Source organism: Toxotes jaculatrix, chromosome 3 (genome assembly GCF_017976425.1).
Source record: "Toxotes jaculatrix isolate fToxJac2 chromosome 3, fToxJac2.pri, whole genome shotgun sequence".
Lineage (NCBI taxonomy): Eukaryota > Metazoa > Chordata > Actinopteri > Toxotidae > Toxotes > Toxotes jaculatrix.
The window spans coordinates 27,943,523-28,015,611 of NC_054396.1; the positions used below are offsets into that span (position 1 = coordinate 27,943,523).

The 72,089-nt window shown below is 40.1% G+C and overlaps 1 protein-coding gene across 1 annotated transcript; it reads right to left on the bottom strand.

The window, feature by feature from the left end:
* Nucleotides 1-16,715: 16,715 nt before the first annotated feature.
* Nucleotides 16,716-52,091, bottom strand: LOC121179885 (glutamate receptor-interacting protein 2-like). The gene is made up of 24 exons (XM_041035007.1): nucleotides 52,034-52,091; nucleotides 47,215-47,350; nucleotides 46,910-47,061; nucleotides 45,715-45,795; nucleotides 45,023-45,098; nucleotides 41,862-42,007; nucleotides 41,284-41,431; nucleotides 40,095-40,264; nucleotides 35,696-35,848; nucleotides 35,403-35,589; nucleotides 30,918-31,063; nucleotides 29,304-29,381; nucleotides 28,201-28,209; nucleotides 27,622-27,685; nucleotides 27,231-27,376; nucleotides 25,987-26,131; nucleotides 23,121-23,260; nucleotides 22,123-22,311; nucleotides 21,798-21,954; nucleotides 20,438-20,552; nucleotides 19,814-20,027; nucleotides 19,400-19,590; nucleotides 17,107-17,253; nucleotides 16,716-16,874 (listed from the first exon to the last, which is right to left on the bottom strand). Exons 1-24 carry the CDS (start codon nucleotides 52,059-52,061, stop codon nucleotides 16,716-16,718), a joined length of 3,177 nt encoding a protein of 1,058 aa, XP_040890941.1. The 5' UTR covers nucleotides 52,062-52,091.
* Between the last annotated feature and the right edge of the window lie 19,998 nt (nucleotides 52,092-72,089).

Genomic DNA, 72,089 nt, shown 5'->3' on the forward strand with positions numbered 1-72,089 from the left:
CTATAGTATGACGTTTTTTATGACACTTTGAGGCCAAAAAAAAATTTCACTTTTTTTGACCGATTTTGACGCCTTACTATACTATGACGTTTTTTATGACATTTTGAGGTCAAAAAAAAATTTCACTTTTTTTGACCGATTTTGACGCCTTACTATATTATGACGTTTTTTATGACATTTTGAGGTCAAAAATTTTTTTGACTTTTTTTGGCCGAACAAAAAGCCTTACTATACTATGATGTTTTTTATGACATTTTGAGGTCAAAAAAAAATTTCACTTTTTTTGACCGATTTTGACGCCTTACTATAGTATGACGTTTTTTATGACATTTTGAGGTAAAAAAAAAAGTATGACTTTTTTTGGCCGATTTTGACGCCTTACTATACTATGACGTTTTTTATGACATTTTGAGGTAAAAAAAAATTTTGACTTTTTTTGACCGAAAAAAAACGCCTTACTATAGTATGACGTTTTTTATGACATTTTGAGGCCAAAAAAAAATTTCACTTTTTTTGACCGATTTTGACGACTTACTATAGTATGACGTTTCTTATGACATTCTGAGGTCAAAAAAAATTTTGAATTTTTTTGGCCGAAAAAAACGCCTTACTATACTATGATGTTTTTTATGACATTTTGAGGTCAAAAAAAAATTTCACTTTTTTTGACCGATTTTGACGCCTTACTATAGTATGACGTTTTTTATGACATTCTGAGGTCAAAAAAAATTTTGACTTTTTTTGGCCGAAAAAAACGCCTTACTATATTATGGTGTTTTTTATGACATTCTGAGGTCAAAAAAAAGTATGACTTTTTTTGGCCGATTTTGACGCCTTACTATACTATGACGTTTCTTATGACATTCTGAGGTCAAAAAAAATTTTGAATTTTTTTGGCCGAAAAAAACGCCTTACTATACTATGTCGTTTTTTATGACATTTTGAGGTAAAAAAAAATGTTCACTTTTTTTAACCGATTTTGACGCCTTACTATACTATGACGTTTCTTATGACATTTTGAGGCCAAAAAATTTTTTGACTTTTTTTGGCCCATTTTGACGCCTTACTATAATATGACGTTTTTTATGACATTTTGAGGCCAAAAAAAAAGTCACTTTTTTTCACAGATTTTGACGCCTTACTATAGTATGACGTTTTTTATGACATTTTGAGGTCAAAAAATTTTTTGACTTTTTTTTGCCGATTTTGACGCCTTACTATACTATGACGTTTCTTATGACATTCTGAGGTCAAAAAAAATTTTGAATTTTTTTGGCCGAAAAAAACGCCTTACTATACTATGATGTTTTTTATGACATTTTGAGGCCAAAAAAAAATTTCACTTTTTTTGACCGATTTTGACGCCTTACTATACTATGACGTTTTTTATGACATTTTGAGGTCAAAAAATTTTTTGACTTTTTTTGGCCGATTTTGACGCCTTACTATACTATGACGTTTTTTATGACATTCTGAGGTCAAAAAAAATTTTGAATTTTTTTGGCCGAAAAAAACGCCTTACTTATACTATGACGTTTCTTATGACATTTTGAGGTAAAAAAAAAATGTCACTTTTTTTGACCGATTTTGACGCCTTACTATAGTATGACGTTTTTTATGACATTTTGAGGCCAAAAAATTTTTTGACTTTTTTTGGCCGATTTTGACGCCTTAGTATACTATGACGTTTTTTATGACATTCTGAGGTCAAAAAAAATTTTGAATTTTTTTGGCCGAAAAAAACGCCTTACTATACTATGACGTTTTTTATGACATTTTGAGGTCAAAAAATTTTTTGACTTTTTTTTGACCGATTTTGACGCCTTACTATAGTATGACGTTTTTTATGACATTTTGAGGCCAAAAAAAAATTTCACTTTTTTTGACCGATTTTGACGCCTTACTATAGTATGAACGTTTTTTATGACATTTTGAGGTCAAAAAAAAATTTCACTTTTTTTGACCGATTTTGACGCCTTACTCTAGTATGACGTTTTTTATGACATTTTGAGGTCAAAAAATTTTTTGACTTTTTTTGGCCGATTTTGACGCCTTCCTATACTATGACGTTTCTTATGACATTCTGAGGTCAAAAAAAATTTTGAATTTTTTTGGCCGAAAAAAACGCCTTACTATACTATGATGTTTTTTATGACATTTTGAGGTCAAAAAAAATTTCACTTTTTTTGGCCGATTTTGACGCCTTACTATAGTATGACGTTTTTTATGACACTTTGAGGCCAAAAAAAAATTTCACTTTTTTTGACCGATTTTGACGCCTTACTATACTATGACGTTTTTTATGACATTTTGAGGTCAAAAAAAAATTTCACTTTTTTTGACCGATTTTGACGCCTTACTATATTATGACGTTTTTTATGACATTTTGAGGTCAAAAATTTTTTTGACTTTTTTTGGCCGAACAAAAAGCCTTACTATACTATGATGTTTTTTATGACATTTTGAGGTCAAAAAAAAATTTCACTTTTTTTGACCGATTTTGACGCCTTACTATAGTATGACGTTTTTTATGACATTTTGAGGCCAAAAAATTTTTTTACTTTTTTTGGCCGATTTTGACGCCTTACTATAGTATGACGTTTTTTATGACATTTTGAGGCCAAAAAAAAATTTCACTTTTTTTGACCGATTTTGACGCCTTACTATACTATGATGTTTTTTATGACATTTTGAGGTCAAAAAATTTTTTGACTTTTTTTGGCCGATTTTGACGCCTTACTATAGTATGACGTTTTTTATGACATTTTGAGGCCAAAAAAAAATTTCACTTTTTTTGACCGATTTTGACGCCTTACTATATTATGACGTTTTTTATGACATTTTGAGGTCAAAAAATTTTTTGACTTTTTTTGGCCGATTTTGACGCCTTACTATACTATGACGTTTTTTATGACATTCTGAGGTCAAAAAAAATTTTGAATTTTTTTGGCCAAAAAAAACGCCTTACTATACTATGACGTTTTTTATAACATTCTGAGGTCAAACAAAATTTTGAATTTTTTTGGCCGAAAAAAACGCCTTACTATACTATGACGTTTTTTATGACATTTTGAGGTCAAAAAATTTTTTGACTTTTTTTGGCCGATTTTGACGCCTTACTATAGTATGACGTTTTTTATGACATTTTAAGGTCAAAAATTTTTTTGACTTTTTTTGGCCGAAAAAAAAGCATTACTATACTATGATGTTATTTATGACATTTTGAGGTCAAAAAATTTTTTGACTTTTTTTGGCCGATTTTGACGCCTTACTATACTATGACGTTTTTTATGACATTTTGAGGTCAAAAATTTTTTGACTTTTTTTGGCCGATTTTGACGCCTTACTATACTATGACGTTTTTTATGACATTTTGAGGCCAAAAAAAAATTTCACTTTTTTTCACAGATTTTGACGCCTTACTATAGTATGACGTTTTTTATGACATTTTGAGGTCAAAAAATTTTTTGACTTTTTTTTGGCTGATTTTGACGCCTTACTATACTATGAGGTTTTTTATGACATTTTGAGGCCAAAACATTTTTTGACTTTTTTTGGCCCATTTTGACGCCTTACTATTGTATGACGTTTTTTATGACATTTTGAGGTCAAAAATTTTTTTGACTTTTTTTGGCCCATTTTGACGCCTTACTATACTATGACGTTTCTTATGACATTCTGAGGTCAAAAAAAATTTTGGAATTTTTTTGGCCGAAAAAAACGCCTTACTATACTATGATGTTTTTTATGACATTTTGAGGTCAAAAAAAAATTTCACTTTTTTTTACCGATTTTGACGCCTTACTATAATATGACGTTTTTTATGACATTTTGAGGTCAAAAAATTTTTTGACTTTTTTTTGGCCCATTTTGACGCCTTACTATATTATGACGTTTTTTATGACATTTTGAGGTCAAAAAATTTTTTGACTTTTTTTGGCCGAAAAAAAAAGCCTTACTATACTATGATGTTTTTTATGACATTTTGAGGAAAAAAAAAAAAGTCACTTTTTTTGACCGATTTTGATGCCTTACTATAGTATGACGTTTTTTATGACATTTTGAGGTCAAAAAAAAGTATGACTTTTTTTGGCCGATTTTGACGCCTTACTATAGTATGACGTTTTTTATGACATTTTGAGGTCAAAAACTTTTTTGACTTTTTTTGGCCGATTTTGACGCCTTACTATAGTATGACGTTTTTTATGACATTTTGAGGTCAAAAAAAAGTATGACTTTTTTTGGCCGATTTTGACGCCTTACTATACTATGACGTTTCTTATGACATTCTGAGGTCAAAAAAATTTTTGAATTTTTTTGGCCGAAAAAAACGCCTTATTATACTATGATGTTTTTTATGACATTTTGAGGCCAAAAAAAAATTTCACTTTTTTTGACCGATTTTGACGCCTTACTATAGTATGACGTTTTTTATGACATTTTGAGGTCAAAAAATTTTTTGACTTTTTTTGGCCGATTTTGACGCCTTACTATACTATGACGTTTTTTATGACATTCTGAGGTCAAAAAAAATTTTGAATTTTTTTGGCCAAAAAAAAACGCCTTACTATAGTATGACGTTTTTTATGACATTCTGAGGTCAAAAAATTTTTTGACTTTTTTTGGCCGAACAAAAAGCCTTACTATACTATGATGTTTTTTTATGACATTTTGAGGTCAAAAAATTTTTTGACTTTTTTTGGCCGATTTTGACGCCTTACTATAGTATGACGTTTTTATGACATTTTGAGGTCAAAAAATTTTTAACTTTTTTTGGCCGAAAAAAACGCCTTACTATACTATGACGTTTTTTATGAGATTTTGAGGTAAAAAAAATTTTTGACTATTTTTGGCCGAAAAAAAGGCCTTACTATAGAATGACGTTTTTTATGACATTTTGAGGTCAAAAATTTTTTTGACTTTTTTTGGCCGATTTTGATGCCTTACTATAGTATGACGTTTTTTATGACATTTTGAGGTCAAAAAATTTTTTGACTTTTTTTGGCCGAAAAAAAGCCTTACTATACTATGATGTTTTTTATGACATTTTGAGGTCAAAAAATGTTTTGACTTTTTTTGGCCGATTTTGACGCCTTACTATACTATGACGTTTTTTATGACATTCTGAGGTCAAAAAAAATTTTGAATTTTTTTGGCCGAAAAAAACGCCTTACTATACTATGACGTTTTTTATAACATTCTGAGGTCCAAAAAATTTTTGAATTTTTTTGGCCGAAAAAAAACGCCTTACTATAGAATGACGTTTTTTATGACATTTTGAGGTCAAAAAATTTTTTGACTTTTTTTGGCCGATTTTGACGCCTTACTATAGTATGACGTTTTTTATGACATTTTAAGGTCAAAAAATTTTTTGACTTTTTTTGGCCGAAAAAAAAGCATTACTATACTATGATGTTATTTATGACATTTTGAGGTCAAAAAATTTTTTGACTTTTTTTGGCCGATTTTGACGCCTTACTATACTATGACGTTTTTTATGACATTTTGAGGTCAAAAAATTTTTTGACTTTTTTTGGCCGATTTTGACGCCTTACTATACTATGACGTTTTTTATGACATTCTGAGGTCAAAAAAATTTTTGAATTTTTTTGGCCAAAAAAAACGCCTTACTATACTATGACGTTTTTTATGACATTTTGAGGTCAAAAATTTTTTTGACTTTTTTTGGCCGATTTTGACGCCTTACTATAGTATGACGTTTTTTATGACATTTTAAGGTCAAAACATTTTTTGACTTTTTTTGGCCGAAAAAAAAGCATTACTATACTATGATGTTATTTATGACATTTTGAGGTCAAAAAATTTTTTGACTTTTTTTGGCCGATTTTGACGCCTTACTATACTATGACGTTTTTTATGACATTTTGAGGCCAAAAAAAAATTTCACTTTTTTTCACAGATTTTGACGCCTTACTATAGTATGACGTTTTTTATGACATCTTGAGGTCAAAAATTTTTTTGACTTTTTTTGGCCCATTTTGACGCCTTACTATAGTTTGACGTTTTTTCTGACATTTTGAGGTCAAAAATTTTTTTGACTTTTTTTGGCCGATTTTGACACCTTACTATAGTATGACGTTTTTTATGACATTTTGAGGCCAAAAAAAAATTTCACTTTTTTTTGACCGATTTTGACACCTTACTATACTATGACGTTTTTTATGACATTTTGAGGTCATACTACATCCAACTTTTTTTGGCATATTTTGAAGCCTTACTATACTATGGGCCCGATTTCACTCACTACTTCATACTTCTATTTTTCTGACAACAGAAACAGAAAAAAACATATAAATGAGAACAGGTTAAGTGCGAATTCAGCTGTATAACATTACCTATATGTGACCACAGAGAGTAGGAGAGAAGCAACCACTAGGGTTAATGCAAATACCAAGTGATCGCAGAATTAATATGGTAATTAACCGGATTTCGCATATTGACCATTCTTGGTCCATATAGTAGGTCTTGTTTCATGTGGACCTATTGTGGACCTGGTTGATGATTTGTTCCTACAAGACAGCTTCTGAGGATACAAGTCCAACTTCCACCTGGCTTCTCTTCTTCAGTAAGTCAACACCTTTTTTTATGATATCCAAGTGGTAATTTGTAGTAAATAATTAAGTGTTGTTTTTTTCACCGTATAAACAATATATTTCTTATAACTTAAGGGCTCTTGTTTGCTTCATTTGGGCAGTACAACCCACAGAAACTGAGTTAAATCTTTGGTTACCTAACAAAACTTACCAAACAGAAATCACTTACCTAAGCTCCTAACTACTGAAAACAAGGGAAAAACAGTACAAATACCCCATCACCCTACTACTGAAATAATGTAAGCAGCTCTGTGAAGCTGCTGTATACAGCTTCAGTTTATGGAATATTTTGACCCAAACATCCGTTTCACAACAAGGAAGTAAAGGCTCAGACATGGTAGTGATTAACAGAAGCTGGGTACTCAACACAGCTAATTTTCCCAGACTGTAATTTTCCCTCAATAGCTGCGGTTACATGAACCTTTTTTTCCCTTTTTTTTCCATATCAAATCAACTGACAACAATTCCCATGAACGTATTTACAAGAGTGCTGCATTACATACTAATTTAAAATGTCCTGTTTATGCTTCACATTAAGCAATCTGCTCTTTCAGGAAAAATTGTAATTCAGTCACAAATCATTGTTCATTTTTTTGTCTCAATTTATAACTGCGCCTAGAAAAGCAGTACACAAATACAATGATGATTTTTATGCTTATTGCTCCCATGTGACCCAACAGCAGCCCCTTGGTTCAGCAGTAACACAGAGGAAGTTGGTGGTTTGAACCTGCTGTTGAAAAACATGAATATTGCTGTTGCGTTGCTGCGGTCTGAGCTTTAAATAACTGGCACTCCAGAGAAAGAAACACACCGCTGACATTTCCATTCTCTGCCTGCCAGCTCCAAGAATAGACTTAGCTGCTGAGAATTTTTTGTTCCATTTTCATCTTCAAGACAGTTTTTTGGCATTCACACAAAGAAAAAAACAAAAACAAATCTGTGTGTTTTTAAGATTCGTGTTTCATGGTACTTTTGCTTTTTTGTTTGACAGACAAAAATAGAAAGAGAAAGGAAATGGAAGGCCAGAGTAAGAAGGATGATGTGAAAATCAAATGTGGCTAGTTTTGATCCCAGGATGTTGTGGTTTTACTTGGTGCAGGCCTCAGGGACACTGTGTATGCACGGTTTTCCATTTCTTTTGCAGGTTTTCCCCTTGTGTACTCTCATTTGACGTCCAGTTCCCGTTACACTGTAGACCAGTCACTGCTGTCCTCAGGGAAGCTGCAGACTGGAAGGTTTGTGCTTTCCCCCTAAGTTCCACCACATACTGTATAGGTGCCCCAGCCAACCAGTAGGATCCACTAGTGCAGTTTGTACCACATGAGCTAAAGACTGTTTCCAGTTCACAGCTGAAACTCCTGTCACCATGTTTAATTATTTTTATTGCTGTACATTACCATTAGTTATACAGAATGGCCTCTTTCAAAGAGCAATGCTTTCGTTATTGCTGATGCATGATATAAGCAGCTTTTAATGCTGCTTTACTTCATATACTGCTAGCAAGTTTAATCTATAACAGTATATTTTACAAACTGCTCTAATGTTTTGGAATCTTAATGTGAAAAGTAACCAGTAACAATACATGTCAAGTCAATGTACTGAAGTAGAAAGTACAATGCTACTTGTTAAATGTAGTAATGTCAGTAGTATTTTCTGTAAGAGAAGGAATAGCTTAATGCATATCACAACATTTTTATTTTTTAGATCAGCTCTCTAATTGGTCAGATCAACACAAGTTCCATATTGGGAGAGGGAAGTAAATCTGCACCTCTACCGGGCTGCAAGTCGACACTACACAGTAAGGGAAAAAAGTGTGAAAAGAAGTGTGAAACACTACAGAGTAAGCAAAATAAGTCAGAACCTTAGTTCAGCGAAAACTGAATTTTATTAATTTGCAAGTGAAAACTAAACAGTTTTGTAGATAACAACAGTTGTGACTGACATAATCCTAGGACCTTTTTGCTGTGGGTTAATTCCTCTTTTTGTAATGTCTTGGCTAGATTTTTGGGATCCCCATGAAGATACAGTGCCTTGGACCTTGGATTCTGGCAATGGAGAGCCACTGTTTGAATCTTCACCTGTACCCAAAGGAAGAATCTGAACCTTTCTTCAGCTTCCCTAATGGATGACACTGCTGTGGTAGGATCCAGCTTGTTTTTTTCCTGTTGCCTAGGGACATAATTCTGATCTCAATTTTCCTGTCGCCTAGCGTGTTGTCTTTGTATTGCTGCTGTCAGTCAATACATGCTTGTTTCTGGCTGCCAAGACAAAAAGAAAACGTGTAGTTGTTGTTGGAAGTCAGTATTTATGTGTTTTTGTACGTATTGTCTGGAAAGTGGAAAATCATGAGGAAGGCCTGTGATATAGTCCTAATACAGAATTTCTTGTTTTACAGTTGGCTTGTTTGTCAGTAGAATTACTAACTGGGTGCCTGCATACTTGTGTGTGAGTCTGTGAGCTAGTGTGTGTAAATGTGCATATCGTGTGCATGTGGTGTTAAACTACTTTCCCATGTGTTATTGCTGTGTGTGTATACACTGTGTGTGCTGGACCTGTTATGTAACAGTAGACTCTTGGGGATAATTAAGTCAGCAGAAGCAGAATGTTCAGTACAGTATACACACACAAAATGAACTGTGTTATTTAGAAAACTGCACTGAGGAAAATTGCACGTACACATAATTTACACAGACTGGAAGATGCACACAAAGAGGCCCTTATTCACACAAACAGAAAAACACAAGCACACAAATTTTAAATAGGATATGTACATTATAACACTGTATGTGTACAATTGTGTATTTTATGTCCCTCTACCCAAAACACTTACTTCCATGCACACACTAGGTACACCTTGGGTTGGACCCCCTTTTGCCTTCAGAACTGCCTTAATTCTTCGTGGCATAGATTCAACAAGGTACTGAAAACATTCATCAGAGATTTATGTCCATATTGACATGATAGCACTCGTCGGCTGCACATCCACAGTGTGAATCTCCCATTCCACCACATCCCTAGGCACTCTACTGGATTAAGATCTGGTGACTGTGGAGGCCATTTGAGCACAGTGAGCTCGCTGTCGTGATTAAGAAACCTGTTTAAGATGATTTGAGCTTTGTGGCATGTCGCTCACAAGATCGGTGCATGGTGCGTGGTCATAGTCAGCAACAGTACAGGTAGGCTGTGGTGTTTAAATGATGCTCAGTTGGTACTAAGGGGCCCAAAGTGTCCCAAGAAAATATTCCCTACACCATTACACCACCATTACCAGCCTGAACGGTTGATTCAAAGCAGGGTGGATCCATGGTTGTGCAAATCCCAGTAGATCAGCTGTTTCTGAAATACTCAGACCAGCCCGTCTGGCACCAACGACCATGCCACATTCAAAGTCACTTAAATCACCTTTCATCCTTATACTGATGCCTGGTTTGAACTATCTGCGTGCCTAAATGTATCGAGTTGCTTCTGTGTGATTGGCTGATTAGATATTTGAGTTAACGAGCAGCTGAACAGGTGTACCTAATAAAGTGGCTGGTGAGTGTATGATTCAATGCAAGCTCCTTGATCATGTTTGTTTGTAAGTGAAAACTCATAAATACTATATGCGCTGTAGGCTTAAGTGGCAGAAACATGTAAAGAGGGGCAAAATACTGAGGTATTTTGCCCCTCAGTTTGCAACAGAATGATAACTTCTGTTGCAGTGCCATTTCATGGTACTTATGGGAGGGAACCAAAATTTAGATGTAAAATGGGGTCCTTGAACTTGACAAGTTCCCAAAATTGTGACAGAAAACTAGTGCACATATTGTGGATATAAGATATGTCGTGATTAAGAAACCTGTTTAAGATGATTTGAGCTTTGTGGCATGTCGCTCACAAGATCGGTGCATGGTGCGTGGTCATAGTCAGCAACAGTACAGGTAGGCTGTGGTGTTTAAATGATGCTCAGTTGGTACTAAGGGGCCCAAAGTGTCCCAAGAAAATATTCCCTACACCATTACACCACCATTACCAGCCTGAACGGTTGATTCAAAGCAGGGTGGATCCATGGTTGTGCAAATCCCAGTAGATCAGCTGTTTCTGAAATACTCAGACCAGCCCGTCTGGCACCAACGACCATGCCACATTCAAAGTCACTTAAATCACCTTTCATCCTTATACTGATGCCTGGTTTGAACTATCTGCGTGCCTAAATGTATCGAGTTGCTTCTGTGTGATTGGCTGATTAGATATTTGAGTTAACGAGCAGCTGAACAGGTGTACCTAATAAAGTGGCTGGTGAGTGTATGATTCAATGCAAGCTCCTTGATCATGTTTGTTTGTAAGTGAAAACTCATAAATACTATATGCGCTGTAGGCTTAAGTGGCAGAAACATGTAAAGAGGGGCAAAATACTGAGGTATTTTGCCCCTCAGTTTGCAACAGAATGATAACTTCTGTTGCAGTGCCATTTCATGGTACTTATGGGAGGGAACCAAAATTTAGATGTAAAATGGGGTCCTTGAACTTGACAAGTTCCCAAAATTGTGACAGAAAACTAGTGCACATATTGTGGATATAAGAAAAAATATGATTTTAAACAGTCTGTCCTGCTCTCAAATAATCAGTCACACACAAGAATATGCAGTATTATCAGATTTACAATTACATCAAAGTTCAGACAGAAGCACCAAAATAATGACAGACCCCAACATAAAATTAGACATTTTATTTTTTTTAACTTTTGATCTTTTCTCATGTTCTTCTCAAAAAGAGAAGTATAGCAGTACACTCTTTGTTTCATAGAAAATGGAAAAAAAAAAAAAAAAACCCAAAACGACAGCAACGACAAAGTTATACATTTTATTTTCCCTTTTTATAAGTTTTGTTTTGTATTTTCTTCCCATGTTTCGGAAGAGTAATATTGTCATAGAAAAATACTATAGTACATAGAATAGAACTTTACACAGTCTGAAAAAAATACACAATATCAACGCATACATTATTAGTAGCCCAATCCGGAACCGTAATATGATTTGATGGCACGTCAACACATTTTTTAAAATGATTTAAAGTTTAAATAAAGTCAGAAAAACAAAGTGCAAATGCTTTTATGCCAAAGGTTCCCATATGATTATCAGAAATGTGAAGCAAAGACTGGAGGCACTTGCATGACTGACTGAAATTAGCTAATTTGGAAATATGCAACAAGACGTTATTTTTCTCTTGTGGAGTCACAGCCACAGTCAGCTGAATTTAGAGTAGAAGCTAAATTCATGTTTACATTAATGGCAACATACTGGTAAGGTCATTATGGTTAGCTGTTTAACTGTAGTTATCTGGCGTTAATTAAGCAAATGATTGGTTAGCTGGTCAAAAACCCTATACTATGATTAGTTGCCTATAGTTTTCTGGGTTTCAGGGTTGTAAGTTAAGCTAATGATTAGCTGACTAGACGCTATAGTTAGTTATCGGTTAAACTGGGCAATGGGCTAACAGTGAGCTAACCATAATTGACTCTTACCTGTAAGCTTTTCCAGCTGTTGGGTTAACTGAGATCCCCCAATATGGCCTCTGCAGAGATTAAAAAAGAAATCTTAAATCATACAGAGAGATGTGACTTGAAAAAAAAAAAAAACAGCAGTGATCTTTTATTCCATGTGTCCCCAAATTAGAACAATGATGGAAAATGCATATGAACAGTTCTTTTTATAGAAACACACAGTAATGGCCTGCTGTCATTAAAAGAGCAATGCAACTCAGTGTCTTTCCCCAGCCTGGTTTTCCACACTGCTCCGGAGATTTGAATTAGCATTCCCTCGGTCAGAAACTGACTTCTTTTTGAGCTTTAGATTAAAATTAACCATGAAACACAATATATTTTGTGAGACTGTGTGTTTGATGGGGACAGGCAGGAATGGCAGGCATGTGAAAGTGCCTTTGCGCAGCTGATGTAGTAAATGCCAGGTTATGTAATAATTTGACAAATGACATCTGTTAATGGGGTTGTGGTAATGACAGGCCAGTGTAATAAAACACAGTCTACTGTCATAAAATCTTCAGACTGACAATGCACCCCCGCCCCCAGTTTAATTAACCAGTAACTCCATAATTTGTAATTATATAATTTAAAATTATTGCAGTATCAGTCCTACATTGCCACAGTAATTGTTTTGTCATATTTAAATTTTCAGCCACCTAATTGTAAATATGCAGTGTTACATTTATTACATTGAAATCTGTGGATGATTTTTTAAAAAGTTTCTTAAAAACTTCATTTATCCACTTTTGACTTTTGTCACGGTTCTGGATTGGGCTTTAAATTGACCTTTGACCCAGAAATGCATAGGGAGTATGGATGACCACACATACGTATGTACTTACATACTGTACATACATACATACATAAAAACCAACAGAACAGTTTGGAAGGCTTCTCTTAGCAATTTCTCTTTTTTTTTGTTGCTTTACAAAACATTTCTTTTTTTCCCTTTTTCTTTTGGCCACTTGATATTGCGTAAAAAAACACTCAGACTAGTTTGTATCGTTGTACATGAAAATACTTACAGTGCATGGTATTCAACAGTGTGCTTCTTTTTTGTAGTAAGTGCTTGGAGAGAGGTCAAAGTCCCTTTTTTTTGTTATTCATGAAAAAGTTGTCTTTCTCCGGCTTGCTCACAAAAATGGAGTTTATACTGTTTTCAGTCTCACAAGGGTTTTGGAAAAGAAGGTGAACAGCCCTGAAAAATATCACCACTGTACAATGAAATGTACACCACCTAGCTCTCTCTCTCTGCAACACACACATACACACACACGCACACACTCATGCTCAAAAGCTCAGTCATGCTCATACATGCTCAAAACGAAAAAAAAAAAAAACCCAAAACCAGCCATCCATAGATATGTACATGTAAACACATGTAAATAGTACACACAGAAACCTCAACACACACAAACGCACACATAATTGTACAGAATCATATACACACATCCAACGCACACACACGGGTGTTCTCAAAGGGGGCAGCTGGATTCTAACTGTATTATGTAACAGTGTGAGGAAAGAGCGAGGGACGTTGGAAGAAAGTGAAAGAGAGAGAGAGAGAACAGAGGTTGTGATTGTTCCTGTTACTTTTCTAATCCTTCAGAGGACAAAGGCTATTCTGTCCTCTCTCTCTCACATGTATTACTCCTGTGTGTTGTATGAATTTTTTGCTCACACTTTTCCTGCACACGTTTTGATAAAAAATTAAGTAAAAGGTACAAGCCTGTGCACAAAAAAAAACAAAAAAAAAAACAAAACATAAAACATGACGTGAGAAGTTAAATAAGACTCCCAAAGTGCCTTTTAGTGTCCCCATAGCAGAGATTAAAATTCTGTTACGTGAGCCACTAGTGGCAGGTGGAATAATAGTCTTCAGAATATTATTGTTCAGAAACGATTAGAAGAGGTGGGTATAACATACACACCTTTTGGATGTTTTTCATCTAAAGCTACTATGAGGATTCAGCAGCTGCAGTTAGTTAAATCGAGTGGGTATCAGCATGTGTTATTGTACCCTTTGTGTCACACCAACAAGGACAGAAAGAAAATGTACTGACACACTTATGTACATGCACATCATAAACAGATGTGGGAATACAACAAAACCAAACACCCAGAAACATGAACAAAAGTTAGGATAAATATATAATCACACACACACACACACGCGCAACAACTGCACTACATACTGGCTGTCTTCTGTGAGAATGTGTGTGTGTACACGTGTGACTGGATCCTTGTCTGAACAGCTTGATACTTCATCAGTATCCTGACAAAGCCTTAATGTTTGCAGATGATACCATTACCTTTGTTCATGCTCTCTGTGATGTAAATGGGCCAATCTTCCCTTCAAAGCCAAACAGCACAAACACTAAGTGTTCATAGATGATCCATAGACATAATTTGAAGGTGCTGTGTGTAGCATTTTAACCAAAAATTTGCTGTCACAGCTTGTTTTAACTGAGACTGTGGTGATGCTGTTGATACTAGGAGAGTTTATTTTTAAGACTAGATTGCCTGTGAACCACATTGTTTCCTATAGCAAAGCAGTTGTTACTTGTTTTTGACTTGTTCACAATGTTGTGCTAAATCTTGACGAAGGCAGCATAGGTGGGACTAGCCAGCAATCTGTGTATCCAGTTAAAGAATAATGTACACTCAATACTAACATTTCTAAACATGCTATGTTATGCTAGTAAATTTGACTACTGGTCTTATTTAAGCAGCAATATGTGGTGTAACCTCATATTTTATAAGCATGAGTGTAAAGCAATGCTGCTAAATCACATCTTGCAGAAAATGTAGAAGATCTAAGTTCTCATATAGCGTTGCTGCTGCAAAGTAATGTAACTTCTGTTAAGAGGCGGTCTTCACTGTTACTTAGTTTTGAGTCAGCACTATTCCTAAGTGTTGACACTGCCTGCCCAGGCAAATTTTCCTGTATGCCCGTGGGTACTGCAGAGCGACCTTATATAACATGTTTGCTTGTTTACTGTAAAAACGAACCATGTGGGATAAACATGTTGCCATCTGCCTTTCTTTTTTTTTTCTATTATCAGTTTTCACCAGAGACTCATAAGCTTTAGCTTTTTTATTCCTGTCACAGTCTACCTGACCTTGTTTATTTATAACCATTGTACTACTTTCTCAAAATTAATGTGGTACTGAATTTCTCTTAAGTGCTACCCACAGCACCTTAAATGTCATGTATAGGTGTTATTTGAGATCATGCTGAACCTACTGTTGTTTGACTTTGTAAGCCAGCAATGAGCTGAGATGGGCCCAGCGCTTTCAGAAAACTGTAGTGACAGATTGGGTAACGTATGAAGGCAACTCTCTCAGCAGCTGGCAAAAGAGGAAACAAAAAAAAAACCAAAAAAAAAAACCTAAATCTCTCAATGTTGCAGGAAGATGTTCTTCTGTTGGCAACACAGTTTTCTCCGGGGCATCTCCTCGAGCACAGCTGCCCAGTTGTGTTGCAGCAAAAGTTGTCTTTGTTAGTAACTTTCCTTTAAGATGCCATTTTTCATTAGGAGAGGAAAGCAATTCCTTCCCTTCAATGACTGAACAAAAACGTTTGGCAGTTGTGATGACATCACTGTCTTGACCTTGTAATGATGGCACGATTATTATTATTATTATTTTTTAAATATCACCAAGCTGTCATTGTGATGTGCAGTGGGATCTAATAAAGTACGGTTTCGCGCGACAGCTGCAAAAAGAGCTAAACTTGACCTTTCCAGTAAATTACTCTTGGGAATTGCATTAGAGCAGCAGTATTTGAGCAGACTCTTAGCAGCAATATGGACCTCCACAATGGCTACATCTGTATAGACCACAGTTAGACACAATATTAAAAAAAAAACTGTTCCTTTAATAAACAGTTAGATCTTCTATTGTGTCTTTCTTAAAACAAATAAAATCTGAGCAAGGCAAACTCACTATTCGTCAATTCAGTTTCACTTGAAATTTCCTAAAATCACTAGCGATATTGTGTAATAAGGCAGATCTCTCTACAACCATCAGTGCTTTAAATTTCTCTAAACCTGTGGCCTGGCATTAAGCAGCTGAAATTACCTCACTCAAATTTCAGGTTTTTCTTCATTTGTTTTAAGTAAAAACAAGATTTAAAGACGTGTAATCAGTTAAAATGGCTGGTTAAGGTGCCAGGTTATTGGTTGTTTATGTCGGACCAACACTCTGAGGACTCCAAGCCTATCATCAGGAGAGCTTCTGGCGGGTTTTCTGCACTCTGGCAGTACTTCCGTTGAGAAATGTATTGTGTGACAGCAGTTCAACCCAGTGTGAATGGGAGGGGGTGACTGTGTGAGCATGCGCGTGTGTGCATGTGTGTGTGTGTTCCGGGAGAAGTCTTTGTGGTTAAGTAGAATTATTGCAAGCCGGTGGAGTGTGTGTGTGTATGGGACAGTTCCAGTAGATATACGTATACTTCATCACCTCTTGAGTCTCCTGTTTGAATGTGACAAGAGTGAATAGATTTCTATGTATAAATTCATCTGTGTGTGTGTGTGTGTGTGTGTGTGTGTGTGTGTGTGTGTGTGTGTGTGTGTCTGTTACAGGTCTAGTGGGTGTTCTAAAGTGTTGTTATTGTCCTCTGGGTCATCGTTGGCCAGTGGGTTGCGGCTGATGACCAGCTCCAGTCTGTCTCCAGCCTCCGTGATGAGAGGCACGGCCAGGCAGCAGTCAAAGTCCCTTGTCCTGACATGGTTCACCTGGACGAAGACAAAGAGAGAGAGACACAGAGTGGATGGCGTGGTAAGTGCTACTGCTGCTGGGTCCTTACTGTAGCCAGCCCACAAAGACAGAAACCAAGTGTTGCTTTTATCTGAAGTCTCAGAGCCAAACATGTTATCCTGATGCTCTGCCAAGTTTTTACTGCAGCCATCTTTGCTTCCTCTTATGTTCTACACTGTGGCTCAGAAGAATCTATCCATTTATCATTACCTGCAGGATCCTGTCATAGGGTCTGAGCCCGGCTCGGTCAGCTGGCCCGTCAGGTCTGATCATGTTGACATATACTCCCTTCTCCAAGAAACCGTCTGACACGCTGAAGCCAAAGTCGTCGCTCTCTGGGTCCTTTATCACTGTTACCTACAGACGGAAAACAAGAGGAAATGAGCTCGGTTTGGTGAAACTGAATCTTTTAGCTCAATTTAGTTCAATGCAAGTTTAAACATGAATGGAAAACAGTGGCTGTTTGAGAGGACCAGTGGATTTTACCCTACGCTTTCTAAAATGGTCAGCACACTAACTGACCGATGGTGCCGCGTCACATGGCCTTATGTTTTCTGTTAAAAGCTGCACTTAAAGTGGTCACAGCAGCTCATGCAGTGGACAGTTCATCGCCTAAATGGAAATTAGTCAATAGTCTGTGCTCCTAATATAGAAAAAAAATGCACAAAGACAAACAAGCCGCCCATTCTCATGTTTAACAGTTTCATCATACCCTATGTGGTATGAATTTAGAATGTCTCACAAATAGCTGCCTGCCCACACACTGACTTGTGGAAGATTAAACATAGAAGCAAAAATAAGTGTATATAATAATATAATATAATAATAATAAATAAGTGAAGACTGCAGTAAGAGGGTAAAACCACCCTTTCAGTCGGTCTAACCTCTCAGTCAGATGGTTCTTTCCCATATAATACGCTGAACGAGCTAAAGTTTGTGTGTGCTGATGCACCAGAAAAATAAATAAATACAAAAAAAAATAAATATAAATGACCAACACTGAATGTTGTCTTCGTGTGTCAGGGCCCTTGAAATGAACCTAAACTTAATTTTGGACATTTAGCCACTTTTTTGACATTCAACTTTTTTTTTTAAGTCACGGCAAGACTTGGAATGATTTTATCCTTTTTTAAGAACAGTTTTCTTGAAATTTGACTGTATGCCCAAAAGCAGGTTTTCTACAGGGTTCACCATGTTGTATTTTTAAAGACCTTTTTAATATCACATAGTATAAAATACAGATTTCACCATGATACCATCCAAAGAGAGAAAGTATGATGGAAAATAAGCAGGGAAAAAGGCCTAGAAATATGTATTATTTTTATTATTATTTTATCATTTTTAATTTGTATCACTACTTCCCTGTAGTATATAACAATAATTTGTAATAAATTAATGATATCTGGACCTGGAAACATTTTAGTGTACTAACGGTACACTAAGACCATTGTATATGAAATGTCTTGAAAAGACTTTTTGAAAGTAAATGCAAAATGGATGTTTTTACAGTTGGTAATGAGGGCCAGATGTTCTGCCAAGAGCTATGGGTTAACAATAAGCTAAAAAGGCAGTATATAATATATGAATATTGTATGATCTTTTAATGAGACACCATTTAACGGCTGTAACACTTTGGCTGATGGCCAATGAGCCCATAAGAAAAACAGCCAAGTAAAACACTTTTAATGTATTTTCTCCCTGTGGATAACAAATGTATTTCTCATTCTGGGGCTGGGCTGTACAAGTTTGAGCAGACCCACGTATGAAGTCATGATTATAAATCCACAGGAGGTTGAAGACATGTAGCCGCCAGCACAACAGTTGCCCGTGGGGGCCGGGGTGGTAAACTTTGCATTCTGTGCTATATTACGTAACACGCTGCACTGTAAAAATGTAATGTCTTTCTCAGAAAATGCCTCAAGGGGTAATTGTAGTGGTGTTTTAAACTCCAAGCAACTCAAGTTACTTTCATTTGATTTTATAGATTTACTTGTGGCCACTTTTCACAGAAGACATTTTGCCATGTTACAGCACGAAAAGCACAGGTAAATATCATTAATGTAAATAAAACTAAATATTTATTTATTTAGTTTCAGTTTTATTCAGTCACTTTCATTATTTTATTTTTATTGTGCATGTCTACTGTGAAAAAAGGTCTGTTAAGTTAGAAACTGACTGGACACCCAGCACAAAACGACTTAATGTTGAACAGAGCCTGGTGAACTGTTTCTCCCTGCTTCCAGCCTCTATGCTAAGCTCAGCTCATCTCCTCCTTCCCCCAGCTCCAGACATGAAAGTGGGATTGATCTTCTCACTAACCTCTCAACGAGAAAACTAAAAAGCATATTTCCCAAAGTGTTTTTACATTTGTTCCTTTAGCAAGTAAGCCGCCAATTCTGTTTAGCCTACACTGAAGCCCTCACTTTACCTAATCCTATCAACACTTAATCCAAGAACAGAAACCACATCATAACAGCGTCTTCAGACGGAGGTTTGAACTCACTTTGTGCAGTTCAAGAGGCGTCGGGGACAGAATCCCCTGCATCTCCTCTTTGATCCGACGAGACTCCCACGTTCTCTCTGACACTCTCAGTGAGGCCTTGGGCTTGGGCTCGTGGTGCAGGAGAGGGGATTGGGTATCTTGGTGGAGGTGGGTCTCCTGGTTGAAATGGGCCTCCTGGTGTAGGTGGGTGTCTGGGTGGAATTGAGGGGTTGGTTTTTGTATTCAAAGTATTCAGCAGTATTTTAACAAGCTTTTACATCTATCCGCGTACTTGTGCATTAGATTTTCTTTCAGAAATGTACTCTTTTAGTTTCGGTAGTATGGTGATTAATTTGACCCCCCACGCCTTTGTCCGTCCTATATTAGGAGCTTGGAGAAACAACCACCCTCGGTTCTGTCACATCTGCCACTGACCTTGGTGGAGCTGGGCCTCTTCGTGCAGATGGGCCTCCTCATGCAGATGGGGCCCCTGGTGGAGGTGTGCGGCCTGGTGGAGCAGGTTTCCCTGGTGCAAGAGAGAATTTCTCCGCAAGGGGCTCATCCTGCTGTGGCTCAGTATGGGCTCAGCTGGAGGCTTGTTGACACCATCTACGCCCAGACTGATGGCTGTGCCTGTCATGATGGATGCCTGCACAAACAAATACAAAATACACTTAAACTAGGTATAACTAGGTATAAGTTAACCATAGGTATTTTTAGCCGGGGGTTTTTTTTTTTTTGGGTTGTGGTGGTTAGGTTGAAGTAAAAAACGAAAATTTGTGAGTATTGTTGATGGTAAAAAGCTAGTATGGCCTATGTCAAGTTATTACTATGTCTGTTGAGTAGTGCTACTGTTGATGGCCCACAAATAGCAGCTGAGGATGGTGTGTTAATGGCTCTGATACTGTGATATCGCTGTTGTGTACATTAAACTGGATTCATAGTCTTGCACGGAGGAGTTGCTTCATAGCAGCAGAGCCTATGGTAACGCTGTTGCAGCCGTGTGCATTGGCTCCGTACTCTGCTGTTCAAGTAACGTGACAAGGGAAAACCTCTGACCTCTATCTCTCTGAGCAGTTCTGATTGGCCGCAGGTCTCCAGGTCCTCAAGCGCCTGACACCAGAAGCTGTCGTCTGGATCCAACAGAATACCGTCGGGTTGTTGGCCAATAAATCTGTCTCGCACACAGTGAAGCTGCTTTAGAAACAGGTTATCTCACCCCCTTCTCACCATTTCATGCTAAAAACACATTTTAATCCAAAACAAATGTACGTTCAGACAGAAACTTTTCGGGCTTAATCTTGGGAGCTCTGCCTCCTGGTTATGACTTGTATGTTATGTAAACTGCTTTTCTCTGTAATATAACACTTACCTGACCAATCGAGTTACTGAAATATGAATAAATGATTACTGTGGAACTGAGTCTCAACATCACACAGAGAAATTCCTTTTGCATGTTGTGTACATGTATCAGCAAAGGGGGTGGCGCCATCAACAAAACTGCTGTGAACACAGAGCGGTGCCGGTATAGGATAAGGCTATCCGTTCCAGTTAAATCCAACATGAGTAATCTTTTAACACCGAATGTCCTCGACTGACAAGATTAATTCACTTTCATTGTGCAGAGGATTTTTTTCCCTTTTCCTCTCCACCCCCAGCAGTGTTATATAACCCCAGTGAATGTTACTCTCCTCGCAAGGCTTAACCTCCTGACTCATCACTGTGCACACACACAGATCCTCGTTCACTCTCACTGACTTCACCACAAACTCTTTGTGCTGCCACTAGCACCACAAACCATAAAATCAAACACAAACTTCTGTTTTAAAGCTAAAATACTTGGTTGTAGAAAATAAATGCAAGAGTTAAGAAGATATACAGTTAGTGCTGAAACATTTAGCCAACTCCTCATGAGTGATAACCATTAAAATGCTAAACAGCTTGTTTATTAATTCATTAGACAGAAAATTAACTGACCACCTCTCTGAACATAAACCGACCACTGTCGTTATTCTTCAGACATTTCACAGATTAAACAATGAACTGATTAATAAAAGATGTAATTGAAAGATTAACTGATTATGTAATAACTGCTAGTTTCGTTATACAGTACTTCCAGTAATCCCACCCCCCCACCCCTCCCCATATTGCCCAAATGGGGGAGCATTTGAGCAGTATGCCAGGACAGTGCTAGGCCTACATTTAATATGGATTCAAACACACTTAAATTACACCATAATGAGTAGTTTTGACAAGATTTCAAGTAGATCTTACAACTCTAACATAAAAATGAATGGAAACCAATGGCTGCTGAATAAAAAGATCTAAACTTGTACAGCAGTGTGTTCAAAATTGTTCAGCAGAACTACACAGGATACATGATTAGTAGCTAAAAATATAAAACTCAGTTCTGTCCTACCCTGGCGGTTTGTCCCAGTCATCCTCACTGAACCCTCCATCACTGAAGGGGTAGTTCTTCCGGCGTGCAGGAGGAGATGTGGCGCTGCGCTGCTGCTTGGCACTACGCCACTCATGGGGGTGGAGGGCGATACCAGCTGCTTGATTGCTGTATGTGCCTGCAGAAGGACAGAGGTGCTCATTTACAGATGGCTGCTGTACATGGATATAACCATTTCATTAAAACAAATGCTTAAGCTCATCATTCAGTGCTTTGTAAATGTTACTCTGAACGTTTTGTGGTGTTCGTCCACGCCGAACTTTCACAGTCTACACGTACAGCTTACCCTGGCTGCCATAGCCTGCGTCCAGCCCTGAGCCGTCCCATGACTCCATGGCAGAGTCCACGCTGGGTATGGTTGTGGAGTAGAGCTCGGAAAGCTTATTGGTCTGTTGGCTGTCTGTCAAATCGTCCTCCTCTGGATCACTGAGCTCATTCTCTGTCGTGTCTTCTACCTCTGCTGCTTTTCTCTCCTCTATATCTTGGAGAGAAGAGGCTGGAATTAGCTTTGTCCAAAATAACTTATCGTCAAACAACAAAGAAATCCTCAGACAATAAGCCAGTTTTCAGACCAGGCTGCTTGTCTCTGGAGATTTTGAAGTGATCACAGGAGGCAACATTAGATAATTTATTTATAAAAGCAAGACAAGATATTTGAGAATTGCCAAAAATGTGACATTATGACTCCCAGTTTCTAAATGGATCACTCTTAAAATGTTAAAGAGATATTAGCAGGTCAGCCCGCTGCTCCGGTCCTCTAGCTGTATCAGCAGCGACCATAAATCGGCAATTAAGTCATAAGCCAGCGGCAAAATATGCTAATACATGCTAATTAGTGCAAACATCCAGGTAAAATAGTGAGAAATTTACTTACCGAAAAAACTGCAACACAGACTCCTTCGATGGTCGATTAGTACAGTCTACACTACAACAAGCCATACTGTCACAAAAACCTATCCGAACATTGGCAAACAAACACGGACACTGCAGCCCCTGTCAACCGCTGGAGGTAGCCGGAGGCCTCTGGATGTAACCGCCTAGCCCAGCCGATGCTTTAGCAAAGAGCTAACAGCCAGTGCCTGTCTATGGGGCTGTCACTCAACGTAACCACGCCCTAATTTATGTAAGAATTACATCAATACAGACCAAAAACAAAAAATGTATCAGCCTGCAACCTACAACTCCCCCCTTGACCACAACACACAATTTTTGTTTCATCAAAACACCACTGATCGAGCCAGAGATTTAAGATGGCAGGTTACTATGAAAATATTTCATACTTACTGTCCAGCTGTTTTTTTATCTTTAGGGTGACCGTCTCTCCAGCCATCTGCAGCAGGTGGATGGCTTCACTCAGCGGCTTCCCTTTAAGACTGACACTGTTGATGGCCAGGATCCGATCCCCTACGTGAATAGCCCCTGTCCTGGACACACATTTGTGCAAGTACAGATGGGTGAGTGAATACACATGGGTACAAAAAGTAATATACAATATAGTATTATGGACATACAGGAAAAGAGCACTATGAGAGTGAATTTAATGTAAGACAGTTGAATGTGTTTAGAAATGATTACTCCTACAGCTTTTTGTAGTTTTGTGACCTGACCCTTTAAAGTTCCAGAAAAGCCTGATTCTTTTCAATATTGAAACAAGACCACAATCTTTCCCCAAACCTGAAAAGTAGTTGTATACAAATGTAATTTGTAGGGCACAGGATTGGATACTTGGAAACTTAATGTTGAAACTTCAGCGCTGCAGTGATACTGTCATTGTTTACAGGTCAGAGGGTTGGGAAATTTAATTTAAAGTGGTTCATGTTTAAATAAAACTTGTGTAAATAACCATATGACTAGTCCATGGTCATAACAAGGTGACTCTGGAATGAATAACACCCTATAATCCCTCTATCGCTGGCCACTGTATGACACCTGGCGTAAAATTTAAAACAGTCCGTTATCTCATGGCCTACTTTGATAGAGATGCCATTCAGTTTGAGCTCTTATCTCACACATACGCTCGTATCACATTTACATGCTTTAAACTTATATGCACAAGTGAAGTGTGTGCTTTTGAAAGGGCAGGTTCTCCAAATTTTATATCTGCACTTTCTATTTACCTCTGCTGGTTTAATAAAATTACAGCTTCCAGGTACAGCTCAAAGAAAAACTGGGTTGGTGTGAATATTTTCCAGCAGCCACGCAGCTGTCACCATGATATCATCTGTATTCCTGCACTTTGTTCTGTGTCAAGCTGAGCCGAATTTATTTATAGAGTACTTTTAGCCAACAGGTCTGAGGCAAAGTGCTTTATCAACAGCAGTTTACAACAGGAAATAGAACAATTACATCACAGACATCAAGAAATGGGGTCACTGTGTGTGTGTGTGTCTGTATAGTAGTGTAGCAGTAAGCAGTAAGCTGCTCGTGTGGTGGACGGGATGTAAACTGAATTCAGGAGTGGACGATTTTGACTCAGGAAAACCATTATGTCGTCTTCTGCTCAGTCTCGTTGCTGTGGACACTAGCTGCTATCCCATCTCTCCGTCGCATTATGTTTCTCATTATCTCATCTGTCATCACTCCATGTCACATGGCACCTGCCGCACACTCAGCTGCCAGTGGGGAATCCTACTATTTGTTGCCCACGCCGTCTTCTAGTATTTCTCCTAATAAGGTTTTCACCCCTCTGACAGGGAGGACTAAATAAGGCAACATGAGTAAGTTCCTTCAACTGCCTCACTTTGGGGACTGCCCATTCTAAGTATATTGTTTGTAAACCAGCAGCTGGACAAAGAAGACAAAAGGTCGTGACCCTTGATGAAAAGTCAAGACCTTTTCCACCAAAGGGGATGGTTAGTATTCTGATCACTGATGGAGACACTGCTCACACTGTCAGAGATTTTTATTTTGTTTAATTATTTAGTACCTGAACTTTAGTGCTATCCTGGATTTGAATCTTATTGCACTTTGGATTATATTCAGGATGCAACGTTGTCATGAAACGTACTGTTGGAAGCTTAATTTATTCATGTTATTCAGCAGCATGAACTAGTAAACAAAAAAGTGACAGTCAGCAGACTCCTCGTGTGTATTAGTGTATTACAGACCACTGGGTTTATTTAACATTGTCATGCACACACTGGCATGAGTCGAACAGACACATCCCTGCTCCCTACGCAGGGACAAAGATGATCTGAGAATTTGTAGGAATCACACACGTCCACTGGTGAATTCGCTAACTAGCTATTTAAAAACACAATGTGAAAGAATTAACTAGTGAAAATTAAAATATGTCTTTGTTGCTGACAATAGACATCAATTAAAAAAAAAACTTTATGTCATGTCTTAAATGTTTTAGAAGAAAGTACAGATATACACAGTAGAACTGTTTGTGCAGTGGGACAGAGTGTTCCTATGTGCTGCCAGTGGAAGAGGTATAGATTAGCCACATGAGCTTACCTGCCCTACAGAGAACATAGTGTACGCCCACATGATATCTCTCATAAAGCCACAGTGGAACTGCAGGTGAGCGGTTTCATGTTGTGTAGGATGATGTGAAGCCTCAAGCTGGTTCATTACCAGCACGATCTAATGACAAACTGGGTTTTTGGAGTGAAATAATTTGATGAAGTTTGATGCTTTGGATGCTGATGAGGCACAGTTATAAAAGAAAATTAGAGTATTTGCACAGAAACCAAGCCTCACCTTTCTAACCAATCAGAGAAGGCCAAAATCAGGGGTGGGAGCTACCAGCTGTCAGTCGATATGTGACCATGCTTCTGGCCAACTAATACTACTCTAGTATTAGCTACTAGAAGATGTTGCTGTGGCTGACTCACAGGCTAGCAAGCTCCTTGAGTCCTTTTTAGTCTGTGTCTAGCACTAGTTAGATTTTTAGATATTGCATATTGTGGTTTTAATGCTTTATAGTCACGCTTAGTTTTTTTTATATTATCATGTACTACATGTGGATGCTGTACTGGTACTGAAGCAAAATATTAAAATATGTGAAAACTGAGCAATCCAAAAATCTTCAGCTCGAGTGCCTTTCCTCATGCTTCACAGCTCAAACTGGCAACCTAGATTTCCAAAAAAAGACTGTGTGTGTGTGTGCGTGCGTGCGTGTGTGTGCATGTGAGAGAGCGTGTACCTCTCGGCCAGGCCTCTCTTGGTTAGGCCTGATATAGTGATGGGGTCAAAAGGCTCCTCGGTGCCTGAGATGGTGATACCCAGAGGGCCTCCATACCGCTTCAGCTCCACTGTGTAGATGATGCTGCCTGACGTCTCCTGCTCATCTGGTACACACACACACACACACACACACACACACACACACACACACACACACACACACACACACACACACACACACACACACACAAACACACACACACACACACACGTTATTCTACTGTTTCAGGAGTAGATGATACTGTCTGACGTATTTGCTCATCTGATACACACATACACACACTAACAGCACTTCAGGTTCACTAGGCGATACTGCATCATGTTACCTGTTAATCTCAAATGCACACACACACACACACACACACACACACACACACACACACACACACACACACACACACACACACACACACACACACACACACACACACTTCACCCACTTCACTCCAGAAGTATGTTAAAACTCTTCTCAAGAGAACACTGGTGAGAAAGACACAGTTTCCATGGTAACCAAGGAGAAGACTGCCTTGTCATGATGTAGCATGCGTGTGTGTGTGTGTATGTCTGTGTGTGTGTGTGTCTAGGGTGTGTAAATGTGATTACACCCTCTGAGTCATAATCTAGCATGATTACACAATCCCTCTCCTGCATCACATCAGAACACACAGGGGAACAAGGTGCCATCTCTCAGCAACAACTTGGACGGGTTCATCCAAACTGTTGAATCACAGAAATTCAAGATGGCAGCTATAAGGCTGGCAACGTGTGACTAAGTGACCATGCAGAATGGGTCTTGGCTGGATTAAGACTCGGGCATTCAAGGCTGCTGCTTGTTGTTCGTGGCACACTTTAGATTAATATAGCTGCAGGATTTGTTTGTTTGTTTGTTTGTTTTTTAATGTTTTGTTGTATTCTAACTGTTTCACACTGGATTTAATTCTTCTTTTCCCACAGTTTCATCTCCACTGGGATCAATAAAGATGCATCCTACAGAATCTTAGACGAAAGGCCGTTTTACAGCTGCAGCTGAAATCCCTGAGTTGTGGACAACATCGCCACCCTGTGGTCAACCACTGTCAGTGCACCTCTCTTTAAACTGATGCCTGCTGGTGATGAACATAATCAAATAAAAAAGTCTTTTTTGTGATGTAATGATCCATCTCTCACATTATTATTATTACCATCACATTATAACATGTTTACCTGAGTTGTCTTCATCTTTGCGGATCTTTAGTTTGACCAGTTCCTCACATTGCTGGAGGATCTGCTCCGCGTCGTCTTTGGAACAGTTCTCCAGTCTGATGTTGTCAATGGCCAACAACTTATCACCAGGCTCCAATGTTCCTGTTCTGAAGGTGAGAGAGAAGATGGGGGTGGGGTGGGGGGCACAAGGGTAAAAATCAGGTCTGTGTGTTACAGCACTTGTAATTAGCACGTATGCTGAGAAAACTACTAAATAGAGCATTATGAATTATGACATATATATTATTAACTCTAGAGATGAATTAAATACATTAGATCAAAGCAATAAACTGAGTTATGAAAAAGCACATTAAACCTACAGAAGAATATAACAGAATAAACTGTTAAACACCTGTGGGCCATGCTGCCCTTCTTGATGTCAGAAATGATGAGGGGCTCCCCTGGCTTCTTACTGGCTGTGGAAGGAGACAACAATAAGCGAAATAAGCAGCAGCAACAACAACAAAGTATGACACTGCCGTCAAATACAAATGTTACCACTGCTACTAAATAAAATTATAATTAAAACATTTATTGAATTACCAACAAGTGTTATTTGTTTACAGATGATGGAACGAAGGTTGGTACATCTAATTTTTTATGTTATAGCGCTAATCACAAATCAAATGCTCTTTAACAGACACTGGGATTGAACTGGTGAATTTACATCAAATCAGCCCGAGTTTTCTGCTCTAACAGATCCTTCTCACTGTCAGCTGTGAACACTGTCATTCAGAAGATGGCGCCATTGCACCCTCCTCTGATTCTGCCACCGAACGGCCCCTTATGGGTGGCATTAGAACATAATACTGAAAACTCTGATCAGTCCTTTTCCCACCAGTGTGGATTTCATTTTGGCCTAGACAGCATCCATCCAGACATGACAACTGTCAGAAACGATGCATTCATTTAAGCAGAGTTTTCTCTACACGGGGAGAATCTGTTACACACCACTGCAGAATCAGAGAGGAGAAAATTCAATAATGAAATCCACAGTCTCAGGGCGGGTTGAAACTAAAAAGTCTCAGGGGTAAGAGGATTTGGTGACACTTGATACAGTTACTTGATAGTCTGCTTTTCCTGAAATTACTGAGGTTTTAGAGAAACCAGACAGTGTTAGATCTTTCACATTGTGTCAGCCAGTGTGGGGTTTCTGTTCAGCAAATTTTTGGTCATAAAGCTGCTTCTCAATCTTTGTAATACTTTCTGATGTAAATATGTCTTTTTAATCCAAATATTTAAAAATGGGCCAGGTTCAACAGGCTACCTGTCAGAGATTTAATGCTAATACAGTTAATACATTTCAGACTAACAATAATTAAACATTGAATGTGGGCCACTCCCCAAAGTGAGAGGGTGTTAATCACTGTGAGGACAGCAGAACTAAACCTTTACTGTGAAGTACTGTATGCGATGAATGAATTTATTTATTTTGAAACCTGGATTCAGGACTCAGGCAGACTTCCAATTCATCCCAAAGGTGTTTGATGGGGTTCTGGTGAGTGATCCGTGCAGCACATCAAACTGGGGATTTCTTTATGGACCTATCTTTGTGCACAGGGGCATTCTCATTTTGAAACAGGAAAGGGATTTCCACAAACTGCAGCCACGAAGCTGGAAGCACACCACTGTCTAAAATACTGTGGTGCAGCATTAAGATTTGCCTTAACTGGAACTAAGAGGCCGAGAACAAAGCCTGACAAACAGCCCCAGATCAAAAGATCAGAAACAAACGTGTACAGGGCTTTGCACAAATTGTTACCCATACAGTGTAAGGCCAGTGGCTTGGGATTAGTGTTGCCAGAATGAAAAACAGACTGTGTGGCCTGGTATCTATACCATTTTATAAACACTGCTGATGTTTATAGCCGAGCTTCCCCGCAGGGTCGGTTACACTGGAAAATACATGTATCTGTGTGTGTGTGTGTGTTTTTGCAGGGTGGTCTCTGACATTTAAACATTCTGCCAGCAGCCCTTCAAAACAAAAAATAGATCATATGAACAATGTTTGCTGTGTGTGTGCGTTACTACCACTGATTGTGAGCCCCAGCTCCACTCCTCTCTTCTTCGGCAGTTTGACATGGAAAGTGCCACTACTTGGCACCACTGACTCTGTAACAGAAACACAGTGTTTAGCACATGCAGAAAAGCCATTAATATAAAAAGCAACAAATAATTCCTTTCATCCCGCTTAACATTTGTAATTATGAGGCATTTAGCTCTTGCTCTTATCTCCTCTGAATTCTTCTCCGGGGCAAACAGCGACTTTAAATCCTCACTGTTTGCCTTCATGAGTCATAATACTAATTCCACCAGTGAACCAGCTCTACATAAAGGCATAAACATGACAAGTGTAATTTGCGAGCAGAGCAACCACCTAAGACTTTTTAACAACAACTTTGGAACAGCCCCCGACTTCAGTATCTTACCAAGATGCCAGTAACAGTCATTACCACTGCAAACATGATGATCAACAAGTTTGTTTATTTCTTTCAGAGCTGAGCCAGAAAGACTCAGCAAGTCTGAGTAACAAGTTCAAAAAGTTGTCTATGAACATTTTGCACCATCAGCCATCCGTCACTCAGATTTCATTGTGTATTTTGATTTAATTTCATGAACAGCGTTGTTGTAGCCTGACAGCTACAACAAGTGGAAATTCCATTCAGAGCTGGTGCACAAACAGTATTTTGAAAGACTTTAGGAGTAAAAGTCAAAAATGCTGCACTTGGTGACTGGCTGCATCCACCTTTGTGTTTGTTGGTAGCGTATGAAAACTAACTTCTTTCTGTTTATAGGACAAATGCTAATTTTTGTAATTACTTGCTGGCCCTGTTAACTAATTAAATGATGCAACATTATGAAAGGCAATAACAAGACAGAGGAAAAAGACATGATCTGTAACTGCAGAGCTGCACAGCACAAATCAAGGCTCTTTTGTAAATTACACACCTGTTGTTCGAGGGGCCTGCTTTGTATCAAGCTCTCTCATTCTTAATGTAACTTTAATAAGAACGAGATCCCGCCAAGGTTTCCTTCAGAGGGATCATCCAAAGGTTAAAAAGTAAAAGTAATGAAAAACAGCACGCTGCTCCCTCACATAGATCCCATCCATTAAATAAATCAAACGTTAGGAATCAGCAGATTACCTTCAAAACAAACTATCAGTTACCTTCCAGATGCTTGGATTGATTAAATCTTTAGCTGCATGTGAGCTCAGAAGCTATTTCAGAATGAAATTCAATGTGACTTTTCATCTACATAGCACTGAAGACAGTAATACGTTGCTTTGAAGAAAGCATAAGTATGGGTTTTACTTCTTCATGGGGCTAAAAGCGTGTCGATGGGGCGATGCCCTGCTGTGGAGAGCTGTAATTATTCTGTCCACCCCTCAGTGTACTGACACAAAAACTCTAAGCAGCTGAGTTTGACCAGCACATTCAGTCTGTTCTCCAACAAAACTGCGAAATGCTTCCTAATAAAGAACGCACAACAGCTGCCCTACTTCCTTTGATTACACTCTGAGGAGATGTTTTAAACCCTCATAGATGAGCAGAGAATTGACCTTGACAGGTGTCTAATACCTGTTGATGCTGTTGCAATATTTACTCTCTGATATTTACAAGTAACGCTTTTCTTAACCTCACAAACCTGCTACGTCGAATTCTATCTCCAGTGTGACCTTATTGGTGAGCGCCGCGTCTCGGAGAAGCTGATTGGCTTCTTCCAGTGTCCCGTCTTCCGTGGGGATTCCGTTGATTGACAAGAGGCGGTCTCCAACCTGAAGCAGGCCACACCTACAACAAGAGTTACCATGGTGAGGTAAGAGACGCTGGACACTGAAAATATAACTATATGTTACAGTCTTAGTGCTTTGAGGCCTGAACCCAACTCGCTTTACTGTCAGCTCCCATGATGCCAGTGCAGTAGCTTCATATTCTACATAATTTTAACTGTTTCTCCTTTATTCAGATCCACCTCCAATGGCTTTTAATATCATCTTTCCAAGATTTTAATTGTAGTCTGTGCTGATTAAAAACCATCTACACTGGTGATGGTTAACCTGCAGTGCTCTTGGGCTTGTGTGAAATGTTGAACGAGGTTTCCTTACTTGTGGACCTGTATTCTGATGTTCTGCTCATGCAGATTATGAGGTTTTGTTAGATGAAACTTAATTTTCTGGCTATGCTGTGATTGCTTTTTAAAATCTGGGTTCTTCCACGTTCTTAGACACATAATAAAAACACCTTAACTTTTTCAAGGGCAATGATATCCCTGAAGGTATCCCTCTACTAAACAGACCTTGGGAAAGGTACAGGTTTAGTCGAAACTAGGACTGTCAGGGTTTGTGAAGTCATTATGGAGGGGTTCAATAAGGAACCCCTGGAGGTTTCGCCAGTATTTTCATTCTGAATGACTCATAAAGGCTCTTTAAAGCATAATGAGACCAAAACATCAAGACACTAACATCAACTTCTGTCTCGAGTGTGTACGTGTATCCTCAGTATCATGTTACCACATCCTGTCACTTTCTATATCCTGAAATAAAACATGTTTGTGTAGCTATTTTCAGTGCTTGTTCAGATATGATTACCCCCAGGGTGGAAATGCTCCCAAAGGGGAAGGAAAAACGGAAACATGTAGGTGTACTAACTGTCATTAGTGCCCTACCTGGGATGCTTTTTGTTTTCCATTAATTCATGTTACATAGACACATGACACCAGAAGGAGTTCCTGCTGTTACATATCCTACTGTATTATTTTTAGCTGCTGTTTGGATATTAAAGATTTCTGTTTTCAAAACATCCGCCATTTAGAAAGCCCCAAACCTGGCTCCCGGCTACATAAATCAGTGCCAGAGTGAGAGCAAAGCACATTAACGCTGACTATTACAGAAACAGTAATGCCAAAAGCAACATTACGAATGCTACAAAACAATGAATGCACTAAAATGAATTAATACATAAATCTCATGTATCAAAATGTATTTGTTTTGGTTTATGCTGAACGCATCCGGTTCCATCGTGGTTCTGGGTCACCGCTGTGTTTCTGTCCTCTTGTTATTCTATCAGTGGCTGCGTTTATGAATTAAATTTATTCATTTGGAAGATGGTTTTGGAGATGATGATACATAAATGAGACATATTTGCCCATGAGCAAGCCAAATTTTTGCATTTTAAGTTTGGCTGAGGTGCTGAACGTTGCAACAGTGCAAGGCGGCACTCAAAGTTCAAACGTTTTCAACTTTGACCTCGCTTTCGATGACCTGAAAGCGACACCACCGACAAATCCTATCATGATCCAGGCAGGGAGATTATAGCGTGGTGGCAATTCAGTGATGTAAACCTATGCTACGCCTACAGTATCCAATAGGACGAGTTGTCTGACTTGTTTGAGTTTGACTTCTGTTATTTATCAGAGAAATGAGAGAGGGACAAATTGTTTTAAAATCCCATATTTCTCTACCTGGCTATGGGTCGACTACAGAGTGAGTGTTTCAGCTCTACAATATAGCAGCTAATATCTGACTCTAGCAGCAGTCTGCCTTACTAGGGAAGGAACACATTTTCTGTATGTTTCACGGTTCAAAAGTCATGACTGTGGTTTAGAATTGGTGCAGTGAACTAAACAAAGAGCCGTGTTACTATAAGATTACAGCAAGTGCCTCCTTCCACACTAAGGAGACTTCTGACAGGGGAAAATGAAGATGAAGTGGCTTGTCTGACTTTGACTTGGCCTCACCTTCTTGCAGTCACTGCCCTTTTAATTTGCAGGGCAATTAGGAATTCCTTTGTCTGAATGTGACACACACACACAAGTGATGTATCATCCATTAAGCCGGGAGTAGGTGACCTGTGTTAATACACAGTCAGACATCTTCATTAGGATCTACTCAGCATGTTGGTTCAGAAGTTAACAGTTAATATCTTTCTGCACCGCTTTCCTCAGGTTTCCATTCTTTCTTTTTGTGCAATCTATAGACTCTCGTTCCATTATTCCTCCATGCCATCTGTATTCATTTCTTTGCTCTTTATTCCTCCCTTTTGCCTTCCATCCATCTTTATCTTGCCTTTCAGTTCAGTCTGAGAGATAAAACCCTCTCAAAACCAAATAATTATAACATATACCTTCATAATGTTTATAGATGTAGGGTGTTTATATTAGATATGTGTAGTTTTCATAATCCAGCCTCAATAAGCACTTTATGCAATGCCTCCAATTTAACTAGCAACATACTAAAATCATTATATATAATGCATTGGTCTAATTACTGCTTATATTTTACCACCTTGGTGTTGTCCACACTCCAGAGCTAATGCATACGCTGAATCAGAATGAGGATGTAGCTGGGGGTGTAGTAAAAGTCTGGTGGCCTGTCTCTGAATCCCGACTTGCACACTGCTCCTTCAGCATCCCTGAGTAGCCATAATTTACCATATGGCTACAGAAGCACTTAGTTGCCAATCTCCCTTAAAAAATCTGATACTTTAGCTGTGCCCTGCCGAGAGAAACACTGGGTAATTTGTGAAGCAATGCCCACAGCTGGTTCTTTATTGCTTATGTCTTCTTGTAAATTTGGCATCAAAAGTTAAATACGTCAAGCGTCACTTGGTTCAAGAAATATCCGTCTTCCAGCAGCTGTTTGACCATACCATATTAACTGTCCACTGCACCGTTTCTTGCCTGTCTTGTGGTTGCATCGCTCCTTGGCAGTCTGCTTTGACTTATCAGCGTGTGACCTCCTAGTTTAATTGTTCACATCTTCAGGTTAAAACTGTCTCGTGCAGCTGGTCTTATGGTTTTAAAGATGGTAAATTGTGGTTAAGTATAATTCAGGGTGGTGTGAAGGGGATTATTTGGATTCATGCTGTCAGGCAGAGAGGAAGGTACTTATCGATTCCTCCAACGTGGGTGAGGGGAAGCTAGCTAATTAGTGGTGTTAGCGTGGGCGCTAATGGAGAAGGGAGTGTGGCCTCGGGGTGCAGAAACACACCCAGCACTTAGAGAAGCTGTTAATACGACGAGAACATCAATCAGTAGCCACACACACACACACACGCGATGCAGACACAACTGAGAATTCATACAGAGACTTAAATGAACTTGTGAATACATGAGCTGAAGGGTAACAAGAGATGCAAACAGAGGATTGTGAACATACACACACTTGCACATCGATGTTGGGAAAACCCCACCCACACTCACGTATAGAAATGCCTAAAAACTTTCATACGCCCACACACAACACAGAGCCAGGCAGAGCTGTTAGTGCCCCGCCACCATCAGTCTCACACACACCCACGCACACAAACACTAACATTCACACACACACACACATAGGAAAGCTAAGTAAAGCTGCTAATGCAGCTTTAAAGTTAGCACATGTCCGCTCACACAAACACACACAGAGCTGTTAGTGTGTGTACTACAACAGCTTGTTTAATCACACAAATACAAACATCCTGTTACAACCCTTTAAACAGCACGCCCACATGTTACGACACAGTGACGCAGTTATTTATTGCTCACTTCAAAAGTAAAAAAGTATGTGTTCAAGCATGAGTAAGAAACTTTTAAAAGTACTTTTCATTCTTGATTATTTTATTGTCAGTACATTTATCTGTACTTTTTTTTTTTTTTTTTTTACTCTTGAGCGAGTCACAGATTTTTGTAGTGCCAGTGCTCTACAAATAGAATCAACCACACAAAAGGTTTCCTTCCTGAAACACAGCTCAAGTTTCTTACCATCATTCATTCGGACAAACCCATCAGAAAATAAGGACATTTCACTCAGCGGTGTGGCCCTTAAATCATCGTATAATGAGCAATGAAACATGAAATTGACTTCATCTTCAGTCTCACCTAAGTTACATCTTTTCTCTTCAGGGAGACCAGGGAACCTGCCTGTTTCTAACGTAACCTGATGGTAATGTACCGGAACGTCATTGTGCACACAGCGATCTCTGACCTTTGGCCAAATTCTGCTTCGCTTAAGGTTCTACACTGCTGTTGTCCTTAATGCTATCCCTCAAAGAAAAGGCACATTGGAAAACAATATAAACATGTCGGACAGTTTTTTTAAAACACAAACATGCATGTGTGTGCGTGTGACTGAGTGAATGTGTGTGTGTTCACCTCTCTGCAGAGCTGTCGGGCTCTATGAATCGGATGAGTGGGGGCGCAGACAGTGTTTCAGTGGCGAATATTCCTCCCTGCAGCTGGACACCGAAGCCGTTAAGTGGGTCGCCTGTTAAGACGACCTCACTGGTCTCTACGTGAACAACCTGACCACCCGGACCCACCGAACTGGACGCCAGGGACACTAAACGCACAAAGATTCACACGTGAGTTGGATCTTTTGAATATTCATATCCCTTCAGACAAATTACTTCATTGTACAGACAGTCACACAGGTATATGGAGCTTACAGGAGCTTTTGTGCTCTTTCTTTCTCTGCCTTCGTTTGAGCAATGAGTTACGTGGACTCATGGGAACAGTAGGCCTGGGCAAGGTGCTGGAGCTCTGACTACTGGGGCCCGACGTGGTCGTAGAGCAGGGAGAGAAACTGGCAGATACCAGAGCTGCAGGGAAGAGAGAGAAAAGAAAGGTGATGCCCGGAGTTCTCGCACTGAAATGCAAGGACAAGAAAACTGGGATTGAAGAATTAATTAAAACCGAGGAGACAGAAAAAGAAAACGGGTTAGAGATAAAAGAGTACAGTTATAGGTGGGAGAGAAAGCAAAAAGGGAAAAAAGAACAATCAAAACATAAAGCACAGAATAATCACAGAGGGAAAGTGAGGAACAAACACAAACATGTCCAGCAAAACTTAATTTTGTTTTTAATGTGTTTTTCACATCAGGTGATAACTGCACCTGAAACTGTGTGAAATGATTCCTACCTCCTCAGCTTACTGTAGCAACCTTATTCTAATGCTATGTAAACCATTAGCACAGCATTTGTTCAGTAGTCATTAGAAATGTACCTGTTTCTACCAGCAAGCATATTCAGTCTGAGGTGAATATTTGGATATAACAACAGTAAGTGTCTGTAGATGAGAAGTCACCTGCGTGCCCCTGTCTCACCAACTAGCATGAAAATGTAATAAACTGCCAGAAACTTTCCGTCACATTAATTATGTTTTTATACCGACTGTCTACGCTGTTTGTTCTCTTACACTTGCAGTAGTCGAGGCTGTTGATGGTGTTATTATTTGAGGCGGTCCACGACTTGTTGAGGGTGGAGCTTGTGTTGCAGAGAGTGGAGTTTGGAGGGTGACAGTAGTTTACACAGGGGTCCCAGGAGTGGGGGTGGTCCGACTTCTGAACCTTCACTGGAACACACATATGTGATTTTGTTACTCGTGAGAACGCAGGGCTGACCTCTCTTACCCCGACCTTAACCTCATCATACATCTAACTTTAGGTCAAACCCTAAAATGAACAGTTGAGCTTTGGACTGGCTTTTTTTCAACCAGCTGGGAGGTAAGTTCCCCTGGATGTGAGTGCGACAACATATTTCTGTCCCCCACAAGCCCTTTTCCATTAAAATGACTGTTGTTGTCAGTTAATTACACCTACAACACAGTGGCTACAAAGCACAACTCTGATTAAAAACACAGACATGCTGGGTGGACTGTGCCAATAGAATCGTTTCCTTAGATGTTGGGGAAAACCTCATCTGGGGAAATTCCCGCTGAGAGAATGAGAATACAGTCAAGGCTAAAGTCTGACAGCCTACACAGCTCCATGTGTAAGTCCTCACGACGCACACTCATCTGAGCTCTCACGGTGATCTTACGCTGCCCTGTGCTGCCACATCTATCCGGCAGACGTGCGAGTCGTCTTATCTCAACCGATCTGTTGGCGGGAGGTCTGAGGAGCAGACGTGTTGGGCTGCCTCAGAGTGAGATCTGAGAAATGTGAGAACGTTTTCCTATCTAATCCCCCCTGAGTGAAAATAAAGTCATTAAGTGCAGTGAAACACAGAGAAGAGATGGATCTGCTGACAGGAAATGGCTGCGGTAAAACAGATAGATTCACACAAGCAAGGCACACACGAAAAAAGACACTACACATACTCACCTATGCTCATTTACACACCTTACATACATGAATTGTATGTATGTGCACTTATGTCCAGACTAACCAGCACTGATCTGTGCTGCAACAGCACTCACTGAAACAAAATCAAAGTCAAACACACACACACACTCGCTGCAAAACACAGAACCTTTAATCAGCATCTATTAATAAAGCAGTGGTGAGCCGGCCGCAAGGTCTGCTGCGAGGCCATCAGTATCCTAATGAGCTGTGTTCACTTCCTAACACGCACACACACAAATACACACACATACGCACGCACAGAGGCGGGCGCACAGTCATGATTAGAGGAAGGCAAGAATGAATTTGGCTTCATGGAGGCAAATGAAGGAGATACGAGATGAGATGGCGACCTTTCTGGAGTGTGTGTGTGTGTGTGTGTCTGTTCATATGTGTAACTTCAAGGACTTTATTAAAATCATCTTTATAGGTTTTTACAACTACAAATAGAATAAAATAGGATGGAAAGGTGGGAGAGACGAAGAGGGAAGAGGAGAACAAAAAAAGAAAATGAAGGGAGACAAGATGAGAAGGAGGAATATTTGGGGGAGGAAATGTGTATTTAGTGCATAGAAGAAAGGATGGCAGGAGAGGAGATTGGTAGATCAAAGGAGAAGAAATTAGGAGAAAAGGGGAGAAGGACAGGAGGGAGGAGGAGGTGGCAGGGTGTAAGCAGCTTCTGACAGCTGTAAAAGAGGTGTAATGACTTTAATTAAATACCATCCTGCCTTTGCACTCCCTGTCACTCTATTTCTCATTCATTCGTCACTTCTCTTTTCAACTTTCTCTCCTCCTGTCCTTTTCACGCTGAGCCGAAACTCCCACCCCAGACAAATTCTATAGAAAGTAGCCTCAACTAGAGGTTTTAGCCTAATTAAAGTCTAGAATTTCTAGTTTTCATTCCGTCTTTCAGCCTTTTCTTTAATCCTGTCTTTCTCTTCCTCTCTCGAGTCTCTAATCAGGTCAAAGAAAGATTCAACAATAAAAAACACGAACAGATTTTTGAACAACCAGAAAAAAGGTAAAAAGTGTGTGTGACTGAGAGAAAAAGAAAGTAAATTAATTCATGTCAGTCTGACTGAAGTTAATACTAACTGGTTCTACATGCGTGTGAACCTCTGAACCCGCTGCATACAGGCATGTGTTTCTGGGTGTGTACACTGTGTCATTGTATGAGTGTGTGTGTGTGTGTGTATACACTTGTCATACTTAAACCCCTCAGCTGTGCAGCATTAACCTGGGATAATAAAGCAGCCGTTGGAATCAGCATTTCCCCTGTAAATCCACTGGCACTAATTCTGCCGCGGATGAAAAGCCGCCGCTTGGCTACGGGTGAAGAAACACTCCTTCAACTAATTAAGCACAAAGTTGCCGTCGCAGCCAAAATATTCCTCAATCGGCGTTCCGCGAGATAAGACAGCGGGTATAATGACATTGGGATAAGTGGGATTTTTTTCTCGTTGATCTGCTAAATGTGGGGGCGACTTAATTGGGGCAGAATCATAACAATATCTTGGTTGAGTTTTTTTTTTTTTCTTTTTTTACTTTGCCCTAATTCTGTGTTGTGTGTTGTGTTTATCCAAAATGACTGCTGAGGAAGGGATGACGACATGGAGATTTAACACTATTACCTCTACTGCCTTGGTCCTTTGTCCTCCTCCAGTGTGAGCATTTGTTGTGCTGATCACTGCAAACACTGCCAGCTAAAGGTAACAATATTCACTTACATATTCACTGTAACAGGTTATAGAATAACAAAGTTATTCAGTGTAACAGATGATTAACAGTAGGTTTCACTGCGTACGTGCCAAGCCAGCTAAATTTGAAAAACACCAGGTGTCCACACTGTGTCCACATGCGTGAACAATATGAAATCTTCCTCCCTCAGCAGTATAATCGTACAAAGTACAAAGTTGGACCTGATCAGAATCGGACCACTGGAAAACCCTCCCACATCTGACTTGCATAAATAGACCTGATCCAATACGTGGTTTGACTTGAACAGAACAGTGAGAGGACAGCAACACTGGCAGCAAATCAATTAACAAGCAGCCACTTTCAAAAACAGTAATAAAAATAATGTCCTAAGAATAAATGTAAAGTTATAGAAACTAATTCCAAAAATGTTTTGTTTATATGCTTCAAAATCTAATTTATAGAAATAATTAAATGTCTTATTTTCACCTCTTGCAGCTAAAACAAAACAGTATCATGTCCATTCACACCCACTCAGGTATAAGACACACTGACACACAGAGCGGAGATCCATGGCAGTAAAACCTCTACGTTACAGCTATCATGTAGTTTTCATGGGTCTGTGGCCTCCATTCATTACACTGTGTTATAATACAGACCAAACACACAATTCACTAAAACTGAAGGGATTTTTCACTCAGATAAATCAAAGCAAAATATCTCGATTTGATTTTAACAAAAACACAGATGCTGGATCTCCCAAGGACCCAGTTTATAATCAGGGCTCATGATGAAAGTGCACATGAAAGAAGCCTGAAGTCCTGGAGATAGCATTAACGTTCCAAATGTAAAAGTCTGTGGAGTCTGTGTGTCCACATTTAAATTCACGACTGTGAGAAGACGGTGTGAGAGTTTTCACACAAATCACATCAACTGGGTAATAATGTAACTTTAACTTGGCTTAAAGTGACCTGCTCTGTGTCATGCTTAATCCGTGTGACGGTGACAGTGAGCTTTGAACCAGACCCACCTGTGTCGTGCTGTTTCCCAGTTAGCCTGGTTTGATGGGAAGGGAGTATTTCCAGTTTGACCAGTTCTGTTGTGCTCGCTAATAGCTGTGTTGCCTCCAGGACTGTACAGTGTTCTGTTGATGTCCCGTCTATGGACAGCAGGTGATCCCCAGCATGCAACGCTCCACATCTGGTGAAACACAGAGACAGGAAGAACAGCTGTATCAGAAATACCAGAATTTTCTTCCGTTTGAAAATAGCATGTGAGCTACACGTTAGCCTGATTAGCTCACATCAGAATACCGAGGAGCTGGTGAGCCTGGTGCCTCTGCTCTTCATACTGTGGTCCAGATTTTAAAAAATGAATTTCCAGCCATGTAGGAATGAACGGTGTCAGAATGTGGGCTTCAACAGTCAACCTGTTCAGTTGGCTGAGGTTATTTTAGTGCTCCATTCAGCCCTGACACAAAGTTCAAGCGCTCCCTGTATATTTTAGAGCCAGACTGAGGCTCAGGGCAATATCCTGTCTCCTACTGTCTGTGTTAGTTATAGGGCTGGACACTGCCTGTGTGTGTGTGTGTCTTACAGACAGGAAATATGCTGTGCATCTGTGCAATCACTGCACATCTGTAACCCAACAACTTCGCTTTGGCTTAGGAAGCTGGAGGTTACACAATTAAGCCAGAGGTTCTTCAACCAAAACTCTGAATGTACGCATTCACGATATTCAACATTTAACATATTATCATTGCCTTTATTATTGTGCTTTCTGTAATTATGGCCTAACAAAAAAACTGAAAAGCCATGCAGATTGCTGTATTGTTAATGCACTGACCTATTTAGTTTCATTGTATTATATTTATTGTATACGTTATAGTCACATCTTCACTAAAATGAGCACTGTCCTCTCACTGCCTTATCTCTGTTCAGTGTTTAATTCCAATATGGTTTTAGGAGAATATTATAATTACATATTGTCAGTGGTGAAAACAGTACGCCTTCTCCTCAGCCTGTGTGGGGCCCCAATAACTTTCACCAATTAGAGGTTTAGATCAGCCTTCGTGTCGCCTGAGAGGCAGAACCCAGGGCGACAGACAGTCCATAATGCACTCACTGCTGTTTAACCTTATAGTTACAACCCCATACTCACAGAGATTCAACCAGGGTCAAAGTGCAAGTGTATTGTTGTGTGAGAGTGTGAGTGTGTACCTGTCCACCACGCTGCCAGGTTTAACCCGGTCGATGACAATGACCTGCTTGTTTCGATGACTGGCCGACGTCAGCGTGATACCCAGTGTTGCTCCTGGCGCCTTTGCAATTTCCACCAATAGTGGACCGGACGCGTTCGTTACTGTGTCTGATCAGAGAAAAAAATTATTTTAATTTAGATCATTTTGCTCTTTGCTGAGCTGATGCTCCAGTGCACACAAACTGACAACAATGAAACAGCAGAGCACCTTTCATTCCCTTTATCACCAACATTACGCAGCCTGGCAGATGAGCTTGAGCCAAAAGTGCCCTTGAAAGTATAAAACGAGTCGATGTGATGAGCAGAGACTCTTTGCAATGCATTCTGGGTGAGTTAAATTGAGCAGTTTTACCCAGAAAAAAGGAAGCGCTCAGCCTGAGGCGGCAGAAAATGCCAACACATCGACAAAACAATCCATTTTTTAATTTTAGTGGCATTTTAGAGAAGTCTAGAAACTTTGGCCCCAAGGTTTGATGTCTGAGTCTGGTCTGTGTGTGTGTGTGTGTGTGCGTGCATGTGTGTGTGTGTGGTCTCTCACCCATAATAGTGACGTCGTACTCTATTTGGAACAAGGCTTCCTGGCCGCACTGAGACAACACGATGAGGGCGTCGCTGTGGTTGGCATTGTGCAGCGGCACGCCGTCCACACTGAGGAGACGATCACCGGGACGCAGCGTTCCCTCTCTGGAAAACAAAACAAAACACACACACAAACACAAACTAAGATTATAGAAGAGAACACAGAAACATAGTGAACCCAAAAACACTGAGACAAACCACCAGAGAAGAAACAATCAGACACTGTTGGTCCACAGTCAAAGGATTGGAACTGTATTCATCTTTTACCTCCTGTTTCCTCTCTCCCATTCTTCCTTACACCTTCTGTTAACCCACAACTCATCAATTCATTCTCTTCTGTACAAACTTCTTTTTCACCACTCCTTCCTACCTTCAGTCCATTTAGATCAAGATCGGTTGGGTGTTGGCTGTTCCTGTTGCTTTCCTTGCTTGACAAAAACATATTTACAGACTGGATACTTGATATTTTAGAGGCACTCAATGATGTATTTCAGGCAATAATTTATTTCCCCCAAAAGTGGAAATGCAGCTCTTTGAATTTTTCATGCAGAGGACCGCATTAGAGAGCCGATAGATGCTTTATGCATGATGCCCGAGTGTGAGTAACACAGAGCTGTCATCATACCAGCCAGAAGTTGTAAAGTATGACGTTAATAGCCCTGAAGCTTTTTAACAACATGACGCAAGCTAAAGCTGAGACCAAAAGGCTTTATCACAGCAGGAATTAGGTCATGTGATAGAAATATCTTAAGATTTGACGTTTCAGAGGAAACATCTGGAGTCAAAGAAACGTCTGATTAAAAAGTTTGATTAAAACAAAAAAACCCAAAAAGGTTTCAGCCTCAGATTCAACTGGAAAACAGGTGACTGAAAGGTCAACATGATCAAAACATTTCGGTCAGTTTTATGAATCTTGGTGCAAAGTGGCTTTATAACGACACTGACATTAAGCTTGCTTTTAGGCCTCAGGACTCTCTCTCTCTCTCTCTCTCTCCCTCTCTCTGTCTCTCTTTCTGTTCAAATAGCGATGCAGCGAAAGCGGTTTCATTGTGGTCCTGAGAAAAACAGCATGGCTCCCTCGCTTTAAATTTAATTCCCACTGGGTAATGCTAAAAATGTAGGCACTTCTGGGACTCTATGGTGCTGTGGATTAAGTTTTCTCCAATTGGCATATGAATGGGATATAAAGCAGCATGAATATCTCATTCGTTTCCCCTGGACTGACCCAAATTTTCAGGATGATTTTCTTTAGAGTGGTGTTAGACGAGCTTCAGGGCAGAATAACTCAATAGTAAGATTGAATTTAATCTTGGTCTTGTCCCAGTCTGTCAATCTGTATGTGAACCTGTGGAGGTTTACTCAATCTGTGTATGAACGTTTGCTTTGTGTGTGCTCATTTACTGCATACTGATGCATCTATAGGTTAATATACAGGCTGACCAACTAATAAAGCCATAGGTGATGTTAAACAATGTTAAATCAGTAACTTTGGTAGATCTGCAATTGATTTAGACTAAAACATAAACTGAATTACAGTGAAACAGTCTGTTTTACAAGCCCTAAAGATAGTGTCAGAGATTTTTTTTTTCCACAGATAGCTGCCACTAGAATAAAAATAGCATCTCACAGCTCTAAAGTCTAGCATCCACTGATTGAAGCTGCTAAGTGATCAGAGAAGAGGTTTACACTTTATTTTTGTCATCTTTTCCTGTCTTAGCTGGAGTAAAATTGCAGTAACAACTGAGTCAAGCTGCAGTTGAAAATCCGACTAAGCAGCGAGTTTATTGTGATGTTAACACAGATGGGTGAGAATTAAAGGAAAAATCATCCACATCAAGTGTCTCGGCGAGGTTTCATTTCACCACGAGCCTCCAACAGTGAGGGCTGCTCAACCCTCCTGAGGGGATGAACACTATTCTTCCAAAACATTGTGCTCAGGGTTCTGCTTAGTTTAATGTAAAAACACATCTGTGTTGTCTGTAACCATAATATCAATAAAGTACTTTTTATTTAGTGCAAATTAAAGTTTCTAAATCCAAAGATTTTTAGTACTTTATAGCAGAACATGTTAACACTCTCTTTATCTGAATGTTTGTGTTAAATTTTAACTGCATTACATTTTACTTAGTTCCCCCTGCGTGGGCGAGCTTGTGTGTATAAACGCTCCCCATGGGATCGAAGCCTCACTGAAGCCTGACTGAAATCTTTCCTTCCTGCAGAAAACAAAACCTTGGCTGTTTTCATCCCCCTTCTCATCACAATACTCACAACTGAGAATTGCCACGACAGACACTGATACCTAACCAGATGTTAGTCCAAAGTCCAAAGTCCAGTGCAGAATTTGTAACTGGCTACACAGTAATGAAGGGGAAAATATAGTGTTCTGATGTCTTAAAATATTTTATCATTATATCTGTTGTTATCAATATAAATGTGGAAATGTATGTCTTAGGTAGAATATGGGGTCTGAGTGTCTGTGGTTGCTGCTGGAAACGTAAAACACGTTATTTTCTTTGCAGGAGGTTGTTTTTCCCAGGAGGATTTCAAATACTGTGAATTTGTGAGAATTCATATTGCTTGGATCTGCAGATGGTTCAATCACTGTTGCATTACATCATTTAAACAGTCGCAAAGCTGACATTTATATGAAAATGTCACAGATTATTACTTAAACATGAAGGCTGAGACAGACACATGATGACAACATTAAAAGGATATGAGGTGATTCATGCCGCTGCAGCTATGAGTAACACATAACTATCAACAAACCAGTGACGGTCACAGGGAGTGACACTGTTATCCTTGGGGTTTATTTGCATGAAGGCACAGACAAATCTCCCCGACTCCTGACTGGAGCCGGTTGAATTGTGCTGCTGGTAGATGGAGGCTGCTGTTCATCTGGCTTTTATTTTTCCTAGACATCCCTTTTTTGGGAATTCATTGGGCTTTTCACCCTAAGATAAGCCCTGTATCTCTCTGACTCTGTGTGTGTTTGTATATTTGCGCGGATACGTTTCAGTTTAACTGTATTTGTGTGTATACGGCTGTGTCTCTGTGTAAGCAGAGTCTGTGCTGTGTCACTGAGTTTACGTTTGCATGAGTGAGAAGTCAGAGAGCTACCTGTCTGCAGGGCCTCCTGGCCTGACATAGGTGACCACTAGGGGGCGCGACTTGTGCCAGTCCTCCTGCGTACCACCTGTAAAGAAGAGCAGGGCAAAGCAGATCACACTAAACTCTGGACTCACATCCTCCATTTTAATATTACAAAAACTTAAAAACATGCTTCTGCTTTTACCCCCTAAGAATTTTACTGTTCTGCAAAAACACAACGCTGACAAAATCGCTCTCAGTAACGGGCTACTTTATTTCAACAGGCATCAAGACCCCACAAGTTAATTTTCACACTAAACATTGTAATTGATGGCTGCCCGGAACGCAGGAAATCAATCTGAACCTACAAAGTGTGCTTTAGAAATGGTCAGCAGAAATTTATACAGTTTGTGCTTAATGGAATGAAGCCTTTAAATCACCATAAACTTCCTGCTAATCATTAGTCGTTCGAGTGTGGCGTGCTGGACAAATGGCATCAGAAAAACACAGACTGCAACTTCATATTTCTCCTTGATCTTTTTCCTACTTTTGCAGCCTCATTTTATTTATTTATTTATTTCAGTAACCAGCACAAAGAAATGATGTAATGTCGCTATTTTTACAAGACAGGAAAGAGTGACAACAGTCTCTTTAGTGTCAATTATAACTATTCACATAGTCCTCCAAACATACAGTAATTGGTTTATTTTACTGATGGTTACCTCTCATGACGAAACCAAAGCTATTCCCCTCTTTGTGCAAACAGATGTCGATTGTCTTTGATATAACCCCTGAGGTGCTGTCTGGTGCTTTAAGAAGCGAGAAAGAAAGAATGAGAGAGAGAGAGAGAGAGAGAGAAGGAGAGAGAGAATTTATTAGTGAAAGAGAGAGAAAAGTCATTTATACTCTTGCTGTTAAGTTTTTATTGTAGCATTTTCTAAAATACTTTCCTGCTGTTGCTGCTATAATCAAACAGAAATGAAGGTCTGTTCACATTCATCGAATTTTAGATCATGCCAATGGAGCATAAAGATTTCATATGCAGTGAGTTTTCCTTAATTGTTGTTACTCTAGCTAATAACCACAAATTCCATCATCTTAAATTGTTAAATTGCATATGATAAAATAATGTCACATATTTAGATCAGTCAGATTCAGACTGATGTGGACTCTCTGTATTACCAGGTGTGCAGACTGACAATGGCTGACAATAAAAACAGGGGATCCATTAGAGTGGGCATGTTGATTCAGCAGGTATTGGGGATACAATGAAATAGTGCCATTCGAGTGATAGATCTGTGGGTTTATAGCTTTTCACATGAGAAAACAATGTTCAGCACTTCATGACACTATGACAAAGATTATTTAGAAATTTCACTGCGAGAGTCGTTTTATTCTTGCGATCGCCAGGGAAAAAGCAGAGTTACAGAGTGACAGGATGGATTTTTTTTTCTGCTGCAGCCCTGTGCACCAGGATCCCAGCTGCACCAACAGCCGTCTGCCTGAAATGAATGAGACGGCTGCATGTTTTCAGCCCAGAACCCTGAGAACTGCATTCACACTACGATGATGATTCTGCATCTCCCGATCTACATCCAAGAGCCCAAGTTCAGAGCCAAACCACATAATAGTACAGGTGTGGAGGTTTGGGTGGGGGGCCTGCAATTAATGTGTCTTTTTAATAACTGTAATTACCACCTTTTTCCTATCCTCAACCACGTGTTAAGTTGGACTCACCATAACTTACCACAGTCACCATGCACAGACACTGTAAAAATCTAAAAATGTTTTGCAGAACTGGCTCTGAACAGGTTTGCCCTTTTCACACAGAAATAATGTTGGACTGGACGCAGCCCTGCCGGAGCCATCGCTTCATGACTCTATAAACCACACAACAGTATGTGATATTGAACTAACGTGTACCTGTAGGGGGCAGTTCATACTCCACCTCCAGCAGAACTCTCTCCCCTACGTTCTTCAGTAAGCTGATGATCTCTTCATGCCGCAGTTTGGTCAGATTGATGCCGTTCACCGACTTGATGTAGTCGCCAACGTTTAGCTGATCGCTCCTGCACAGAAAAGGGACGAAGGCATGTAAAAGTGTAGAGGACACTGGGTTTAATCACAGTCGTATTATAACAATCAGATGTACGTTGCTTTGAAAATGTGGCAGTTTTCCTTTAAGACCAGTTTCTTTTTTCATTCATGAGTGAGTCACCCACCTGGCCGCCAGTCCTCCAGGTCGCAGGTTCGATACCCGTGGTTTCCCATCCTTGTCAGTTCCTCCTGAGATGGTGAGGCCAAGTGTGCTGCCTTCTTTCTTCACCAGCTCCACCATGGTTACCCCCCGCAGAGCTTCTAACCAAAAACACACATACACATAAAGACAAATGCACACACACAAAACAGGCAAAGAGAAGGACGTACCCACACACACACACACACACACACACAGAAATGTACACAGACATATACACACAGTTGAACACACAAAATACAGCAGAGAGATAAGCGGTTAGTGGATGCCCTCTGTCCATCCTGATTCCCAGATTAAAGCGAAGCCGAGATACAAGAAAGATAAAGTACAAGACATTTGCCGCTGTGTGTCCTTGACTGATCCCATGTCGGCATCGGTATAAAAGAATCAGCTGAAATGACTAAAATGTGAATGTGAAGGTCAGATGAAGATAAGCATCAGTTAATGAGAATTAACAAAGCCTCATTGTTTCTAGAAGTCATTCCACTTGAAAAGTCCCTGGCAGTGGTGAAAAGGTTAAAATACATCAGCAGTAACAGCAGATATGCACAACAGCCACAGACCTATTCACAGGAAATTATCAGAGTTAAAACTAATTTTCTATGACAGACATAAAACTGTAAAAAAATCTGTTGAATAAAATATTTTATCTGTAAAATATCCCATAAACAACCTTTAAAACCACTATTCTTCTTCTTATGATTATTATAAAATGCAGATAATATGATATTTCAGGACAGGATTTGATGTACTAAATCTCCTAACTGAAAGCAAGACTACCGACAAACTCTGAGGTCGTGTTTAACTTGTGTAAAGCTACAACCCTCCACTGAACCCGCTGAAGGGAATTCTCTGCGGACTGTGATAACAAGGATCAAGGAACGGTGGACCACTCTGGCTATTTCAACAGGAGGACAAAACATTATTGTACAGTGCTACAGTATATTCCCTAAACACTTAATTAAACTACTGTATAAACAAAGGATTCCCTGTATTCAGAAAAAAACTGCATGTAACCTCTTTTTGTACAGCTATTAACTGCAGCAGGCCAGTTATTCTCAGGATAAGTCAAGGCTTGATGAGGTAAACAACTTAATGGGTTGACTTGGGAAAGACACAAGTTCGGTTCACCTTCATCCTTCTGCTGCTTTGAAGTGAGAGTTTGCCACAAAAGTTCATGAAGAAAGGTTTGTTTCTCCACGACTGTGTGCAGTTATCTGATATTTCTTCTACAAAACATATCAGGTTTTATACACACACACACACATACAAAAAAATGTTCCTCTGGAATGCAAATGGATGCAGACAGAGTTAGAAAGGACGTGAGATTTTATTTCTTTATCGAAAAATATCCTCACTTGAAGAGAATTTGCCAGAGATGAGAGAGGTTTGGACAGTAGCTAAGGCTTTGGTGATAGTTTTAACAGTCGAATCACAGAAAGTTCAGGCCAAAACTGAAGGAAAGAAAACCGTCTACTGTTTTCCGTATGGACTGAGCTTACGCTGGTACGTTCTGCCTCCAGGAAACTGCCATATACCGGCACACTAACACTGTCTAACACAGCTTCCACCTTCTCCTGCCTACCTGCCTTTTACCAAACTAACTGCCAGACATTTAAATAAGTATTAGTGTAGTAAATAGTGTGACAGCCTCACATGAGACTCACTGCGTGACAACGTTTAGCTTTAGGCAGTGCAGCAGTGCAGGTGAGTGACTGAATCAAGGTTTCCCCTCGGGGCTTACTGTAGCTGTATGCTGTCAGACAGTAGACTCAGTGTCTGTTAGCCTGTGGATATTACTCCTGATCCCTGCTGTCTGTGGACTATGGAGAGACTCACTGCTGCAGTTTGGTTAAGTTACACAAATTTTAGTGTTAGTTTTAATAATTGTTTTGCATTTTGATTTAAACAGCAAAGATATCTCTGATTGTTTTTCCTTTTTTCATTCCACAGTCTTTTCCCTTATTAACCCCAGCGCCTACATTACCCACAATGCAACTCAACCACTGACAGTTCAGTTGGAGACTGGAGTGTGTAGCAGCGGCTAATGCAGCCTTGAGCCGCAAGACTCAAACAGAGATGAGATTCTTCAAGTTACATCACCGAAGGTAAGACTTTGCTCAGCTCTCTAACTAGTGCTCCCAATGACCTGGAAACTGACTTTCATGTGTAAAACCGGCGCACTTTAAGTGAAAATGTCAAATGGAGTAGAGTGTTATGGGCTGCTGCACCTCAGTGTAAGAGGAAACGACAGAAGTATTATATTCCTACAAACTAAAGTGCATTTCACAAAGGTGGGAAGAAGCCAGCAAAATCAAGCTCGTCTACAGAAGGTTAGAGATCAGAGTTAGGTGATAGAGAGTGAATAATGTTAACGTGTGTCTCAAAAATATCCAAAGCAAATTAAAGAGATGCAGAGATCTGTCTCTGCATTGTCTTTATTTGTATCTTTATCATTTACACATATTCATATGCACACAGGCAACAGGAACCACTGAGTGAGTACTGCAGATAAATAGATATTTCACTCAGTACATCCTCCATGCACACTCCAGCACACCCCCACACACACACACACACACACACACACCCACACCCACACCCACACACACACAGGTGAGATGAAGCTTTGGTGTGATAGATGGCTAGATTAGGTAAATCCCTCAGGCGACACTCAGGATCAGTGAGGTGCTTCACACCACAGTTATCTCTGGTGGATATTACTCCACACACACACACACACATTCACACAAACACACACACTTTATCTGCAGCAAAGCACTCGTTCATTAATTAGCCCTAGTGCCGTTCATATTTGCATAAAAGCACCAAAGCTTTTACAAATGTTGTTCGATGTCATGAAAATCTTCTGAACTGAATCTATCAGTTTTTCCCTCAAACGATGCAGAAGTGGCCAAACTGGACTTCATACATGTTATCTACAGCTTTATGTTGATGCACAGGGAATCTAGTTCAGACATTACTATACTATACACTGCACAGAAAGAAATTAATTGAATTATTTCCACTGTGTAAGTGTTGTAGAAGTGGCACAGACCGACTTTGTATGAATCATCTGTCTGACACCACGACAGCACATCTGCGGACTTACCTGTTAGCTAGCCACTCAAATGAGGCGGCAGAGACCCCGCAGATGTGCGGAGCTACGTCCAGTGTACATTCTCATCCTACAGCCTACTGATCAGCACACTCAGGCTCAAGCTCATAAAAATGACAACACTGATAAAACAGGAAGATTCATGTGTAAGTAATATGCTGTGGGAGGGGGCAATCGAATTCCAATCAATGAATTATGTGTCTCTTCAAATTTGTTCGAACTTGATTTTTGGAAGAAGTGCCTCTGTCTCACACACACACACACACAGACACACACACACACATTCCAGACTTACATACGTGCTTATACAGCTGTACCCCTGGATAAAAGGGAACGCTGGAACCAGACATGGGGCTGTGTTATGTCACTGCACACGGATAAATACAGACTGATAAAGAGATGAGGTGAAAAAGTGCAGAGAGATGGAAAAGAAACAGAGACAGAGAGAGGATGGAGGGATTTGTTCGAAGTGATAAAGCAAATAAAAGAGAAAACCTGATGAAGGAGACCGACAGAAATGGATGATTTGATGTGTGAAAGAAGGTAAAGAAAAACACGCAAAAACATGCAAAGGTGAAAGTTCAGTGACTGCTGTGGGGTAACTGTCTCGTTGCTTTTTAAAATGGTTGCAGGCCAAAGCAAAGAAAACCAAAATCTAGTCCTCCTGCAGTAATCCATCTTCGGGTAATAAACTTTTCTGGTGGCTTGCACCTTCCCAAAATAGCAGCTGTGCTTGCACACAGAAAACTCACCGCAACATAACTTGACTTGACTGACAACTTTTTCACTGTAAACTGACACATGGCATATGTGATAGGTTGGTGTGCTCACTGTCCCGGGTGTGTGCAGAATCCAGACTTGTATTTCATTCATAAACAGAGCATCCACTCCGGGTGGAGACAGAGCAGATGGGCCTTTAGCTCACCTTTTGGGCAGGTTTATGCCTGAATGCCTGACATAGCTGGCAATAAAATAAAAACTGAGTAATACTTTGACCTTTAATGTTCTTACTCAGTGTCAAACTAAAACAACCAAGATTTCTGCATCTCCTTGCTTTCGTACTATAATATATCTCCTCCTTTCAACATTTAAACCAGCACCATATAAATTAGGAAGAGAAAGGTTTGATTGTCCTCAATAAGGGCAGATGGGTTTTGAGTCCTTACGAAAACACAAGATAAGGAATTAATTTAATGTGTGAGTTTTAATGATAGATGCATATCATGGCCGTACATATTAGAACAAAATAGTTTTGTGGATGAGTTTGCACTGAGGGACATTCTGAGACCAAACACATCTGTTCAGAACCTGTGACCTTGTTGTTATCAGACTCGGTCTCTGACACGCTGCCACTTACACATAAAAAAAAAAGTAGAATCTGATCAGAACCTGATAGAGAACTAGAGAGAAAATGACCCAGATGGGACGGAGATAAGCTGTCTCAGACTCATTAAGTAAATAGCTGTTGTTGCCAAATTCTGCTGTGGGCAACTGGGAGAAATTATGACAAGAGATCATTATAATGCTCCAGTGAGGTGATGCAGAATCTGGATAACACAGATTTCAGTGGTTTTCGAAGTATTATAGACAGACAGACAGACAGACACTGACAGATAGAAAGACAGACAGACAGACAGATAGATAGATAGACAGAAGTGGGATATACCTGGTATACTGTGTCTTCTTGAGGCCATGGTTTGTTCTGGTCCGGAGATATCCTTTGTTTTTCCATATGGTCCATCATCTAGAGAGAACAGAGGCACAGAACAAACATTTAGAGGTCATTTTCTTTTCTTTTTTTGGTTTAAAAAAAGAGTTGTTTATTGTTTATTGTGTTAATGTTAAAGCAGCAATATTCTGACAGTGACAAAAAATAAATAAACTGTATATGTGACCCTGCATATTAGAAATCGTATGCTTTTGGGTGTAAAGCAGAAGGATGAAGGAGTTATTGAAGCTGAAGATTAATTTCACAAGGTGAAAGTGATGACAGCTCATTAGATAGTAAAAGGTGTTTAGGTGGGAACTTTGAAACGAGAGGTCGGGCTTAAAGCGTCTCACAGCATTATATGACTGTTTGTACCAAATACACAACAACAACTCAGACAAGAATCTGCTCCACAATGACGTCTCTACATGCATAGTTTTTTTTTTTTTTAGAAATTTCTCTGCCTTGGACACTTGTTAGTGAGCGAAGAGGCAGCCGTCACCTTCTTAACCCAGAAATCCACATCATTAAAGACGTCAGGTTTTGTTCTCGTGCCAAAGAACAGCAACACATATGCAAAAATGTGCACCTGCCAACAGTCACTCATCACCGCATCCATTTCAGCTCCCTCTCAACTCATGAATCACATCTTCCTCCTCTACTGCCCTCTCTTTTAATAACGGGAAACTATTCTCAACACTCCCCTCCACACGAGTGCTGACGAACATGATAGATGTTATTAATTGTCTGTTTATTTGACTGGTCTGAATGTCTGGCATGAGACTGATGAAAGCTGTAGAGAGGAGCCTGAAAATACACATCTATTATTGGTTTATTCTTATTTCCTCCTTCTCTTCCTGTCGCAGTGAGCAGATGCAGCCACAGCAGGTCGCCCTGTGTTAAAGAGCCGCAGCACGCTCTTTAAATTCAGTGTCAGAGGTGTTTCCTTCCTGGCAGGTGAAACATTGGTAAGAATCATACAAAAATACTATGTGACTACTCAGAAAAACCCTCTCACATGATCTACTCAGCACTATCACAAGTGCAGGTGTATACATAGCCTTGTAAGTGAGATTTTCCAGGTATCGTACCTGTGTAGTCAGTGAGTGTTGATGAGTTTAGTCCCCTCCCTGGTTGAACAGCGACACAGAAGCCATCATTGTTATATATCACGGGGGGGAACAGATGTCCTGTTTTATAGTTTCAGGCAGAGACATGTGAAGATTTTAATATTTGATAAGACTGAAATTCATTTCTGTTCAGATCTCCACAGGTGTCTGAACCTGCACTGTTAAACTGATGAATAGACAAGAAATGCTGCAAGCTGGAGCCCTGCAAGGACTCATCACTTTCTAACTCCAACACTAAACCACCAGCCAAGCAATCAATCAACCAGCAAATCAATCAATTAATCAATCGATCAGTCAGTCAATCAAGGCCACATGAAAAATGAAAGAGCAAATAAAAGAGATGGAGGGTGGAATAGATGTAAATCACTCAAAACTAAGCAGAGGAAATCTAACCCAGCAGCAGGGCTTCCGTTTCAGCCGTGCAGCAGTGGATCTCTAGTTCCAGTCTGACAGCGCCACCTACTGAACGAAACGTAACGGCAGTAACTTGCCTGTAGGTGGTTATAGTTTCAGGCTAAACTCTGCTCTGAATGTGTCTTTCTGGTTATTTTGGAGAAGGACAGAGGGAGGAGCAAAAGAAAAAAAAAACCCAGGAAAGTAGCGATGGCTGGCAAAGATTTCGCCTGAATTTGCAATCTACCTTCGCCTGTAGGAGGCGGTATTGATGTAAAGTATCCCCTTTTCTAGGTTTAAACTTAAAACTCGTCTGAAACACTGAGTTTCACTTTAAACGATGAGTATTTTTCTCTGGTGTCTTGGAGTTCATCATTTTAGTTTTCAGGTAGCCACAAACCTTTTTTCATGAACACTCTGAGATTCCTGTGTACAAACAGTATTTTAAGGGTCATCAGTGATATATAAAGGGGATATAACGTGTTTTGCTAACCCACACTCTTTAACTCAGTTTGACAGCAGCTGTGACAGTGGAGCTGAGGCTGTTGTTGTTGTAGCTCTGAGGGGAGAGGATGTGTCCTACTTTACAACCTCTGCTCGATCAGAGGGGTGGGATAGCTTTAACAATTCATAAGCCAGTTCTCAACTACTTTCATACCCTACTCCAGAAGTGTCATTAAGTTGCATTATAATGAGGGACAATTAGACCACTGCTTAAACATAAACGTCTCTGCTAAACTTGCAGAATAAATATATATATTTTTAATACTTTTCAGCACCTAAAGCAGCATTTTAAACCAGCTTACCACCATCAACGGAGCCAAGAAATTGGAAAGGATTTTAATACGCCAAGTGTCCTGCAAAATCCTTTATCTCCTGAGTTGTGCTTCTAATTCTCCTTTAAATTACATTCACACTCTGGTCCACAAGACTGCCTTCGAGTCTCAATTTCACTGTAGGAAAAAAAAAAACTGCAGCGGCTAGTTTGTTCCCTAGCTATTGACTCAAGCTCCTGTATGTAGGACATATTTCAGGATACCGTCACCAAGCTTAACTACTGGTGTTAATTTTCACATACTTAAAATTTTCAAGCCCACAACAGTGGCTCAGTGGTTAGCAGTGCGGACTTGTGGAGTTATTCATTATAACTGCATGGATTTCCTCCCACAACCCAAAGACATGTAGGCTGGCTAAACGTGAGAGTGAACGTGTTTTGTTTGGCTTCATATGTTTTTGAGCTGTGGCGGACTGGAACACGTTTATCCATCCTTCAGTTTTATCCATTCAACCATTTTTGAAATGGATAAATCCATCACTGGCAGGGTTTTGGTGAAAGATCCACAAATTTTCGGGGCGAGATTTGCTCCTCGTTTCTTGCTCTGAACCTTTGTTTGACGCTTTTCTGTCAACTCTGCTTTTAGATCTTCTTTATTCATATTTGGCGGCATCATATCATCCTTCCTCTCATGTTCGCTGGGTGCTGCTCTTTAAATATCACAGAGATCCTCTCATTGTGACTTTCATAAAGCGCCATCCACCATGAAGCATTTTTCTTTCCCCGAGTAAATAAAAGAGTTTGGTGAGGCAGCCGAGCTGTTTCAGAACTGAGGTTTACAAACCTCTGATGAACTCCTGAGCATAAAGAATAACTAAACACCAGGTTTTGCTGGTTTTACTTGCAACTGCACCCAACAGTGATGCCACAGTGCCTTTGAATATGCCTGTGTATCACTGCAGCACTGGAGGTGGATTTTCTGCAGATGTTAAGCAGAATGAATTATGACTTAAAATCCAGTTTCTACATCCATCGTGTTTAACCACAAACTTTTAAACCCACTCGACAAACAGACCTTTGATCTATTTTCTTTCTGCGGATCTTTGATTGCGCTCGATGGCAACTTTATAAGTGTTCACTGTCAACCTTCTTCACCCAGTAACAGTGAAAATACCTGAACCTGGCACCTAAAGCAGACTTCAATTTATACTAAACAACCTTTCAGGGCTGACACACATTTGACGTCAGACACAAATCTGGGATGTGTTTGATGTGAAAACCTACATTCTCTATGAGTCTTCTGAAGTTCTTCACATGAAGACAATGAACTTACGTGACACATTTTCTATCTTCCAACAATTTCACGATAGGAAGTATGTCTCTGCCATACAACAAGTAGTTTCCTGCCCTCCAACAACCTCAGTGTTATTAAGTGTTTTCCATCTAGCAAATTCCATACATGACACATTTTCCTGCCCTCTAATGACTTTGAAATATGCAGCACTTTCCCACTGGTAATGCTTAGAAATCAGTTCTCTTCCCAGCAGTGACAGTGGAAAGGAGGCCATTGTTGTTGTGTCTCGGAGTTTAGCGATCTTCACAGAGGTGTAATAAGTTTAATAATTCATAAGTTGTGGATTCAATTTTGCTTTAAACCGCTTTCATAAGTTATCTGGCTGGCTGCCTTCCTGCTGTGGGGCTGTCACAGACATAATGAACCCCAGAGGCTGCTCATCAACACACACACAGACACACAAATACACACATAAACAGAAAGACGTGCACACAAACTAACACACACAAGCCTCTAGCAGCAGAGAGTGATGCATACGCAAAAGGATTTAGGCAACAAATGTACACCTGCATATGCACAGGCACGCAAAGACACAAAATACACTGAAAGGATGAGTCTACAAATACAAGTCCTACACACACATATACACAAACAGTCACTAGCACATAGTGAGACACAAAGAACACTTTAGGCAACTTGGCCATCTCTGTCCCTGTGACTGGATCTAAGACAAACTGTTTCAGTCACAACTTTTTCCCTTTAGCAGGATGAATCCTCAGCTCTCGTCCTCCAAACCCACAAATCACTCCTGAGTTTTGGCGGCTGAGGTATCAGCAAACTGCAAACACATTTGTCACAATAGGCATTTGGAAGAATAACACACGATCTGTTCGCGCTAATAGTCTTTTTGAATGGATATACACATCAGCTTCACCCTGACACATTTTCTTTTTAGGTCCTCTTTTCCACTGCCTTTTCTCTCCAACTCTAATAAATTAGCGTCTCCTGGTGAATAATTTGAATGTGATTAGGCTAATGACTGCTGGCGCTGTCAGCTTACTGAACAGGTTGAGTTATAGACGAGGCGTCAGGCCAGATTTCCCTCCTGCAGCAGAAACGCTGCCATAATGCTGACAGCGTGAGCATCTTTTCAAACAGAGACGGTAACGACTCAAACAGGTGCAGGGCAGGTTTGACAGAGTAAAGTGCGTACCAGACTCTGCCTGGCCACCCCATTGGAAACTGTCTTGCCTCCACTTCCTGGATCAGTTAAGAATCCGGTCTTTTTCTTTCCATTTTTTTTTGTTTTTTTCCACGTGGCTTGTTTCCATCTCAGGTTTGGTTGAGATACATCAGTTTTCATAGCAGTGATAACCAGCAGCAGGTGATCACAGGTTTACTTGTTACCAAGAAGAACACACACCCATAATAATCCCTCTCTGTTGGAAATGGAGCCAACGGCAAGGCACCAAAAACGCATCCTCGGACACGCGCACAATCACACACATACCTGTACTAAGTTGAAGCACAAATCATAGGTGCAGGATTTTCTGCTTGTAGCGCGGGGTTGTAGGTGAAAGATTCCACCTGTCAGATTTACACAGAGCTTTATCCAAAAACACCTGCTGGGCCTGTGTGTGTGTGTGTGTGTTTCTATTTGTGTGTACGCATGAAGGGAATAGTAACAGACACTTTTCTGAAGTATCTTGCAGGATTCCCTCAAGCTTTCGCTAAACCTTTACACAAACACGCACATACACACAAACATTGCATACAAAGTATAATCACACACACACAATCTCCTTTGTCCTCGACACTGGCTGCTGAGGACGAGACTGTGCTGCTGACACCTGCGATTGAAAGGGATGTGATTGCTGTAGTCCACCTCTCTTCACTGCCTCCTCATCATCCTGCAGCAGTTTCAGGCTCTCTTCACCAAACTGCGCAATAAAATGTCTCTGCAGATTTTGATCATCCAGGCGCAGGTAAACTATGCACTGGATTGTACTAAACTCTCTGAGTTCGCATTGTGAAGTCTTGAGAGCTGAGTAACAACTGACTTGCAGACTAAAGGATGTTGGTTATAAAGTCACTGTTTTTAAATGTCTAGATTATGAATGACTTCAGCAGGCATCACAGGACGCGGTCGCTGAACTTCTGTTGAAGCAAGTCGGATGCCCACAAACATTTTGTCCAGTTTTAACGTAGATGTCTTGTCGTCTTTTGATCTGTGAATCCTGGCGACTCGAGTATCAAAGGCTGATTCTCAGTCACAGAATAGTTATGTGAGAGTCATCAGTGTCACATAAACCGAGGTGTGAACTGGTGTGAAAACACCTGGAAATAGGGTGTGAATATGACAGTATATTTTAAAAAATAAATAAATAAATAACAGGTTTGGTGCAAAGCATTGAGCCACTGTCTGAGGATTATTTAGCTTCACCTTAACCATGGTTCCTTCTGAACAGGCGACCTGGAGCAGACTCCAAAAAACATTAGGTTTGTTCCAAATCTTATTTTTGTCACTGCCAAGAATAGTTTGGACTATTTATTTACTTACTGTAAGTCTTATTCTCTTCTTTAATTTGTTTAATTCTTGATTTATTTTAATGTTTTTAAATATTATTTAAATGTCTTTATTTGTATGTGTCTTTTTATCTTGTATTTTCTATAATACCTTGTGTTTCTTTTACATCTTGTCTTAATGCCTTTTATGTTTCATGTAAAGCACTGTGAATTGCTCTGTTTTTGGAAGCTGCTGTACAAATAAACCTGCCTTTCCCCACCTATTTTATTCAAGCTAGCATCTAAATGCACTGCCAAACAGCGCTTCGAGGTACGTCTTTACTCCCACTGCATACCTCTGTTGTTTGTGTTTTGATATTTGCACTGTTTCTGGATTCAGAGAACATTTCCCTTTAAAGGAAAACCAGGATAATCTGGTGAACGTGCTTTGCTTTTCCTGTTGACAGTGAAATATCTGTACATTCGCTACCACAGCAACTTTTAGCTAAGGTTAGCACATCCAGTGGGAGCAGGGAGAAACAGCTAGCCTGCCTCCATGAGCGGTGCCTTCTGTTCGCAGCCGTTGTGTTTACATGTCGTACACTGTGGATCTGAAACGTAGAAACTGAAGCCACACACTGACCATTGACAGCAACACACCATGTCACTACAGAAGCTCTGTCTTAGGGGAGAAGAACTTTTTCTACTAATGCACCTTTTCTCAAAAAAACAAGCAAACATCCTCTTTGGTTACCAGTGAGTCTATTAACACAAACACATGCACACACAGTGGAAACACTGACATACATATGCATCAAGCTATTTCACATTTTGCCTCAAGGTCAGCAGAGAGCTATTAGACAGAGAATGGGCCAAACAGACAGAGAGAAAGAAAGAGAGAGAGAGAGAGAGAGAGAGAGAGAGACAGGGCAGGAAGAGAGGGAGAGACAGGGTAGTCTATAACAACACACACAGTTTCACACACAGACAAAACAAAATACAAGACAATGCACTGTGCGAGCATGCTCTGACAGCTACTCAGGGCTGTATCACATAAATACACAAACACATTCAAAACCATAATCTGTGTTTCTCTTTATCTGTGTCTCCTTTTCACAGACGCACACTTTGCCAGAGGGCTCTGCAGTGCTAGCTGCAGCCGCGATGACCTTACATTATTTAGGGCTGTGGGCTCGTCTAGGTAGAGTGACACACACATCAAACACACACATTTCACTTCACATTGTTGAACACATGAAATTCCCTGGAACACGCATGTATCGTACAGACACATACAAACGCACACGAGCACATGTTCAGATGCAGATGCACACACAAGGAGAATTCTGATGTGATTTCTCTGTATGTGACAAGGATGTGATGTGTGGGTGGATCTGCATTAGGATCAAAGTTACACCTCACTCTGTTGGATATGACATACACACACACACAGACACGCACACAGAGCAGAAACTGCAGCAAGAGTAAGGCAGTGCCACTGTAGATTAGCACTGCGTGTGTGTTTGTGTTATGGGAACATGCAACTGGAGGAGAATTGTGTAACGGTTGCAATAAAGTCATCGTAGCAGTACCACACTCTTCAGTAACGGTGCTTAAAATATACTTTTCCTTGGACAGTGGTGCTCAAGAGCCCAAGATGGGCACTGTGGCCTTCGACTTCGGCTGCAGACTCAACCAAAATCCTGTTTTACAGTCAGGACCCATCAAATTCAGGCTGGGTTTGAGCCATTTCATTGCATAAGCTTTGAGCTCAGACTGGATTCTGTCATCTTCAATTAAGAGGCTGCTTCCTCTTTCTGTTTGAGTTATAGGTAATCATCGGCATCCAGACACGTCGTGGGTTTTCAACTACATACTGAATCCCCAGTAGGAAGAAGGAAAGAGCTCACATCTGGGCAATAACCTGGTGAGCTGATGGTGAGTACGCATGAAGCAAGGGAAAATATAGTCTTAGGCCCAGTAAAGTTCACCAGAGCAACATAAAGAACATGGTCAGAGCCTCACTATTTTAAAATTACACTGATCATCAGCTGATATTCAGGGTGGAGGGAGGTGGTAACTTAAAGGTTATAAAAATAAAGAGTAAGATTCAACCTACAAACAGGGATTTTCCTCACATTTTTAGAATGACCTTAACAAGCCACTAAAAAAAAGTTAAACACTTTCCTAAAGTCTGTCCGAGGAGCAGATTCACAGGTTGGGTGAGATCTGGCATCTAACGTAATCACAGCATGCTGCACAGTGTGTTTTCTAATTAAAACAAGTGGAACAAAGTTTGAGGTTCATTTCTAAGAGTGTATAAACCTCAGACGTTTTAGACGTTTGTTTTCTTTAACTCGGGCTTCCTGAGGTCATTACTACCCTTTGGATCTGCTAAAAAAAAAAAAAAAATTCTGTTCAATCTGTTCTTATCTCTGTGTATTATCTCGTGGTTGTTTTCTATCAATGAAAATTAACAGAGCTGTTAGTGCCATCTTCCTTATTTATTTATTCATTCATTCAGTGGATTAAAGCTCTTGTGGTTGAAACAAGCTATTTAACTACGCCTCAAAGAGCTTTCCCCTCATTTTTTTTCCAGCCACATTAAATCAATAAAGACCATATATTCAGCTCCTCACCCACACAGTCTGACAGCTGTTACAACTATTCTGCACTTTACTATGAGTTATACTCTACTGTCCACTTTTATCACTCAGCACAAAGACCATGAATGGGTTCTTCAGATTAGCACCACAGTGAGATCTTCATGATTCAGGAGCTTCAGCGTTTTCGAGTTTAGCGACATTTCAACTGCTGAGCTGTGAACCTCTTCAGCTTGTCGCAAAGCACTGAGGCACTTTTACAACAGCAGCACTGTTTCCCAGTTCTCTGAGAATTTGAAGGTTTGTTTCATCTGTGAGCAAATCGTGCCTCAGACCGGTTTTAATATGAAGATATAAAAATCCCAGAAGATATAAAAATTACTCATATTGTGGAAACACGAAAAAACACTTAATGAAAAACTCCAAACACCATGTTTGCAAGGCTGCACCAATTGAATGTCCACAAGGTACTAACACTGTACACAATAGTACATATTAACATAATAATGCTGTCTATTATGATGTTTTGCTGCCTGAGTTAATATTCATAACACACTTGAATGAGCTGAAACTACAGGAGTGTTCGGTGTTTGCACTGGGCAGCTGCCAGGAACCAGTGTCTGTATTAAAAGTGAAGCAGGCTGCTGCTGAAGAAAGAGCACCAACTGTCAGCAAGGCTTCTCTGGACACATAAAAGAAAACACAGCACGCCACTGAAAGGAGAAAGGAGATGAAATGAACCAAGTAATGCACTCAGCCCATTTCATTTTGGTGAATAAGGCATTTAAGCCGACGCAGCATCATAATTAACCAGCTATTCAGCAAACCACCAGGTAGGCGTCACAGTACAAATGAACGAGTGTGGCTGCTGAAGAGGTCCGACAAAGACGCAAGCACCTGTTCATTCATTCACAGTTGTCAGAACAACTGGTGTAAAAAGAAAAAAAAAATCTTCTGATTCTAAATACAAACATGATTTCCTCAAAAAGGGGTCAGTTTATACATTTTATAAATCATCACTTTCACCAAAGTTTCACATAATGGCTCATTTTGCACAAAGTCGTATTATAACAATCTGAAATAACACAATTTTTCCAGCTAATATAACACTAACAACAACAAAATAATGAGCAAAAAAAGCAGTGGCCCTTCATACAATGCTTAAATCAATAAACAGCAGGAGTTAATAAGTCTGAGAAGAAGAAAGCACCATCACCAGCTTGCTGCCAACATGCTGAGGATCTCAGATTTTCAACAGGATGTGAAGAAATCACACTAACGTTATGTCAAACGTTAATAGCGGCAGCAGTACTGAAGTTAGCATGCTAACCAGCTAGCCCCAGCCTGTCCCATCTTGTAAAACCACTTTGTACCTCCAGAGGCGATAGTGAGTCACTGTAGCATCCAGCCTGCCCTCAGACCAACATGAGAGGATGAAGAAGTAGTAACTGAATAGGCTATAAACCTGAGTTGCGACCGTCCTCTCTTCGTGACACTCTGATGCTTCTGCTCTCCCCCTCCCTCGGGTTCCTCCACCTCTCGTGGCTCATCCTCTACTCCTGCCACCACTACATCTTCCCAGCGTCTCTGACTGGGCAGACTGGGAGTGAAATCTCTGTCGTCAGTCTTACAGTAGCCGAAAAACACAGCCTGCCAGTTACATAATCAGACTGTGTGGAAAACAATATTCGTCAATCCTTGCAGGTTTGGGAACATGTCAATGGCTGCCCTGTGCTGGGAGGGACCAAAGACTCTATTTTATTGTGTTTTACAATGGGGTGGACATCCCAACTTTCTGATTATATGCTGCCTCTTTCTGTCTGGAGTATGAATTCGATAGTTGGCCATTTCTTAGACATTATCCATTTAAGTTTAAAGACGTTTAAGTTTAATGTTTTTTTCACACAAAATGCAAAAATACAGCAAACCAAAGTAAAAAGACTGTGGATGTTTCCAGGTACCTGTGTATGTGTGTGCATGATACACACACAAACACACATACAAGCTCTGAGTTATTGAATGCCTAGGCATCTAATTGCGGTCATTATGATGCTGAAGGCGGTGAAGATGTGTAATTAGCTATTGTCCACGACAACGCTCGCACAAAGTGTGACTGTGGTTATCACACATAACCACACACAAACACGAGAGAGAGAATAAAGAGGGAAGACACATTACGTCACACATGTACTGTATAACCCCCCCCCCCCCCACACACACACACACACACACACACACACACACACACACACACAGACCCCACCACCACCACTCAGCACAACACAAACAGAATAAATAAACACAGGATGTTCACAATAATACATACACAATATGACTACCCTCATCTATACACATACAAACTCCGTTAGCCCTAGAACAAAATTTTTTACACCCCCACATCCTCATACACACAGACACACACAGCTATCTCTCACCCACACATATAGAGCAGCTATGGAAGGAACAAGCAGTAATTAGGATGGTTAATGGTTCCTCTGTTGTGGTTAATTGCAGCCTGTATGGATCTGGTTGGTGTGTGTGTGTGTGTGTGTGTGTGTGGGGGGGGGGGGGGGGGGGGGGGGGGCATCACTGCTTTAGCTCTAATGATCTCATGTTTTTTTTTCCCTTTTTCTCTCTTGTCCCTCTTTACCTCTTTCTCTCAGAGGTCTAAACTTCATTTGTGTAAAACTTGTGTGAAACGTTCTGATTGGAGGATCAGTCCAGATACTCCTCAGCTCATCCGCATTGTCATCTGAAAGCCCTGTAACTTCCACTTTCATATTTGAAAGGAGCTCTGTGCTGCATTAGTTATATATTGATTAACAGCTGCAACTTCCTCTAACATAGACTGTGTTCTTCCAAAACTGAGGCTGCATTTCCCATGAAATCCACTGGAATCTATTCATTGTATTCAATCAAGATAGAGTTTCTCTGACGGCTGTGAAAAACAAAACAAAACAAAACAAAAAAAACAACTTGTAAACATTTTGCAGTGTGTTTGTTTCACAGCCCATCACATTTTCTGACTCTGGCAACTGACAAGAATATTAGTGAGTGGTTCAACCACACCTCCAGCCCTGTAAGACCCTGCCCTACCACAGATCAGGAATATATTTGATATATATTTGATGAAATTATGGCTAAGATTAAGGAAAATTCTGTTAATAATCCTTCAAATTAAATGAATGCTAATATGTTGAAGCGTTTCTGATCTAATGCTCCAAACAGCAGAATGTTTATCTGTATTTTCCAAAACCAAGTCTCAAAATCAGTGTCAAAATAAATCTGTTAAACAACGTGACAACACTGTGGTAAAGGTGTGGTTACAAAAACAACTTGGATAGGTTTAGGGAAAGATAATGGTTTGAATAATCACCACATGGCCCAAGTTAAATGTGGTCATGTTACTCTGCTATTCACAGTCACCTGAAACTCTGAACACACACACACACACACACACAAAACCCCCAAAAAACCCTATCAGAACTGAAACCCTCAGAACCACTGAATGCACAGAGCCGTCTGATGGTTGCCATCCAATGAAAATATAAAGACAGCGTCTTGTGTTTGCGCCTAAGTTGTGCTTTTCAACTGTAATACACGTAAAATGTCACTAAAACCTCCATAATAGGAGGCAAACCTCCCTAAAAACATGACAAACAAAACGAAAGCTGGTTTTGAAAAAAGCAGCGTCTCACAGCTGAAGAGAAGCAGGCACGAGGAGAAAACAGCTTGGCAGGTGTAGGGCAGGGAAAAAAAAAAAAACATCAAAAACTCGTTTGAAGTTACAGTTTAGCTGCTTCCTGCCAACACTTCTATGCCGTAGATCCGACATGACGCTCAGTTAACTCTGTTGACAAGACTCAGAAGAGGGCCGACGAAGGAGGGAGATGGAGAAGAAAGAAGAAAATGAGAGGTAAGTGGGTTTGGTGGTGAGAAAGACAGTCCCTTCATTAATAAGTCACATGGTTGGATCCCCATCAGCAGCCGTACAGTCTTCCATGATGTACCTGAGCACTGCTTGTAAGCCGCTTAAAGTAAGAGCGTTATCTAAATGCCTAAAAATGTAAATGACAGAGGGAGGTGAAAGAAAATAAGACGGAGACACAGGGAGAAATTTATATTTCTGTCATTTAAAAAAAAAAATTGGAACATACTACACATCACTTTTATTACAATATATGAAATATTCAAGTGCAGCCTATAATTATAATATGTTATTAGAGTGAGCATGTACAGTATGTGTCAGTACGTTCTCGGCTATGCTCGTTGTTTAGCTGCATCACTGTCACGCTCATGACCACAGCAGAGACACCCTCCTGGAGGATTATGGTCACAACACACCGAGTGAAAATGCACTTTGTGGGGAAGCGCGGGGAAAACTGCACGCGTCATGCACAGCTGACGATAACATCCAAAACACTCGCTGCCTCACAACAGTCACTATTAAACTCTCAGTGCGGTCAGCCCAGCAATGCTCAGAAAATGAAGTGGATCGAGTCGAGCAGTCGGCAGAGAGCCGAGGCGGCGATAAATCCCTCATCATTCATTTATTCTCCATTTCTCCTCCATTAGGATTTTATGTGCTCATCTCTTCAACTGTAATACAACGATCTAATCAATCCCAAAAACAACACAAACAGCACAACAAGTAATGAACAATAAATTGTGCAGTCAGTTAACAGCTATAATGTCAAGACAAATATAGAAAAATGACCATCCCAATGTATCTGACAGCAAAGAAGAAAATATATTTCTTAACCTGCTGGCTCCACATCCTTCCTCGTTTCCTCGTAACTGTTTAACTTTTCCTTTTAATCTCTCATTAAAATGAAGCCAAAATGTAGCAGCAGTTTGACAAAGCATACAGTGAAATATGGAACCTCTAAAAGGTCTGTATCTACATAAAGCTAAAAGAAATAAAATCAACTATATGAGTTTCAGCACATTTCCAGAACTGTTATCAGCTTAGTTAGTCTCTGGGGCCATCGCAGAGAATATATAGTAGCTCCCACTATGCTCATTGGTGCATGAAATAGGATGGCGCTCACCTTATTAATACCCCTGATGCATCTCGCTAACTCTACTACATTACACCATATTATAAAGGAACAGATTAAAACTAGCTCTGCGGTGGCATCCTGTTTGCTAGTTTTGAGGCTTTACTGTGAAGGACTGGACAGTGAGGACGAGCAGAGCTGCACAAAACAATATTGTCTTATTTTGAAGTTTTGAAAAGTCAGCTGAAAACACCACCGAGATATTTTTACTCAAATACACAATGGTTGAGATGGTTACTTCTGCAACCAGCAACATATGCTTATCATATGACAGCTAACACACACTTCATTGTGCCCACTATGATAATGTTAGAATGAGATCCCTCTTCTTTCTCCCGATGCATAAGCAGCAGTACATTTCTGTGGCAAGAGCAGTAACAGCTGGTCTATACCACTGGAGGCATTTCACATATGGAAGTTCAACAGGGACCAAATTAAAGTCTCACCATCTCGAGCGAAGGCAATCCAAGCAGATAAACAGACATGGCACGAGGCCTATCATACATTTCAGCATTACTTTAGCACTTAAACTCTTGAACTTCACAGACTTGCAGGCGATCTGACCTTGAAAAAAATACACAAACAGAAAAAGAAAGACATCTGGGCTGCATGTAAGTAAATTTGCAGTATGAGGTTTACATGTTTTTTGTTTGTTTGTTTGCTTTTCATTTCCATAGCCATAGTGTGGACAACAAATCAGTTTGCTCGAGGCTCTGGGCTTACTGAGGTTTGGTAGCTGTGTTCATCTACAACTCACCAAGATATTTATGTGTATCTTCACAGAGCCATAATTTCATCATCTTCAGTGAAACACTGACACAAGCTACCAAAATGAAGGAACCACAAATTTCAAATTTGGGTTAATTTAAAATCCACAAAAAAAAATTTCAGCTTTTTATTGAATTCAGTTTACGCAGTGATGCTTTCATCTAATAACAAGAGTCTGCAAATTATTATAATGTAGGTTAAAACACAAATATTATACCTTTGATACCTGCTGTCTCTTAAAGCTGGATGTATCAGCTACCTGTGCATTAGGCTGTACGTCATAGTTGCCCAACATGTAACAACGAAGGCTACGTGCGTGAAACCACAAGAGCTGTGATTGGTTGGATAACCCTGATAATGTACCAGTGGAGTTACACGAGTCATGGGTAAAACCCCCCAAAAAATTAATTTCTACACCAGAGGCATCTACGGAGAAGCCGACATAACACCGCCTACAGAAGCATAAAAAAATCCTCTGACACGTCTTACATAAAGATGATCAAAGAAAAAAAGCGCCACCTACAGAAACCTAAACTTCATCAGCTAAACATCCGAGCCACAGGACCGCCACGCAATGTCTGAGTGACAGAAGATTTCTGGGAAGTGTAGTTCTAAACAACACATCAACGAGAGCCGAACGCCAGCGAATGAATAATTCAGAGCTTATTCTATCTGTTCAATAAAGGAATTTCCCTCATGGGTTCCACACTCACCAACGCTGTTTGCCCCAACATCCCTCCTCAGCCCACAAAACATGACAGCAGACATCGAGGTTTCCTTATTAGAGTAACATCCACAGAGGAGAAGAAAGACAGACAAACAGACTCTAAAAGAGGAGAGAGAGAAAGAGACAGAGGGAGAGATGTGGACTGCCGAGCGCTCAGGGAACACAGTGGCGATGATAAGAGATGACTGGCGCTTACGTTACGACCGCTCAACCCTCAGGAGAGAGAGAGAGAGAGAGAAAGAGAGAGAGAGAGAGAAAGAGAGAGAGAGAGAGGTACATAGAAAAGAGGAAGAGAGAGAGTGTAGGATGAGCTTAGGGGAGAGAAAGTATGTAAGAAAGAGTGAGGTGAGGGATATACAAAAAAGAAGAGAAAATGGAGAGATGCTATGTCATCCATGTTTGTTTTAACAGGGTTGGACTAATATGGCGACTCGGTTTTACCCCTCAGCTCCTGGCTTTGTTTGTTTCCATGTTGCCAAATCTTACAGAACATTTGATGTTTCATACACACTCAGGCAGAAACGTCTTATTTGGCGATGTGAGCTGGAGTTAAGTGTCTTCGGGGACACACTTTAACACACCTGCCTGGACTAGACCTGTGCATCAAGGACGCTCATCAGTTGACCCTACATCCTGTCATTAGGCTTTGTTCGCCTTCAAGACATTAAATCACTTCACCCATGATAAATCTAAATAGGTGCATAGCTGTGCACTGACCTAAACACACTTAAATAAAGACAGAGGGCAGAGGGCAGAAGACAGTTTGCCTGTGAGGTTTTTACTGGAAGGAACCTAAACCACCAACCACCTTTCCAATCAGCTATGGAAAAAGGCTGTTGTGCCAGAATGAGTCAAAAGCTTTTTTAAAATCTAGAAAGCTGGAAAAACTCAATCATCAGTATCAGTATTCAGTAGATATGTTTATGAACTGTAGGTTAAATATTGTGGGGTAAGACCAGTTTAACTTGCAGAGATTAAGTTGAAGGAGGCCGTTTTACAGTTAGATGTTTGGGAAACAGCAGAAAAAACTCCCCAAAAACTGCTACTTCCACATATGCCTCAATGATTTAATGGGATTAGTTATTTCCATTGTTTTGCGGCACAGCCCCGTTTCTTAAGACACCAGCATTACCTGTATTACACTTCCGAATTACCTGTGTGACTCGCGACTCACCTGTTATGGTGTCCCGCTTTGGTTTTTCGTTTGTGTGTAAAATAGCGCGACCGATGCTAATGCGCTAGCCGGTCAAAGGGATTCCCCGTATTATGCTAGCATCGAGCTAATCGCTCCATATTACCGCTTGTAGGTCGCGACGGAGCTTCCGTCCCTCGGTACAACGGCTTTGCAAACGTTGCTGTCTTGCTTCGGGGTGATTCTAGAACAAAATATTTCCACACAGCGGACATGTTGTGCTGAAACGCCGGTTAGCCACGGTGCCGCTCAATGCTCGGCTGCTAGCTGGCTGCAAACTGTGGAATGGACTTCCTGAACGGCGGCGTGTCGCATTACTCTGCGTCACATTGAGACACGCCTCCGTTCAGGAAATCCATTCCACATTTTGCAGCCAGCTGGCAGAGCAGCCGGAAGGGAATCGCTTGTGGAGTCATTTCAGCAGACAACATTAAAGCACAGACATGGTGCGGTCCGTGAATTATGTCGGTATCGATACCGATACTGGATCGGCCCCATCCCTATTTCATACTGTTATGAATAACTAATACATCCTGGTTAAGTTTACTAAACTCTTCCTGCTCTTCGATAACGACCCATAAGAGCATCACCTGAAACAGTACCCCTACAGCGCCAGGCATACCACACTGCACAAACAACGCAGTTAGGTTTTATGGAAAAGGAAAACACTCTTCATACCTGTCTTTATCTTTTGCTCTCGTCATACTTAATCTAGCTGGCCACCTAAAAATAAAACCTAACTATGGGTTGTAATAAATTGCTTGCAGTTACATTTAACCTGCCTTGACAATACTACTTAATTGCAATATAGTCATCCTAATAAAGCAATTAATCTATTTTTAATTTTAGAGATTAAATTTGTCTAAAGAAAGAATGAGAGAGGAGGATGAGCGGTGAGAACTAGAGGGAGACTGAGAGAGAAAGGACAGAAAAGAAGGGAGTGAATGTCTGAGAGCGGAGATAAGGTGTGTGTGTGTGCAGGTATGAAAGGAGTGTGTGGTGATTAGACAGAGAGAGACCATGAGCGAGAGCATTGACTGTTTCCAGACATCCCACTTCTCCTCCTCCTCCGGCTGCTCTTCACATTTACAATAACATTTTGCCGACACTTTTATCAACAGAAGCTTTCAACAAATTCAACCTGACAAGCTTCAATTACCAAATGACCTCAGATACAAACCACCAAAAATATAGTGAATTCAAATCATGAGAACATGTTCCACTTTCATCTCAACTACAAGGTATTTCTTAAATTTCCTAACCTGTTGTTCAGGCTGCTATCAATGTTAGAGGAAGATGCAGGTTGCAGATCCATTCGATGTAAACATTTCCTCTGTATGTGGGAATGAAAATTAATTATATATGAATATAATTTTTAGGAGACCGGGTTGCAAAAAAGCAAAGAGACAAACATAAAACAAATGCTAATCCCTCAATAGCAGCCAAATATATATATATATATATATATATATAAGCAGAATGAAAAATGCAGCCAAAAAACCAACCTGCTCCCCCCACCTCACCTCCTCCCCCACACAAACCACATCTCAATGTGCAATTCAGCTGTTTACTAAACCAAGGAGAAAAATGGACCAGACAAAAACACATCTTTTCATGGCAGCAGTGGTAGCAAATCTCATTTCAGGGCCTGTCCTGTCCCATGATTTTGTGCTGCCGGTCGTTCCTGTGCTGAAAATCTCTCTTCTGCATCTTGCTGCTCTTTGCCTGAATATCTTCACCTTTCTCTCCTTCCTGGCTGAGGAAATATTAGGATTATTGATCTGATCGGACAGTAAACATTTCAAATGTGCAGTATGGAGGAATATTTCTAAAAGAAAATGAATCACTTCTCTGGTCACCTTCAACATATTTACAACTCATCGTCACACATGTTGACCAAGGTGATACGTTCAGCATCATAACTGATCTCAGAACAGTGGAAGCTGCGTCAAGGGCACTTGCACACTTGTCTGTAGCTAGCTATAGCAAGTCACCAAGCAAAGATCCCAGGATTGTCCACCATGCACAAACACCCAGCAAGAAATGTCACTCCCCCCTCTGCTTAACCAGCGCCAGGCTTTGTCAACGGCATTATGGGCCAGAACGCTGTTCTTCTTAGGAAAGATAACACTGCTACTTACGGTGCATATTGTTCTAATTGATACCTTTTTTTTTTTTTAGCTTTAACTGGTCCAGCACTGCCAACCTTGCTTCTCCTGACGTCACAACACTGGCAAACAGTGTGTACAAGACAAAGTGGCATAAACTATTCAAGTTTTTATAATTAATGATTATTCCACAATGTGAAAATCATGACCTATCCTTACACAGAACGCCTCACTGGCTCTACCATTGTTAACATATTCAAGGCTTCTCTCCTTCATACCAACAGTTTCTTTCCACTTCTCCCAAATCATCTCTCATTCCCCCTTTTTTTCCTCCAGCAATCTCATCCTCTTTTTTTTTCCTTTTCCCTCTCTCTGTTCTCAGTAAGGTAGCTGCTCCAGGTTCTTTTCCTGGCCCACTGTCTGAAATCATCAAAGCAAAATACAGAAGCACACACATACAGTCAAAAACATACAAATATAGCATGTTCACACAAATGTCTTAAATACGCCAACATTTACACACACACACCCGAATCTGTCTGCTGTCTGGGTGAGCGGGCACAGACACTAATAACCCTAGTTATTACCCTCTCTCTCTTCCTCGTGGTCAGCTCATCATGAAGGCTGCTCGCCCTGCGCTGCCTGACCTAGTTTCAACCCTACAACTTTACATCAGCAGAGGTTCTGAGTCACGTTCCTCAGTCTAGTCTAGCTACAAATCATCCAACAGTTGATGCCAGTGATGCACGAAACCAGGCAAATGGCTTTTTTTTTTGCATGTTTGAGTGGTTAAATGTGCAGTCCACAGTCATCATGTAGAAAGAAAGGCACGCCTCAGTATCACACGTGTCAGGCAGATACACATGCCAAGAGCCTGCTCAGTAATCTGCTTAACAGGTGATCCATGCAGTGGCCAAGAACAATCTGACTACAGTCAAGTGATTCAGAAACCCTCCAAATTTACTCATACACACCTTTACTAATACTCAAAGTGAAGATTTTTATTTTTATAAAAAAATTGTCATCACCAAAGTGAATTTACAGTGAAATTTATGGGTTCTGCTTGAACCACTGTCCAGATTTCCAGCTGCCAATATGGTTTACAGTTTTACAAGCGATAAATGAAATCACAGATTTAAGAAATTAGCTCATTCCACATCATGGTGTGATCAGCCTAGTATGTATTTAGCTACCAATGCTGGCAGATGTGAGCTGACAAATAAAGAAGACAGAGCTGCTTCTTGTCATGGCTGCTCACAGAGAAAGCACAGCGAAGGGGGATACGTTCTACTTCTTAGCTAAACATACTGGCAAAGCCTCTCTTCATCTTTAGTTCAATAGCTGTTGAGAAAAAGAAATCAAAGTCCATGCTGCATCTCCGGCAAAAAAATCTGTGGCTCAAAAAGAAACAAAGTCAAAGTCAAAGTCAAAGAAATAATCAGAAACTTGACTTTTTTTT

Coding starts and splice junctions, on each gene's coding strand:
- LOC121179885 (XM_041035007.1), bottom strand. CDS start 52,061: ATGGCCTCAAGAAGACACAGTATACCAG. Junction 27,377..27,621: donor AAGGGCAGCATGGCCCACAG/GTGTTTAACAGT, acceptor TCTCACCTTCAG/AACAGGAACATTGGAGCCTG. Junction 26,132..27,230: donor CAAAGATGAAGACAACTCAG/GTAAACATGTTA, acceptor TGTGTGTACCAG/ATGAGCAGGAGACGTCAGGC.